At 35.7% G+C, this 60,948-nt stretch overlaps 1 protein-coding gene across 1 annotated transcript; it reads left to right on the top strand.

Moving 5' to 3' along the window:
* Positions 1-413: 413 nt before the first annotated feature.
* RPGR (retinitis pigmentosa GTPase regulator) lies at positions 414-48,985 on the top strand. The gene is made up of 18 exons (XM_081277311.1): positions 414-675; positions 3,755-3,880; positions 4,313-4,405; positions 5,790-5,852; positions 6,954-7,112; positions 8,531-8,680; positions 12,163-12,321; positions 16,866-17,021; positions 19,275-19,399; positions 20,982-21,167; positions 22,489-22,648; positions 28,184-28,281; positions 28,681-28,746; positions 31,011-31,940; positions 41,401-41,580; positions 42,969-43,026; positions 44,784-44,875; positions 48,339-48,985. The coding sequence occupies exons 1-18, from the start codon at positions 513-515 to the stop codon at positions 48,543-48,545; spliced, it is 3,171 nt and encodes a 1,056-aa protein (XP_081133437.1). The 5' UTR covers positions 414-512; the 3' UTR covers positions 48,546-48,985.
* The last annotated feature ends 11,963 nt before the right edge of the window (positions 48,986-60,948 follow it).

Here is a 60,948-nt window from a genome sequence, read left to right as displayed (position 1 = left end):
GCCCTCATTTGTTTAATAAATATTTATTGAACATCTAGTGTATGCTATGCCTTGGTTGACATACTGGGGGTACAAATGTAATTTAGGATATAAAACGTTTAGCAGAAAGCCTAGCTCATTTAATGCTATATATGGTTACTATTAGTAAGTTGTCATAGCTGCGCATCGACATTCGCATGTGTCACAAAGCCCCAGTGATCAAATATGTGAGATTTGTGACATTTGCCACTAATCTAGGCAGGGTCCCTGTGGAGCCAGTATTCCTCCCAGCAGAAACGCTCACTGCAGGAATCGCAGCTCGGTGGGGCCGCTCCTCCCCTTTGAGCCGCCAGAGGGCGCGCGGTCTCTACCGCCCCGCCCGCTGCCATCTGCGCTTGCGCCGCACTGGCCACCCTGCCTCCGTTCCCCTCCGCCGTCCCACACTGGGCGCCCGTCCCGCCTCGTGCCTTAACGCTCCGCCTCCGTTGCCCATAGAGGCTGTTTGTTGACTTCCGGGAGCGCGGCAGCGGCCAATGCCAAGAGGGTCGCTATGGGGGCCCCCGGGGGTACAGAAGCCCGCACTGTGGCTGAGGCACAGCCTTAAGCTCCCCCGAGCTGCCCCCGCGCTCTTCCCAGAACTGACGGAGACTTCCCTTACGGTCCTCGGCATGGGGGAGCCCGAGATTCTGGTGCCCGGTGAGTCGCGCCCTCGACGGTGGCGGCGGGCCGGGAGGGAGGGTCCGCGGGCGGGCGAGCGGCCAGGCTCCGCCTCCGGGCGGGCCCGGTCGGGGTACAGGCCTGAGGCTTAGCGACCGGACTGAGACCAGATCTCTTGCCCGGCCTCCGCGAGTAACTGAGGGGACAAGATCGGACGGGACAGGGGACAGTGGGGAAAAAGGTTCCTGACTTTCTGAGTTTTAAATAAACTTTTGATGAGTTTCTCCAAGGCAGGGACACCTTTTTCTTCACTACAAACTTCCCGAAGTACTACGGGCTTCAGACTTGGGCGCCTTGGAGATCGGCAGGACCCGGTTACATATTCAGCGAAGTAAAAAAGGGGCTGATGAGGGGGTTCGGGTTAAAGGGAGTGGAAAAAACGAATTGGAGAAGAGGAAAGCTTGAGATAGTGATTTGGGGTTTATTTGTTTTTTAAGACCCCCACCATCAGCTCTACGATTTGAAATACATTTGACATTGTGACCTGTACCTTCTACGACATAATAGACGTTTCACAAAGCACTACTTGTTATAACCATTTGAGATGCTCTCAGAGTTTTCTATAATACGTTTGTTAAAAATGCTGGTCGTAGTCTACTAAATTGATTTTCCTGACCCACTAGTGGATCACGACCCACAGTTTGAATTTAAAAAAAGCACTGACTAGAACAGAATTATAGTCATTGAAATATGTGTTGCATTTTGTGCCATGTTCAAGGCTCAAACATTCTTAGATTCCTGGCCTCCTAGAGTTGTGAAAGTTGACAAGAAATTAAAAAAAAAAAAAAGTAACAGTGCAGTTTGACAATAGATGCCAGGGGACCAGAACAGAGCCACTAAACCCTAGCCTGGGGTGGGGTGGCAGAGGGAGGCTTCCTGGATAATCAGGAGAAAACAGTAAAGTGATTCATTCTGGGGAAACTGTTCTTGATCCTGGCTTCCCAACTCTCAATTATTAATTTGAAATGTGATGCTTCACAAGGATTCTCAAAAGATTTTCCATAGTGGCTAGTCTCATGAGCATTGATATTTATTATTAATACTTACATTTGCTACATTTTCCTTTCTGTTACCAATTAGTTTATGTGATGATCGTCCTTGAGATTTCCTCAGAAGCTGGATCTGGCCTATTTAGTACAGGCATGTGTTTGTATTTAAATGGTTATTGGGAACTTACAGGGGTTTTCAGTCTCTCTTCAAAATGGTACTGGGCCAAAACAATTTGTGAATACTACTCAAATCAAGTAATGACTTAATTTAAGAATATTAAATTTCTACATTGCTGCCCCCAATCTCCTAGAATCATGGCATTTTGTTATAGTGTTTGAAGGAACAAAATAAACCATTCTTTCCCTTACAGAGCTTATGGTAAAAGAAAGAAAAAAACATCTCTATAACTAATGAGAAGCTTCCTGAGTAGTTCTATTGAGAGAATCTTTTCATTATATACATGATCCTTAAACTGAATCCTCAATTCTCAGTAAAATCAGCAGGAAACTGAAAAGTTTCTCTGTTAAATACTTAGATAATCTTATCTTTAACATTAAGAGTGTTGAAAGTTATGTTTGACTACCTGCTCACCATTAAGATGACCTGAAAACAGTTATGAATGTATGTGTGTAAGAAGGTAACAGACTTAAAAATAATTGAAGTTTATTAAAGGACCACTTTGTGTAAGGGAGTATGGGTACTGAGGACAGTCTACACTCTCTGAAACTTTAGAATATAAGTGAGAAAACAAAATATTGAGCAACAAAAGATGTGTGTAACGATTTGATTGGAGAGGTTGCTTAATAGTGCATAGTTAATTGCCATTTAAATTCTGTACATCTCATAATTCAGAGAAACCAATGATCACTTCCAGCTCTTAGAATAAAGGAAGTGTTTATGAAGGTGGCTGTGAGCTAACAAATATTGGCCATTCTAGGCAACATACTAGATTATTTACATATACTATCTCATTTAACCCTTAAAACAACCCTATGAAATTGGTGTAGCCCTGTATTTACACTATTATAAATGCATTTTACATTCATTCACTAACCTGCTTATACCTGTGTGAGATTCAGGGTATATAAGATGGAATATTGGTACTTAGACACTATCAAATAAAGACTAATCATCAAAGAGAGATCAAAGTCTTAGTAAAGTAACCTGTTCAGGATCACATAGCTAATTATTCAGAGTAAGAATCTGAATACCTAATTACACTTAAAGCCTTTTTGTTTAGCTGCTGTCCCATAGTACAAATGAAAGAGGTATTGTGTAAATAATTTGTTTCTGTCTTGACCCTGGTTTTATGGGTATTTATGGTGATTACCAATAGACACATAAAGAGTTGACCATTTGTGGTTACATTCCTTTCCCTTAGCATGAGAACACTGGAGGTTTTTTGGAAAAACTGGACCAAAGAAAATTCAAACTGACTTATATAGATCCTCCCCTAGAATGTCCTGGTGAGCCTAATGAAGAAACTCAATACTGCCCTATTTCTGAATGTAGAAAAGAGCTCTTGGTCCAGGGACCAGACTTTGAGGTGTTAACCAGAGTGAATAGGGCACACATTGTACCAGCTCATTCCCAGGATCAGATGCCTACCTGATGACAGCAGAACTATTAGATGACTGACTTCTTTGTGATAATATATTTCTCACTAATAGATTTTATAGATCAAACTAGAATGACGTTTAAGGAGTAAGACTGAATTAAGGGGGAAGAAGGGAAACTCGAAGTGCTTGAAGCTGGGTATGATGGTGCATGGCTGTAATCCCATCTACTCTAGATGCTCAGGCAAGAGGATTGCAAGTTTGTAGGCAGACTCACCAATTTAGTGCAACCCTGTGTCAAGATTCAAATTAAAAAGGGCCAGGGATATGGCTCGGTGGTAGAGCATCCCTGTGTTCAATCCATAGTAACCCCACCATCCCCCTAAACAGTGCTCCAGTAAAGGTAGAACTGTCATGAGACAGGGATTTGTGTAGATATATTATTAAAAGTGTATTTTCATAACTGGCAGCATATTAAAAGTTGTTAAATAGAAATTGTCTTATATTTGCAGATTCAGGTGCTGTGTTTACATTTGGAAAAACTAAATTTGCTGAAAACATGCCCAGTAAATTCTGGTTTAAACATGACATACCTACATATCTCTCATGTGGAGATGAACATACTGCTATTGTTACAGGTTAGTATTACAATCCTTAATCAGAACAATAATACTTTGAGAATTCTAAATAGTATAGATGTGCTGTGTTTTTAACATGTTGAAGATAATAAAAGGTGTTGTTTTTTTTTTACTTTGCCAGAGAATTCTTCACAAACTGATTCCATCAAGAGTCTTTTGATTTTAAGTTACTTTAATATATTTAATTAAAATATGATTTCCTATACATACAACTTTCTTCAAATAAGTCTATTTCAATATAATAAAAATTGTTGCTGTATAATCTTAGAAGCTACTAATAAAATCTGGTCATATATTGAAGGTAATATGTTTTAACATAGAAAATCAGTGACTTTTTTAGGCATAACTTTTTTATTGTCATGTGATAATATTATCTCACATTATTTATTTGAAGAGTGTTTTAATTTGTTATTTCTCTTTTCTTCCCACTAGGAAATAATAAATTGTACATGTTTGGCAGTAACAACTGGGGTCAGTTAGGATTAGGATCAAAGTCAACCATCAGCAAGCCAACGTGTGTCAAAGGTTTGGGGTCTTGTCTTCTTTATCACTTTAAATACTTAACAAACTACATAAAGTACTTCCATACTGATTGTGTAGTTCTTTAATGTCATAAATGATAAAGTCTTTAGCTCTTCATTTTGTAACATTCAGTTGAATATTATCAGAACTTTATATGAAATTCAAACCTACTTTTATGTGGTAAAGTCTAAAAATCACACTGATTTTTAAACCCAGGGATCACAAAGGAAGTCATAATTTTACAGTATTACATTTGGAATCCTCTTTTTGCTTCTTTGTAAAACTACTTAAATATTACTGTTATTGCATACATAGATAACAGACATTATAATGTGCTAGAGTTTTGAGCTCTCATATATCATGGTCATATGTAGTTGTTAGTTTTGTAAAACATACTTTATGCTGTAGTACATAATGAATAGATGAACTGAACAAAACATTAAGACTGGGATTGATTAGTACTAGTGTGCAAGAATTTCAGGACTAAACATCTGAAATCATGACTGTCCCAGAAAACCTTTCTAACTGTTACAAGCAAAGCCTCTGGGTATAACCATGAGCATCAACTAAATTTGAAGGGTGATAGACATTCCTTAGAACAGTATTCTTTATCTTTCTACCTAAAATTTAAATTGCAGCTCAGAATCTCAGGTGCGAGCTTATCTTATCCATGCTCTTTATATAGGTATTGTTGTGGGACTTTTGAAATATTCCACATGGTCAAACTGTATTGTGGGTATTCACGGTGCCCATAATGCTTACTCTTTAATATCTTATCTAATAGTCTAAAAGGAGATCCTTGGGACCAGGGGCTTTTAATCATCTGTGTAGATGCTATGCCCAGCACTTAGAAGATATTCTAGAAATGTTTTTTTAATATGTAGATAAATTAATGAACAACTTTAACATAGGTGTATGCCTATGAATATTGGACTTATGGTTTTCCATTGGATATGGTAAAAGATGAGCTTGATAATGGTGATGGCAGGTTAGGTAATGGATCAGGTTGGTGAGGAGGCAGCACAACAGAATCCAGTGGATTGTGGCATCTTTTAATTGCCTGTGGGATTTTAAAAATATACCAATACTTAAGCCCTACCTCAGACCCACTGACTCACTGTTTTCAGTGACTCACTGTGTTATAATGCAAACTAGTTAAGAACATCAACTTTGCAATCAGGTAAACCTGCTTTTCATCTCAGTTCTGGGGCTGGGGATGTAGCTCAGTGGTAGTGCACATGCTTAGCATGCACAAAGCCCTGGGTTTGATCCCCACCACCAAAATAAATAAACAATTTCTTTTACCACTTAGTTACCATTTGACCTGGACTATTTATTATTTTCATAACCATAAAATATTTTAATTTTCATATTCATATATTTTTAGCTCTTAAACCTGAAAAAGTAAAACTTGCTGCCTGTGGAAGGAACCACACCCTAGTTTCAACAGGTATAGTATTTAACTGGTATGACTTCTTGCCCGGCTTTGAGAACTGAGATCTCACTCTGGTAATGTTTTGGGGTTTATAAAATTAATAGAAAATGGTACCTTGGCAATAGATAGATTAGGGCTTTTAAAAATGTGTTTAGTACATGTTTGCCTTTGTAAATATGCAGATAAATGTTAAATGACTAAAGAAAAAGCCATTGTTAAATTATATCAAGGGACAGCATCTCCTTACCTATAGGCACACCTCAAGATCTAGTTGCTTCTGTTCTTGTTCTTACCTCTTCCTTACTGAGGGTAAGTGGAAGCCAACCAAAGTCAGCGTGGTTCTAATCAAAATCCAAACAGGCTGTGTGTGTGTGGGGGGGGGGTAGAAATTGACAAAGTAATTCTAAAATATATGTGGAAAATCAAACGACATAAAACAGCTAAAACAATTTTGAGAAAGACCAAATTATAGGACTGATACTACCTGATTTCAAGACCTATAAAGCTATAATATTCAAGACATCATGGCATTAGCAAAAAGATAGAGAAAGATAATGAAATAGAATAGAGTACAGAAATAGATTCTCACATATATGCCCCACTGATTTTTGACAAAGGTGCTACGGCAATCAGTGGAGAGTATTTTCTTTCTTTTTCTTGGGTGGGGCGGGGGGAACCAGGGATTGAACTCAGGGGCACTGAACCACTGAGCCACACTCCCAGCCCTATTTTGTATTTTATTTAGAGACAGGGTCTCACTGAGTTGCTTAGCACCTCACAGTCACTGAGGCTGGCTTTGAACTCATGATCCTCCTGCCTCAGCTTCCCGAGCTTCTGGGATTACAGGCATGCACCATTGCACCCAGGGAAAGTATTTTCAATAAATTTAACAATTAGCAGTTCCTGACTACTTAACAGTTCTTCTTGACTCCTTCCTTTCCTCCATCCCTAAGCTGCTTCTATCTTTAGGCTGTTCTCTCTGCCTCAGCTCCTCCTCACCAGTCTGCCTTTGTTTATACTTTTCTTCACTGTTAATAGAGGGAATATCTGGTATACACTAACCTGTCTTGTAAGCAAGATGACTATAGTATTACAATATTTCATTTCCGTGTACAGAAGGAGGCAGTGTATATGCAGCTGGAGGAAATAATGAAGGGCAATTGGGACTTGGTGACACTGAAGAGAGAAACACCTTTCATCGAATTAGCTTTTTTACATCCCAGCATAATATTAAACAGCTTTCTGCTGGATCTAACACGTCAGCTGCCCTAACTGGTAAGATGTATTTTAATTTCAATCTGGGACACATACTTTCGTTTAAGACCAAGATATACCAAGTTGGTAAACTCGAGACAGCATTGTCATTTAATTTTCTTGCATTGACTGTGTGCTTTCAGAAGACATTTGTTTTTGTTATAGAGGATGGAATACTTTTTAATGTAGGGTGTAAATTCTGAAGGGCAAATTGGTTTTAAAAATATGAGTAATGTGGTGTGCCTCATTTTTCAATATATTTTTAGTGGGATATAAACATATATTTAGAGGTATTTGGTAAATAAATTTTAAGCTCTACTATCCATCTACTAATTTAGATAATCTGAAATATTATCTTAATTGTGTGCTGATATACTTCCAGTTTTAACTGAAGTTACTAATCAGAAGCAATCTATAGAAACCTGTTGGGCATACGTTATAAAAATATTGTGGTTTGTAATGTTTATTGCATATCTCAGCCTTCCCTGTCAAAAGCACATATAAGAACTTTAAAAGTTGGTGTCAAGATCACCTTGGTGTCACTGAAGTTGTTTGCTATCTGTTTTGTTCCAAATAGGAGACTATAAATGTCCAGTGTTGCTCTATTAGGAAAGTCAGAGTTGTATCTGAAGCTTTTCTCTTCAGTTTTGTCAACCAGATAGTTAGCTTTTTCATATTCTTCTTTCAGTTCTAGTTTTCAGTTATCATTTTATTATTAAACCACTTCAAAGATTTTTAAAGTTTTTTAATAAAAATTAATGCAAATAAGCATTAGTAATTCTTTTCTAAATTTTTTATCCTAATTTAACTTTTTCCAACTTTGAACACCCTTATCAGAAAGGTCATAAATGAACATGTTTTTGAGATGCTAGATATGGTAATATATCTCCTCATTCTCTGAAACTAGAATTTGTGTTTTCAGCTATAAAGAAAAGAGATTAGTGAAACATATTTCTTTTCTCTTCTTCTTCTTCTTCATTTAAAACATTTATATTAGTGTTCTCAAGAGCAAGGTCTTCCATTCACTTTTGACCTGGAACTTGCTATTTTGTTCTGGAGATGTTTTGTGTGACTCGTGCTGGCTCTCAGTTCAGTGGCAGGTAGACTGCTTGGAAGAAGGAAAATATTTCTGTTTAGAGACATTATAATGAGACAAGGTGATTATAGGAAATGACATCCTGTGTTTGCTATCGAGATAAAAGTATGAACATAATCAAAGAGATTTACAATCATGTCATTCTCTGTTTTTTATTGTTATTGATGTATTTCATAATAGAAATTGAACTCTTTAGTAGCCAGCTGATATAATTGTCTTGGTACTTTTCTTTTAAGACATATAATTTTTCTAAATTAAAAAAATAAATGGCCTGTTGGAATTACAATAGCTGCAGAGCCCTATTACCTTTTAAAATTTTTCTCTCCTTGTGTTTTCTTTACAGAGGATGGAATACTTTTTATGTGGGGTGACAATTCTGAAGGGCAAATTGGTTTAAGAAATATGAGTAATGTGTGTGTGCCTCATCAAGTGACCATTGGGAAACCAATCTCCTGGATCTCTTGTGGATATTACCATTCAGCTTTTGTAACAAGTAAGCAGAACATTTTGGATTCATCACATTATCTCTCATTTCTGAAATATTCAATTAATAATAAAATTATATTAACATATTCTACAGTTCTGTAGAAATAGTGCCATGGTTATCCATGTAATGAAATTATTTCCATCTGTTTTACATCACAGTATTTCTCTATTTCTATAATAAATTTTGTAATTTTAGATTCTCTCTGACATGTTGGCTTTTTAGGTGAATGTTATGTCTATTGATAATATTGAATGTTATGTCAATTGATATAATTGAAACCTTTCTAAATATTGATTCTCAAGCTTTTTAAATCCCTTTGGCATTGAAAAGAAGACCTATGAGCCACTTTCCTCTGGACCCACTTGCCTCTGTACCTTAACCTACCTCTACTCTTTTGTATTGATCATTTATTTTATTATTTCAAGTAAATGAATGGGAAGTGAGGTGAAGACTAGATCAAAAAGGAAGAGAGCTCAGTATGAAATAGTTTCCTTGGGTGGGACTTTTCTCAGCATCTCCAGTTTCTCTGGGCCTACTGACAATCTCTTCTGCCTTAAAATATTTGAAATGTTTGGCTCTATTATAGTCTGCATCTACACTATTAATAATAGGGAAAGTATGGTTATGAATTTCCATCTAATTTACTAGAGAAAATAGTCTTGTGAACCCTCTTAGATACCTCTCTAAATATTTATTTAAATACTTACTCTTGGGGCTGGGGTTGTAGCTCAGTGGTAGAGTGCTTGCCTCGCATGGGTGAGGCACTGGGTTCGATCCTTGGCACCACATTAAAAATAAGTAAAAAATAAAGGTTAAATTATTTAAAAAATAAATAAATGTTTACTCTTTGTTCTGTATACTACAGATTGAAATTTAGAAGTGCTGACTGACCAATCCCAGTACCCCCAGAGTTACCAACAGATTGGTAGCAGCGTGATACCAAGATTGGGCAAACCTGACTGTTGGTATTGTTCATCACTGTATCTCTGGTTTATTGCACAGACTTAATAAATACTAAGGGAGCAAGCCAAGTTTATTAATAAACTCTGCTTTAGCCATTAGAGGAATACATAGAATTGTTATCTTAAGCCAGCAAGCATTATATTGAGTTATTTTGCTTTCGTTTTTATATCTTTTTTTAAAAATAGCTTTATTGAGATGTAATTTAAATACTGTACTATTCACCCATTTAAAGTATACAGTTGAAGATTTTTTTTTAGTATATTCACAGAAATGTATATACCGTGAACTGTTATACTAAACATTTTGCTGGAGATTCATTTATAACAACTGATATGAATTGTGAGTAATTTTCACACTAGCCATTATTTTATGACTTTAATAGTTTAAAGCAACTTTTTACACATCTTGGAAATAACCCAAGTATAAGAGATTTTACTTAATATATATTTCATGATAGATAAAAATGTTGTATAGAAAAGGACTGTAGTTATCTTTTTGTCTTTGTATGTCAAGCTGGGAGACCAAAAAGAAGAGTTTAATTTTTAATAAAAATGCAGAACATATCACCGAGATAGTCTCATTTAAGGCTTCCTACAAATTTTTAATTTACTTGTGTATTTGAATGCTTATGTTCACATTCTAAATTCAAGTCCATGGTTTTAAATTATATAAAATATTTAATTTAAAGTATTTGAAATAAAATATGTGGATTTTTCAGGTGTTATCACTGATTTCTATGTCTTTCATCTGATGCGTTAATAGTTGGGGTCTGAGCATTGCAACCAATGGACCATATAGTAAAGAGGGAATTATGTGCAACACAATAGAGAATATAAGTAAAGAGCTGGGGCTGTGGGGACTCAGGGCAGGGATGTGTGGAACAGGCTTCAGAGACTGGAGAAGAGACATATGGCAGGGTGGTTAAGGTCATAATCTTGGAGAAGGCAGATATCAGAGCCAGGTAGGTAGTTTGAGGAATCCAGATTTTATAAAAATTAGTAGGCTCAAATAAAGTAAAAATGAGTAAGATGAAATTACTTACTATTTCTTTATCATGATGTTATTTTATTTTTATATATAAATAAGAAAAAGAATTTGAAGTTAAATTGAATGTTTTATACTGATAAAAGCACTTACCTTCACCTTTAAAGAGGGTCTTAGTGATAGCTACAGGAAATGTGTTTTCTAACCCTTTATAGGTGTAAATGGTTTAAAAAGTTGACACTGTAAGAAATGATTCAGCAGTTTACCATGTACAAGTCATCTTAAAGTATGTTTCTTCCAATGCCAGGTTGATTAAAGCAAGTGCTTATCTTTCAGAGTTTACAGTCTACTCACTCCAAAATGTATAAGGTTTTGCCATCTACAACGTGTTTCAAGTACAAATTACATTTCACTTAATCTCATGATAACTCCGTGAGAGAGGCAGTGGTGTCTCTTGATTACATACGCAGAAGCAGGTTTAGAACATGCTTTATTCAAGGTGATGCTGCAGCTGAGTTGCAGAACCAGAATTTGGACCTTGATCTTTGGACTCTATAGGCCTAAAGGACTTTTGTTGGCACCCAGTTTTTCTAAACCCACATGAAGAGGAGGAGAATGTAGTAGCAACTCATAACAACTGGGCACTGACTGTGTGTTCTAAAGAGTATTCCTGAATGCATTAATTAATTTATTCCCATTAAATAACAACCCTATATCATAGGTACTTTTATTCCCATTTTACAGGCACAGTGATTGCTCAGTATGACTCAATGAGTAAGTGGCAGTATTACAGAAATTTATAAAATTCCTTTCCAGAAACTCACAGTCATAATATAGTGTTATAAGTGGAATAATACAAAAGCATATCATTAGTGTTAGTACATACAAGGCAGTCATAAGTGTTAGGAGCTCCTAGGGTAAGAGAGTCTGGAGAAAGTGCCATCTAACTGTAAAGTCTGCTATCTTAAGAATCACTCGACATTTGTACTTAACAAATAAACTGAGTTTTCTAAAATGAGTTTCATAGAAAGCATATATTCAACAAGTATTCATTAAATTCTTGTGCTTGACACAGCTGGGTTTCTGGGATACCATGATGATAAAAACAAAAATCTGTGTAGTTATGGGAGCTTAATAGCTAGTCATCTGCTTTATTAAAAGCAAATAGAGGGCTGGGGGTATGGCTCAGTGGTAGAGCACTTAACCTGGCATTTGGGAGGCCCAGGGTTCTTTCCTAAGCACTGGGAAAAAAATTGATCAGAAGATGATATCTTTTGCAAAAGAGCTAAAACTGTTTTCTGGTGGTTTATTTGTAGTGATAGTCATGAATTCATGAAGATTATTGAAGTAAAATAATCAAGGGAAAAAGAAAATCTAGTTTCTTTCTTTACCATATAGTAAGAATATCTCAATAAAGGTCAAATTTAGTAAGTTTTCATTGTCTAAATTTTTTATGGACCTTGAGAACATATACTAACAAGACCAGTGTTTTATTCATATATATGCCATCATTGATCACTCTACTTTTCCTTCTTCAATAGTGGATGGTGAGCTGTACACATTTGGAGAACCTGAGAATGGAAAGTTAGGTCTTCCCAGTCAGATGCTAATCAATCACAGAATACCCCAGCTGGTGGCTAAAATTCCTGAGAAGGTGATCCAAGTAGCTTGTGGTGGAGGGCATACTGTAGTTCTCACAGGTATGTGTGGAATCCCTGCTTCTTGAGGTGGCTCATGACATTTTTTTTGATGATTTTTTTTTTTTTTACTGTGGTAAGAACACTTAATATAAGATCTAACTTCTATGCAAAATTTTAAGTGTATAATAGGCATATCATACAGCAGATCTCTAAAATATTCCTTGTATAACTGAAATTTTGTGACCTTTGTATAGCATCTCCCCTTTCTTCCACCCCCAGCTCCTATCAACCACCATTTGATTATTAGCTTTTATGAGCTCGATTCTTTTAGATTCTTTATGGAAGTAGCCTTCTATCTAAGATCCCCACCTTTTAACTCTATAGTTAATATACATTGCTGGCCTATGGAAGAATTTTTAAGTAGAAAAAAATGAATCTTGTTGAATTGTTTCTGCTAACATAATTGATATCTTCATGGCCTTAAATACCTTTAATGTCAGCAAATAATGTTGTTTTAGCTCATTTTCAAGGACAAACTCTTTTCTTCATATATATATTTATTTACTTATCTATCTAAAGTTGATATTATTTTTCCTAAAATGCTTTCTTTTGGAGAAGCTTCCTGTTCATGCTATTTTCAACACATCATTGATAATTCTTTGTGATAGTCACAATATATAACTTAGGGATTTCTTTGTGATTTTACATTGTTATAGTAATTCATTAAAAAGTGGTAAGTTTTTAAATTATAGTTAACAAAAATTAGAACATTAATAGTAATGTCACTTTTGGCTTCTGAATTTCATATTTGGTGTGTGACATGTCATTTCTTAGGATTCTAGTCAATATATTGAAATATATTCACATTTGAAAATATGCCTGCTAAATTTATGCTCTCAAATTTATTCAGTATTATATTTATTTTAGATGAGTAATATAGGAGTAATGTAGTTAAATAGTGAATTATTATCATGAGTTTTAAGAAATTAACAGTTTGTAGTCACTACTTAATCTTTAGTAACCTAAAGCTAGAAGTATTCTAGACAAATTCTGAATAACCAATTCGTAGATGATATTTTTAATGCTGCAAAATGGAGGAGCAGTAAAATCTTTAGATTTTCCTTTGTTGTATTTCTTTTCTTTGACTTCCTATTCTAGTCCCAGTCATGTTTATTAAACTTTAGTTACCCAGAATTACAACTTCTAGATGGAATCTTTTCTAAGTTAGAAATATTTTTTTCAAAACCTCTGCTCTAAATTTGGAAATAATTCTAAGGTTTAAGATTATTTTGAATTCCTGCTTACAAAATGAGCTTTCATGTAATTTTAAAAGATGTATTCTAAATTAAATCTTTATAAATTGTTTGAAAATCTAATCTATAGTTAAAAAGACAACTTAGTTTTTATGCATTATGTGTTTTCTCTAGTTTTTACAAACATAGAAAATTTACTGGGTGATTTAAAATTATTTGGAATGACACAGATATTGATTATATAATTAAAATAAACCATTCAACTATATATTGTAAAATATATAATGTGAACAAGAAAGTAATCAATGATACTTTAAATTTTTCTTTAAAATTATGAATACACTTAAAGTGTGATTTTTTTTCTTGTACTGTTATACATTTAGCTTATTGTGAATTTGATTTTGAGTTTACAAATCATGTTTCCAGAAATTGATTTTTCTCTCCAGATTTTTGCACTTTGGGATCTCACAGATCAGTGAAGGCTTTTTTTTTTTAAATATGAGATATATTTATTGACAAATCTGGAGCAATTACTGTCTACTGCAAAGGTTTCTACTACAGATGCAGGAAAAAAAGTTTTTTTGTGTTTCCTGTCTTTCTGATTGTGGTAGACTGAACAGGGGAATAGAAGAGAAAAACTTGTAATACAGGGGAAAATATGAAGATAAAATTTGTATAAATTATAAGTAACCTTGGAAACAGTGAAGAACTTGTTTTCTTTTTAAGTAGAATTTAAACTTTAAGTTCGAAAAATAATGAGAAATAACAGATGGCTGTCAAATTCTGACTTGCATTTGCTTAAATATAAGCATTGAAAAAAGTGACTGTTTTCACTATCATGTCATAAGATAAGGAACATTTTCAAAACAAAAGCTCCTAATTTTGTAATAAAATATATCTAGTTAGATTGTACAAATTTATGTATATGGAAAATTCACTATTTTGCCTATTTTCCACATTGCTCCATGAATCTATGAGAGCTTTGTTGTTATTAGCCACCACTGGTGAGGAACCTGTGTACTGGAATTAGTTAGAAAAATATAATATTTAGTCCTAGGTAATGAAGAAATGGACCTGAAGAGTATGTTGATCATCATTTTCACTAAGTACTAAATTGGATAATTAAGAAAGTTATGGAATACTTTCTGAGAACTTACGGTAAAATAAATAATCATCTATTCTAGATCATTCCTTTCACTTTAAGTAGTGATTAGATGATTCTCGGAGGCCCTCCCCAACTTTTTTTTGTGTGTGTGTGTGTCTATAACTCTGATCTTACAATCAGTTTGGATATCACTCATTAAACCATTTTAAAGATAAGCAGATCATTGCTGATCAATTTATCTAAAAGGTACTATAGGCATGTGACCACAGTACGTTAGAAAATACAACTACGGCTTGTAGTGATGGCATGATTATAGTTTCTCCTTAGAAGCAGGAACAGTGGACTGCTGTGGAGAAAGGGCCAGACTGGAACTTGGGACACACTGAGACAGAATGATAGATGTAATCTTTTACATTACCCATAGCAGTTACCAAAAGATGAGAAAGGCCAATTATAAGAGGGGTCCACAATGAAGTCTGTGGGTCCTGAGGCAAATGATAATTTAGCTTCTCCAGATTATGTTTGGACAAACTTGAGTTCTCTACAGGGTAATAAATTACACTGTTAGATATCACAAAGGTGATATGGCCAAAAATTATATTAGTTTTTTATATGTACTATTTTTAGTTGAAAGAGTTGTAGATATTTAAAAACTAGAAACTGCTGTCGTCACTAATCATCCAAGCACTTGAAAGTGAACCTAACAGGATAAAATGAAACTTTTAAAATATGATTAAGCTGCCTACCTAAATGGCCTCATTTCACAGGCTAATATCAGACAGCCCAAGGAAAGTTGAGTAATTGTTGATAAGCTAATAGTAAATAATTGTTTTAATTTACCCAACATTCTACTATTAAGCTGAACATTTAGAACTGGAAATATACCATGTGGTTATTAATTAACTAAAAGATTTTTTACATTAAAACAAGAATGTGTTTTGCCATTGCCTCAGTATGGCTTCATGTCCTTGACACAGCATATTTTCTATAAGGAGTAATATAAAGTAAACATTCTTATTAGGCAGAAAATGATGTAAAATGATGTGGTATTAGACAGTTTTGAATTCATCAGTAACCCCTGCAATTGCCAGAATTAGATGGGTTGATTAAATGATGACTTTTTCAAAGATAAATTGTTCTTTAAAACTAAATGTCTTCAAATCTACCTGAAATAAAGATTATAACATCAGAGAATCTAAGAAACTTATCTACTTGCCACAGCTGGTAATAACCACGATTTGAGTTTGGGCCCTAATGCATATTTCTTGTTCTTTCTTCACATGATTGAACCAAGGACACTGTACTTCCTAACACATTGACCAGGGAAATTGTGTCTCAAAGAACCCATTTGTCACCATGCATGTATCCTGCTTTTGTACTTGTGCATTTCTAGAAAATATATGAGCTAATGGAGTTATTGAGGTCCTTTGTATTCACCCCAAAAGTATCAGTATAAAGGAAAGCTTCTCCTGTCCTTTCTTCAGCATTGCATTTCCTAATAAAGGAGCTTTACTTGTGACTGAATATAGCATATCCATCATAAATCTTAATTTCTCTGCAAATTATTTTCAGAAATTATGTTTTATAAAATAGATTTATTAAACTTCTTTTAAAAGTTAGACGCTTATTTTTGTAGAAGACACTATTCACATTTTTATTTGTGGCAGTGAAAGAAATTGCCTTTATGAAAATTTATGATTTTTGAATTGACATGGTAATTATAGGGACATGTTGGTTAGTTCCTTGAGTTATGTATCTTCTATTGTATCAGTTTCTTACTTATAGAAGTTCCTTTTGTGGTTATGGATATGAAAGATAAAACTGAACACCTGCCATAATTTTTTTACAGTGTGTACCTTTTCTTTATTATTTCTTCGTTTTTGGTTTTTGTTTGGATCCAGGAATGCTCTACCACTGAGCTACATCCCCAGCCCTTTTTATTTTGAGACACGGTCTTGCTAAATTGCCAAGGCTGGCCTCCAACTTGTGATTCTCTTACCTCAGCCTCCCAAGTAGGCAGGATTGCAGGTATGCACTGCCACACGCAACTAATTGTGTGCCTTTGATTTTTGTCTTTATCACTGAAAAAATTATACTTCAGTATTAGTATTCTTAAATGAGTATTTCTTTCAGAGAAAAGTTACCATTGTTATATAAAAGGAAGAATGTCACAATCTTTTTAGATATGATGGTGACAGTGTCTGCTTCCATGTAATCCTTTTCTTGTATTGTGCCTTTCCTTTCAGAGAAAACTGTGTATACCTTTGGGCTAGGGCAGTTTGGTCAGCTGGGCCTTGGCACATTTCTTTTTGAAACTTCAGAACCCAAAGTCATTGCAAATATAAAGGACCAGAGAGTAAGTTATATTGCCTGTGGAGAAAATCACACAGCTTTGATAACAGGTATGGATTAGATTTTTCTGTTTTATATTTCTAGAACTGGGTGTATTTTATTATAAACTAAATAATATAGGGAATGAATGTATCTAACTTAAGTAAAAGAATTAATAATTGAGAAAATTGGAATTATTTGATTAATACCCCAAAGTATAAAGTTGTAAAGTCATTTTGATTATTTTAATTCAATTTAAAATAAATGTAGGGTCTGGGGTTTTAGTTAGGTGGTAGAATGCATGTTTAGCATGTATGAGACCCTGGACTCAATCCCCATCACAAAAAAAAAGTAAAAGATCTAAAGATGTAGAACCTCAAAATAGACCAACTGATGTCAAAAGACCATAATATACTGTACTTTGGCAGAAAGTTAGAATCTTACTGAAATTGAAGGCTTTTAACGCTGTGCAAGCCACAGGGAAGAAAGAAAGAAGTTTTTCAGAAGAACATTCTCATGTTCATTTTGACAGAGCTACATTCAGGCTGAGTAAATTCTTTATGCTGCTTTTGCCACCAGGAGGCGTTTTCAGGAATAACTCCTCTTTCCACAGTGATAGAGAGAAAGGTACCTCAAAGACCCCCAAGTGAATACATCTCTCAATTTTGTGGCTTCTCCTTTATCCAGGGAGATGTTCCTTTGGGCCTGCTTCTTAACTTCAGAAATTAGGTTCTGCTAATAGTGTAGAACTCAAGAAAATGCTTCCCCGAAATAATTCAGTCAATTACTTATAGGTAATTGATAGACTCCACAAACTTAAGTGCTTTATAAGAAAACTGTCTGTAATTTCACTTTTTCTATCTGAAGATGAAATAAAGCACCAAATATTCAGAAATCATCTAGTATATTGAAATAATCCAGATACTTGTATTTCTACTTTTTCCCTCTTTCTAAAAATGCTACTGCTACAGTGGAGCTCATCTAATAACAGGTTAGGGGAAATGTAGGAATCAGCACACACAAGGTAAACAGTTCCTTTTTCCCCACAGAACTCTTCAGAGAGGATGACCTGCCTATCATCAATTATTTATGTTCTTGTTAACATGGCATGAAATAGTACTGTATAGAATGTAAAGAAATGTTATTCATTTGTTGTCTCATTAGAGTTGATGTGTGTCCCTTACTGTGGGGTCCTAATCTCAGTTTGTCTGTCCTTAGTGCCATTTTTCATCAACTCCAAATTGCAATTGATGGTAAACAGACTTTCATGTATCATCTAATATACAATTAGGTTATTTAGTTAAAATTTCATAATATCTTTCTTCTTAATGAAAAGAGTTATATCACAAATAATTGAACATAAACTTCACTTGCCATTTTGCTCTTCTGTCCTCCCCAGAGGACAAGTGTAGTTTTTTTCCCCTCTAGACTGATGAGATGTGTATACTGAGTTATCTATAAGTTCTTATCAGTTCCTCATTATAGCCAGTGGCTCATATTTTTTAAATCACTCTGAGGTTTGAAGTGTAATCAGGCAGCTTGGATCAGAGTTTAGTTTTTGAGGCAAAAGATAATCAAATTAGAAAGGCAAGCCTTAAAAATCACTTTTGAACAAAGAAATTGGGATCAAAAGAAGGGAGAGGAAGGGATAACAGTAATGGAGTATATAAAGAAAGGAAATAGAGTTATAATAGCTAACACATCTAAACACTGGTTATTGCTTATTTATACAAATCTATTTCTGTAAGTTAATTTTTGAACTTATCACTTTATTGAATTATGTTATTTACAGTCATTTTTTTCAGTCAATTTTTATATATTTTCTTGGTAGGCAGTTACTTTGCTTTCTTAAACCAGAAGTCCCTAAATATCATCTAATCATTTCCCAGCCTAGAACCATTCATTTGGCTGAGGTTGAGAAACTGATCAATCAGTGATCTGAGGAAAAAATAAAATAGGTTATATCACAACATAAGAGATCAGAATACAAGCATCTCTTTCTCCTTGAGAATATGATGTACATCACAAGATCTCATGCTGTATTGTTGGTGTTCCATATAATTTCTTGCACCACAAGGCATCAACTTCACCAACCACCAGGGTTTAGTGATTTGTTCTCAGAATATCTACTGCATATTGTTATGTATAGGACCATAGAAATCAGTGTGTGTGGAAAGATCAATGGACCAGAGTATTCAATGTAGAATTTGATGGGAAAATTATAACTGCAGTGTGAATTAATATATTCCTCTGATTATAAATAGATGAATGCAAGTAACACTTTTATAATTCTCCTTATTTAATTATTTATTTTTGCATTTTAGATGTAGGCCTTATGTATACTTTTGGAGATGGCCGACATGGAAAATTAGGACTTGGACTGGAGAATTTTACCAATCAATTCTTTCCAACTTTGTGCTCTAATTTTTTAAAATTTACAGTTCATTTGGTAAGGTTATCACATTCCCCTCCTTATGTTTTTTATATTTCTATAATTGAGTCTTTCAGTATTTCATAGATAATACTTACCTTTATGTTTATATTAGAGCCTATCATATATTTATCTACTCAATACAACTAGTTTCTAAAAGTCAAATTTCATACATTATGCCACTCTGAAAATCTGTCCCTTTCCTAATTTTCCTCCTTTAACCTTTTCCTTTTTGTTGAAATCTTAACTCTTCTGCTGTATTTTCATATGTCTCTTGAAACACAGTAGTATTCAGTAAATATTTGTGCAATTAAATGTTACTGAGACTCTCAAATCCTGTACCAGAGGAATCTGATAACAAATGAAGATGTGTGAAAATGTTTTATTGACTAAATATTATTTAGATAAGAATGTGTGGCTTTAGTTTAATATTACCATCACACATTGTATGTCTATTGTTTCTAATACTTTCGCTTGTTAAGAGCTATATAGACTTGTGAAAATTCTGTTTATTTGACAATAATTTTACTTCTCCAAAGATGCATTGTCTCATACTATGGAGCACCATTTGTTGATTTGACTATGTGCAAGATACTGGATTAATTATTAGGAATACAGAGTATTCAGTGATGAAACTAATCCTCATTCATTGGGTTTATAATCTTACAGAGATTATCACTTCAAACGGTGATAAATAAAATTGTTCATGAATTTTAAATTTGAAAATATTATAAAAGAAAGGTATAGTCAAAACACTATAAAATGGCTAGAATCTATGTATTAAAAACACTGGGGCCAGGTACAGTAATTCACCTCTGTAGTCCCAGTGACTCTGGAAGTTGAGGTGGGAGGATCACAAGTTCGAGGTCAGCCTGAGCAATTTAGTGAGACCCTATCACAAAATAAAAAATCAAAAGGGATGAGGGTATAACTCAGTAGTAAAGTGCCTCTGGGTTCAATCCTCAGTACCTCCCCCAAAATACACTATGGGATCTTTTTTGGCATTTATTAGAAGCCATTGATATCTCAAAATTATTTTTCATTGTTCCATCATTGTGAATTCTTGTTTTTCTCTAAGGACTTTTAAGCTTTAAATGTAGAAAATATTCATGTAAAGAAAAAGCTTTGGATATATAATTATCTCAGGAGACTGTTTTATTCTTGGCTCATTTTATTTCCCAGTAGATCTTCTCTGAATAGTTTTTAAAAGTTTTTAATATTGCTCCCAGTTGAAAATACTACACCTTCTAACTTGTAATGAAACATGTAGTGACAAGTACTTTTTCCCTCTGTTATGTTAAATGAAAGCAAATGGTGAATTAAACTTGTTCTAATTTTCAATTGTAGTGTTTAAAGAATATATACATTAATTCTCATAGATATAATTCAGACATGTGATGTATACATGCACACTCACACATGTATATCTAAATGAAAAGAGGGAGAAGAGAGATTAAAAGAGATCAGTGAGTCGGTCAGTTTAGGAAGTCTGCTGTGTTCCACTAAGTAAATTTCTTGTAGCTGACCTGATAATTGTTACAAAATCCATTTGTGTTTGAATCCAATGTTGATTAATTTTTCTGTGGCTTTATGCTTGCAGGTCGCCTGTGGTGGATGTCACATGCTAGTTTTTGCCACTCCACGGCTCAATATATCAGGAGAAGTTGAATTCGATGAAATAAGTGATTCTTCCTCACCTGCAGCTAGTTCTCTGTCCACCACTGATCTGACTTCAGGAAATTTACTGCATAGAACTTTATCAGCACGTCTGCGGCGAAGAGAGCGGGTACAGTTGTGGCCTATTCTATATAATAGTATTGTATAGCACTGCTAAGAAAACATGAAGAAAAAAATCTATTTTCTTTATAAAATCAAAGGCTCTTCTCAGATAAAATTGCTAATAAAGTGATTAGAGCTGAAGATTTTGGACTTTTAAAGTGAGTGCAGAATAAGCCATTAAAGACACAAATTAGATAATTCAAATTATCATGGATAACCTCTGCTTGTAGACAGTGATAGTATACAAAGCATCCTTTTACAGACCTTTCTTACACCTCAGAGTAGATGCTACATTGTTTTTTAACTTCATGTGATTCATCTTCTACTTTAACTTGTAACACCCTTTTTTCTATTATTGTAGTAAGAACATGAGATCTACCCATGTAACAGATTTTTAAGTATACAATACAGTATTATTAACATAGGCACAGCGCTATGTTGTACGGCACATCTCTAGGACTTCATCATCTTGCCTAATGCTATATTCTTTTATCTTTTAGTTAGACCTCATGTGGTGGAAGGTTATATACTATAAACTATGAAACATGAAAAACCAAGAAGGACTTTAGTTGGAGAAAAGGAATATTTTCTTTCAATTAAATTTAGAGATTCTCATGTGCTTTATTTTTTTTTAAGAGAGAGTGAGAGAGGAGAGAGAGAGAGAGAAGAGAATTTTTAATATTTATTTTTAGTTCTCGGCGGACACAACATCTTTGTTGGTATGTGGTGCTGAGGATCGAACCCGGGCCGCATGCATGCCAGGCGAGCGCGCTACCGCTTGAGCCACATCCCCAGCCCCTCTCATGTGCTTTAAAATTACTGTTTCAGTGACACTTATACTTTTTTAAAAAATGAAAATGCCAAATATTTAAAGGAGACACTCCTCTTTGAAAATTACTTTAAGTTCTTAAATTCTTTCCTTTTGGAGTAGAAGTTAAGTATGACTTTTTATTTATAAAAAGTATATATGGAAAGGTTGAGAAATATTCCACCCATGTTTTGTAATTTTTTATATCTCATGAGCAAATTTTTGTTTCTATAAGAGAAAGCAGAGAAAACACACACACACACACACACACACACACACACATTTTTTCCCCAAAATGTGAAAAACAGGCTTTCCAATTGACAATTTAGAGCAACTAAGATACAGAGACAACAGAACAAAGCGTTTTTGATCCCCTGGAGATTATTAAGAAGTGAATGTTATGGAATGTTGGTAGACCTTGGACTCTTTCTCTTAAATATTTTTAGCAACCGCAAGGAAATTTATGCCAATGTTTTATATATAACATCATTTGACAGATATTTATTATTTTATTTTAAAGGAGAAATCCCCAGAATCTATTCACATGGTTCGAACACTACCTCCATTAGAGGAGACTGCCTCCATACCTTATTTTTCCCCTTCTTCAATCTCTTTCCCTGTGCCTATGAATTACCTCTCAGAGAAATGCACCTCTGACTTCATGGAGCCACTGGATCCAGGTAATACTTGTCACCCTGCCTGCTCTTAGGAGAAATGTGCCTTTTATTCCTATTGCTTTCATGTTTTATCTTAAGATGTTTTCTCCAGTTCATTAAATTGTTTCATCCCCAATTAGAGCCTGATATCACCCACTTGAACTCAAACCCAAAAATACCCTTACAAATACAAAGCACCATCAATGAATCTTGTAACCATAGCAGCATGTCTTTATAGAGTAATGGAGATAATATGCATGCCATTATTATATTACTTTCTATAAAACCTGAAGCAACTTCATGAAATAAGTGGGAATTATATTCTTTATTTTACAAATGAGAAAAGCTAGACCTGAAGAAATCAAGTGACTTACCCAAGGTCAGTCAGTTTATATCTGAAGTGGACAGGATTTGAATGCAGGTCTTCTGGATCTACGTCAAGTTCTATATTTAAGCAGTGATTCATAGTGGTTAAAGCATGGGATATGGAATTAAAATTGATCTAGGGTTACATGCCAGCTCTGACATTTATTAACTATGTGACTAAATCTAAGCCTCAGTTTCCTTATCATTTAAATAGGTTTAATGATGCCTACTTCAGAGAATGATTTCAATGATTAAGTGATATCAGGCATATAAAATATTTAGCATTGAGCTCATCACCTCTAGAAACCCCTAATAAAAAATATACTTATGATTATCAGTAACACCTCTATCTCAGTCCCTATTAGATATTCATACTTTAAATTGTAATCCCAACTCTTTTACTACTATACACCTCTTCCACATGATTGTGTTCATAGACTTTATATCTTGAAGGAGTGTCTGTATGGTATTAGAGGGTGTATGCTTGGATGATGGGCGCAGGACCAGGAGATCAGAAGAAGAAGTAGATTTGAAATTTAAGTAGATAAACCTGGCTAGGCTTGGTGGAACAGGCCCATATTCTGTGACTTGGGAAGCTGAAGCAGAAGGATCACAAATTTGAAGCCAGACTCAGCATCTTAGCAAGGCCCTAAGCAACTTAGAGAGACCCTATCTCAAAAACTAAAAAGGGATGGGGTATGTAGCTCAGTGATAAAGTGCCCCCTGGGTTCACTCCTCAGTACCAAAAAAGAAAAGAGAAAGATAAACCTGTACATTGGGAATTAAGAACCATGGCACATAATTTTTATTGTTTGCCATCTATCATCTAGACACAGGACCTTGATAATGAGCTGAGTTTCTTCACCACAACTTTTGTATGTTGTTTTTTTAAGTTGTAGATGGACACGATACCTTCATTTTATTTATTTATTTTTATGTGGTGCTGAGGATTGAACCCAGTACCTCATATGTGCTAGGCAAGTGCCCTGCCACTGAGCTACAACCCTAATTCTCCTGTATGGTCTTTTTGAAATAAGAATCAGTGTCAAGGCTGGGTGCAGTGGCACACACCTGTAATCCCAGCAGCTTGGGAGGCTGAGGCAGGAGGATCACAAGTTCAAAACCAGCTTCAGAAACTTTGCAAGGCACTAAGCAACTCAGTGAGACCCTATCTCTAAATAAAATGCAAAAAAAAAAGGGGGGTGAGGATGTGGCTCAGTGGTTAAATGCCCCTGGGTTCAACCCCAGGACCCCCAACCCCGCAAAAAAATCAATGTCAAATGATGCTTTTCAGTCCTAGACATGGAAAGCGTAGTAGTAGATTCTGACAAGCACTGTATACAGGGAAGAAAAGTATGTGGTTTGGGGAAAGAAAATCATTTCCCACTTCAAGAGATTTAAATGTAAATATATACATAATTTTGTACCTAGATCAAAAGGAAAATTTTCCCTTATCTTTTTGTGACTGATAAAACTTTCTTTATAATAAGTAGCTTATAAGTTATACTCGGTATATAATGTGATTTGTTCTAAATCATTTGCAGACTTTTGTCTTTATAAGGGAAGAAAATGGATCAGGGTAGGTCTTGCTGAGAAGATGCCATTCATGCTAAAACATAAAGGATAAGAGATAGCCACATAAATTGACAGTAGTTGCATTCCTGGCAGAGAAAATAAGAGGCAAAGAAAAGGGAAGACCAGTAGGGCTATAAAGTGAGGGAAAAGACAGAACAGGATGATGTTGGAGAAAAGACTGAAAAATTATTCCTCAGTTTATAGGCCAGAAAGAGCCTATTCAATTTGAATGGTTTTCTCTCTCTCTCTCTCTCTCTCTCTCTCTCTCTCTCTCTCTGTGTGTGTGTGTGTGTGTGTGTGTGTGTGTGTGTGTGTGTGTTAATGTGTATGTCACTAGGGATGGAACGATGGAACCCAGGGATACTTTACTGCTCAGCTACATCCCCAGTCTTTTTTATTTTGAGACAGGGTCTCTCAGTTGCAGAGGCTGTCCTCAAACTTTGATCCTACTGCCTGAACCTACTTAGTAGCTGGAATTACTGGTGTGCACTACTGTGTCAAGCTTGAATGGTTTTAAATACAATAAAAAGCAATTGGTGTGTTTTAAAGAGTGGACTGATATGTTCCAATCCAATTGATATTTTAAAATGATCATTTCTACCTCCATGTGGATTCTAGGGAAGCCATATTAGAAGAAGAAGAAGAATACTTGTCAGATTTTTTTTTTTTTTGCAAGAGATAGCAATGTGTGGACCAAGGTCTTTGCTGTTGAGATGATATGTTTCAGACATATAACCAACTAGACTTGCTTATCGTATTAATAGATTACACATAGGGATGACATAAAGGGAAGAATCAAGGGTAGTTCCTAAGCAATAGGATCATGGACAAGTTTGAGGAAGAAATTTAAGAATTGAGCCTGGGGTATCTATGAGACATGCAAATGGAAATATTAAGCAGGCGGTTGAAAAATAGCCTAAAGTTCAGAAAAGAGCTCTGAACTAGTGATAAAATTTGGAAACCATCAGTAGAGAAATGGTATTTAAAATGTACAAAGTTGGTGAAATCAACAGAGAGTAGAGTCAGAAGAGAAGAGGGACCAGGATATAGACATAAGAATATCCTTCTCGATCTCATCAGTCAGTAAGAGAGGAGGAGGAAAATTAGGAAAAAGTAGAGGCATGAATGCAAATCTCTGCTCAAAGATTAAGGGAAAAGAACTCAAAGAAACATCCAGTGCATTTGGTATCCTGGAAATTACTGGTGACCTCAACAAAGAGCAGTTCCAAGGAAAGATCACAGAAGCCAGAATGATAAGTATTAAAGCATGAATAGGGAATGAGGAAGTGAAGAGGAGATAGGCTGTGTAGATCATTATTTTGCTTATTTGGTCATGAGATAGTCCAGAACACTTGGCAGGCAGCTAGAGGGAACTGTGGGATCCATGGGAAAAACTGGAACACATGTGTATACCTATAATCGGGAGATCTTGGTAGCCCTAGGAGACAAGATGCAAAGCTCTTGGAAGACAGAAGAGGCTGGCATACAGAGCAGTCTTTGGTAATAGGAAAGACATTTTACATTAACAGGAAAATGAGAACTTGGGCACAAATTTAGGTAATAGTGTATGTTGGTGAGAAGATCAAGCACATCATGTCTAGTGATTTCTGTTTTCTCATCTGAGACAAAGCCATCAGCTTAAAAAAGCTACTCTATTTTCTAAACCTACATTTTCTTACCTCCAGTATATCCAGTGTAACACTTTCACATTAATCTCCCTTAAGTCCAGTTCAGATCCTATCTGCTCCACTGTCTTCAGAGGATCCCTGATATTTATGAAAATAAATGTTTCCTTATAACTCCCAACTGCTTTTCTGGCTCTCTCTCTCTCAGTAACCTTTTTTTCTTATAACCTTTATTTAAATCAGGAGTCTGGAAACTATGACCCATGGACCAAATCTAGCCATCCACCTGTTTTTGTAAATAAACTTTTATTTGAACCCATTCATACCCATTCCTTCATGTGTTGTCTATGGCTGTTTTCATTCTACAATGTCAGAGGTTAAGTTAGGACAGAGACTGTATGGCTCACAAATCATAAAATATTTACTGTGTGGTCTTTTAGAGAAAAAAAATGTAACCCCCTGATTTTGATCAAACTGAGCAATTCAGAGTCTGACTTACTGGAAAGAACATGGGCTATGGAGTTACGTAGACCTGAGATTGACATTAAGTACCATAATGGTAAATTAAGTATACTTTTCTCATTCACAAAATGAGAATATAATGTTTAACCTTTCTTGTTATCATAGGATTAATACAACACACAAAAGAGTATATGTTCTTAGGACATTGGCAGCCTTCAACACAAGTTGCTTCCTTCCATGTGCTTCTCTTCCTACTGCTTGGCTTTATTAGGAATGGGAATTCATTTATTCCCTTTCCAGGTCTATCTCTGCCTGCCTCTCAGAACACTACTCATCCTTCCATGCACCTCTTTAGTGAAACCATTCCTGATTCCCAACATTCATGTGTGATTTCTCTTTCCTCTATGTTTTTATATTCCCTTGATAATTGCTACTTCTTAATGAACTTATAGTCTATGTATATCAACATCTGTTGTAAAACTTAAATATAGATAATGAACAACAAAAGAATTAGCAGTTAAAATTTAAGTACTGTCTCTGCATATTACAACACATGGAATAGATACAAAATGAGTACTTGCTCATGGAGTTGAATAGATTTAAAATGGAGAGATCAGTGTGGACTGGCATTTTGTAGTTAAGACTTCATTTAAGAAACTCCCCTCAAATAAATGGACAGGTGATCAAAGAGGATATAGTGAGAAATTTTAGAAAAATGTAAGGTCAAATAGAGCTTATGACTTTTAATTTTCTGCTTTATGATATAATAACTTGCCATTTTCTGTGAAAGGTACTTGAGATAGTTATTTGTTGCTACATTTAAAAATGACCATAAAACTTAGCAAGTTAAAATGACAGACACTATTTCACATAGTTTCTGAGAGTCAAGAATCCAGGATCACATTAACTGGGTAATTCTGGCTCAGGCTCACTCATCAAGTTAAAGTCACACTGTCATACAGGGCTGTAGTTGAATTTCCAGCTCATTCATGTTGCCATTGGCAGAGGGCTTCCTGTACTCTTCACATAGGCTTCTATGTAAAGATGCTCACAAAGTGGCTTCCTCCAGAGCAAGTGATCCAAAAGAGAGAACATGCATGCGTGTAGCAAAGCAGAGCTAGAATGACATCATAGTTATGTCTGCTTTATTTAATTGGCCATACAGCCTGATATGATGTATAGGGGAGCTACACTGGGGTAAAAAGCCAGGAATATATGGGTGATTGGGATCTTTCTTGGGGCTAGCATCCAGTGCTCAATATGTGGGTTGTAGGTACCCCAAAGGAACAGTATTAACCTGTCCATATGAATGACACAGTTATTATCTAATTGGTGTCAAAGTTCTTAAACCTTGAAAAAGAGATTTTAAAACACATTATCACTGTGGTTGACTTCTGTTCAGCTCCCCAGACATTAAATCAAAGGACCTTTGGTAAAATTGTACTCACACTTTGTATTATAGAATTTCTGTCTAGTTGCTTTTTATATTTCTATTGAAATCTGGATTTCCTTTTTCCTTCTCATCATTCAGACTTTTTTCAAGATAACATGACCAAAGAGAAAGAGACAGAAAATTCTTCAGCAGCAGATTCAGAAAGCCTTGAAGAAACTAATGATATCTTAAATATGGTAATGATTCTGTATCTATCTAGATGAGTTTGGTATAAATTTTGGTTCATGTGTTTATGTGTGAACATGTATGTATATGTCTTCTATATTCTCATGCACAAAAAAAACTATTTCTTTGGTTTTGCTAATTTTAACCAACTTTATTGGTTAAAAATTAGCAAACAAAGTTCAATTAATGTATGATAAAATTTATTTCTATCTTCACACCATTAGCATGGCAATTGAGAGTAGATTATATTACTGTCTGAACTGTTTGGCATTCATTTTACTGTGTGTGTGTGTGTGTGTGTGTGTGTGTGTGTGTGTGTGTGTGTTTAGAATGCATGATCATATATATAGCCTGCATTAGCCTATATATAGCCTATATTTTTGAGAACATATACTTCTTTTTTATTTCAGACACATATGATGAACCTGAATTCTGATGACAAGTCATTAACATTTTCGCCAATTCAAAAACAAAAGGTATAATATAGAGTGTTATTTTTATTATGGTAGGTAAGAACAGTTTAAATTATTTTGCTTTGAAAAGTTTCTGGGAAGACCACAAGAAAGGTAAGTATTCATTTATTTAAGAATTTAAAGGACAGAGGAGCACAATGTAGATGACCTCCATTTGGCTTGTTCTGTTGGTATGTATTTTCTGTGATGTAGCAAGAATGCTAGAATTTCATTACTGAAATTTGTTCTTTGGAGTTACTAACTTAAGTTGTGATAATTATATTTTATTCTGTCTAGCAATAGTTCATAATTGTATTTCTTACTTATAGAAAGAGGCCACTGTTTATCAGAGTGGCTCTCTGACTGGTTGAATATGACTTTAGGTGAGTTACTATGCTGACTTTACTGGGTGATATTAACATTTTTTTCTAGGTCTGATATTTTGTGATTTTAGTAAAAATATTTGATAATCACTTCTAATTTTTAGATTTGTCTTTAATTTATCAAGGAATGGATAGCATAAAACATTATTAAAATAAATATTTGGAAACTTGAGACTGTTTATGGGTGAAAAGGAGACCTTTAATGAATAAAAAATAGCAAGAGGAAGGAGTAGTCTATGTCTTCCACAACCCTGGAGAAATAAAGGCCTTCCCTTAGATTTTTTGCTTTCCCTGGCTTTAAGAACTAGTGGGATAAAAGGATGAGGAGTTTGGAGATTAGGAAAATAAAGCAGAGAAATGTAAATTAAAGGAAGGAGGCTGTAAAAAAATTTTCTATTTCTAGTGTCTTTGCCACATTAAGATAAAAATTCTTCAAACCAAAGCCACTGAAATGAAAGAGCATCTTGATAAATCATAAAAATTTAGAGCCAGTCTTCATTAGTCCTGTGTATATCAGTGAGAGTCATGGTGAATAACAGCATGCCTTTGAATATGGCTTCCACCGCAGTTGTGGAAGCTCAATGAACGTTAACTGCTTTAGTTACTGACTATACTTCCATCTTTCCTCTTTCCTTTCTCTGCTCTTAGACTCTGGGCTCTGCCTCTTCTGGGCTACCTTACTGTTCTGGGAAAAGAAAGGCACATACATTTAGAAATCAGTTCTGACTGTTGGGCCTGTTTCTCTTAGGGCTCTGGAAAGAACTTTCAAGTTTTAGCATTTTTGAAATGACAGACCTAGAACATAATAGAAGAGAAAAGTACTTCCTTTTAAGCTGATATGTATTTCATACTTTAGATAGTCCTTTTAAGTTTAGGCTCTATCAGGCCTACTTTAGTGAGTAAAACATATTTGTTATACCATTTCTCTATATCAGTTTGTTAATTCGTAACTTGTCCTGTTTTAATTATTTCTTTGGTAAAAGTTGAACCTCTTCCTATGCCTTAACACTCATCACAATTTATAAAATTTGATTTTGTGAGCTTTTACCATCCAGAGATCCAAATTCATCAAATATTTGAATTCATTAACTTGTAGAATTTAGGTCAACAATTTGGTTTTGCCTTATTTTGTTCAGCAGGAAATTATTTTTATATTTTTGATATATCATTCAAATCTCAATGTGTGATTTCATAGTTTTTACCTAAATCTTACATTTTGCCCTAAGTATTTTTTTCTTTTTAGTGATTTTTCATGTTTGCAAATTATTTTAAAGAATATAATAGGGTAAAACTTTTGAAAATTCATACAAAGATTTTGTTTAGGAAAGAAAAACATTGTTATTAGCTTATAGATTTAAAAAAAATTCATGTGCAGTTTTCCTTTTTTTCTTCTAAAAATAAGCTACTCATTTTTTTTCAATTTTAAAAATTTTCATATATTGATTAATTTTGTGGATTTCATGAACTCAAAGACTAATCAAAATTTGGAAATTAAAAATGATAGAGAAGGTGGAAAGATTATACTGAAATGATTCATGCAAGTGCGGTGTAAATTTTGAAATAGCATCTTGCAAAATCAATCTGGAAATGTCATAATGTAAGGCTTTACTCCAATTGAGAAAAAGGGTAGATAATAAATATTGGAATTGTGATTGGCAGAATTAAAGGCACATGATTAAAACTGAAAGCTAAACAAACACAGATACATGTTACTAAGTCAAAATTAGATATACTGCTATATTTTCCTAAAGAAAATAAAACCTCAGCAAAATATCTGATATTTTTATTCTATCTGGACGTTTGTATTCTACTTTTAAAAATGTAAAATTGTAGCAGTAATTTATAGAAGAAAAGTTGCCATTGTCAACTAATAGTAGTATGATGATTACTTCAAAAAATTTACAGAAACAAGAAGCAGTTGACCAATTGATTCAGCATGCAGCTTGTACTGAAAATGATGATGATAGTAATGAATATGAATATGAAGAGGTATCAAAAATGAAAGAAGGGGAATCATATAAGGAACAGGTAGATGAAGGGATCTTCATGATGCAAGCAGCTGAGACTATGGAAACGTTTACAGTTGAGGAAGTAGATAATGACTCAGACCAGGAGGACCCTGAGGCCAACATCAATGAAGAGGGCTTGCAAAAAGAGATATTTAGACATGAGAGTAAAAGTGAGGTTGATGAACTTGATACTAAGGACACAGAAAAGGAAAGTGATGGAGAAGAAATAGTGTCTGAGAAGAAAACTGAGCTGTTGGAAACGGCAGGTCTGAAAGATATACAAGAAAGAAAAGAGAATATAGAATGTTTACCATATGATACATTCTTTGATGAGTTACCAGAAAAAGATGTGAATTTTGAGGATGAAGACGACAAAGGCTTTACTCAGGAAAGGAAAAGTAGGCAGCAAGATATGATCTTTGACCCTGAAAGAGAATTGATAGAAGAGCCAGACAGTTACATGGAATGTGAAAGCCAGAGACAGATGGGTACAGCCGACATATTGGATCAGCCCGAGTCAATAGAATTTGATAGTGAAGAGAAAGAGGATGAACTGGAAACTGATCATCACATGTGGTTCAGCAGAAAATATGTCGAACAAGGACTTGAGACTGAACCCAGAGTATCCAGATTCATGAGAAAGTATGATTTTAAGTGTGACCACTTGTCAGAGATACCAGAGGAGCAGGAAGGAACAGAGGATTCAGAAGGAAGTGGAATAGAGGAGCAAGTGGTAGAGGCACATAAGGAAAATGTGGAGGTAGAAGGAGAAACAAAGGAGGAGGAAGCAGGAACCCTGTCAGATGACCTTTCAGACAGAGCAGAGGTGAGTGAAGGCAAGGGAGAGGCGGAGGATGGGACTGAAGGTGAAAGGAACCAAATCTGTGAGGAGGGTAGTTCAGAAGTGGAACAATGGCATAGGAAGGAGGAAGGGGAGAAAGATGGAGGAAGAGGAAAAATGGAGAGTCTGGATAAGGAAGGCAAGTACCTAAAAGAGGAGGAGGAGTGGGAGAAAAGAGATGAGGTAAAACAGAAGAAAAAGGAGGGGGACAAAGGCCATCAGGAAGAAAGAAACCAAGAGATGGAGGATGGAGAAGGAGAGGAGCAAGAAGAGGAGGAGGAAAGGGAGGAGGAGCAAGGAGAGCAGGAGGAAAGGGAGGAAGAGCAAGGAGAGCAGGAGGAAAGGGAGGAGGAGCAAGGAGAGCAGGAGGAGGGGCAAGGAGAGGAAGAAGAGGATGGGAAGAAGAAAAAGGGAGAGGGTAAAGAAAGGGCAGAAGAGGAAGGAGAAAGTGAAGAGGAAGGAAAAGGGGGAAAGGAGAAAGAAGATGGAGAAAAGAATGGAGGGGAGGAAAGAGATAGAGAAAAAGAGAAAGAGGAGGGGAAGAAAGAGGAAGGAGATGGGGAAACAGAGGAAGGAGAGAGGGTAGAGAAAGAAAGAAAGGGAAAAGAGGAAGAAGATGAAGAGGAAGGAGAGGGCAAAGAAGGAGAAGAGGAAGGGGAAAATGAAAGAGAGGGAGAAGAGGAACAAGGTGAAGAGGAAGGAGAAGGGGAAAGTGAGGGAAATAGGGAAGAAGAAGAAGGAGAGGGGGAAGAGGAACAAGGGGAAGAGGAAGGAAAAGGGGAAAATGGGGAAGAAGAGGAGCAAGGTAAAGAGGAAAGAGAAGGGGAAGATGAGGAAGGAGAGGGAAAAGAGGAAAGTGAAGGAGAGAGGGAAGAGGAGGAGGAAGAGGAAGGAGAGGGGGAAGAGGAGGAAGAGGAAGGAGAGGAGGAAGATGAGGAAGGAGAGGGGGAAGAGGAGGAAGAGGAAGGAGGGGAGGAAGATGAGGAAGGAGAGGGGGAAGAGGAGGAAGAGGAAGGAGAGGAGGAAGATGAGGAAGGAGAGGGGGAAGACGGGGAAGGAGAAGGGGAAGAGGAGGAGGAAGAGGAAGGAGAGGAGGAAGAGGAAGGAGAGGGGGAAGAGGAAGAAGATGAAGGAGAGAGGGAAGAAGATGAAGGAGAGGGGGAAAGTGAGGAAGGAGATGTGGAAGAGGAAGAAGGAGAAGGGGAAAATGAAGGAGAGGAGGAAGAAGAGGAAGGAGAAGAGGAAAATGAAGGAAAGGGGGAAGAAGAAGAAGAAAGGGAAGGAGAGGGAGAAGAGGAAGGGGAGAATAGGAAAAGGAAGGAGAGGGAAGGGGAGGAGGAAGAAGAGGTAGACAATGAGGAAAAAGAGGGGAAATACCAGGAAATGGGTGAAAAAGAGAAGGAAAGTCAGGGTAACAGAAAAGAGTCCAAAAAAGAGAACAAAATAAAAGGATCTATGAAATGTGACAGACATAGAACATATCAAAAAAAGTCTGTTACTAACTCACAGGGAAAGGGGAAAGAGCAGAGGTTCAAAAGGCCAGTGCAGTCAAAACAACTTTTAGAGAATGGGCCACCAGGTTCCAAAAAATTCTGGAATAATGTATTACCACATTATTTGGAATTAAAGTAATAGACTTTAAATTTGACCTGATTATGGCCAGCTAAATCATTTGAACACCTTGCATGTGATTGGCACTCATTTTACTAAACTGATTTTGTTTTGTGGTTATTTTACATGTGGTAAAGAAGCAACTGATGCAGGTTGTGTTAAGGGGTCAAAGGCAGAAGGAAGCACTGCAAAATTAGTTTCTTCTAAACTGGCATCTCATTGTAGTTTTGCCCCAAATTATAAATTTATAACCAGAAAATATTAAAAGACCATAACAGATAATTGACATTATATTTTCATCATTAAGTCACATTTTGGAAATAGAAATATACTACAAGAGTATTTTGTTTGTATTAATAATCAGTCCATTTAAAAATAGTATAGATTCTTAAGGGCTATCAGAATTTCTGAGTTCTTATACATATGTTAGCACATTTTTTTTCAGTCTGTGTCTACAAAGTGACAGCTATGTTCAGGGCTTACCTCCTAATTGAGCTCTCCATTTCATTAGTATACCTAATGAAATGGAGATTTATTTAAATGTGTAATCTGAAAGTATGTATAACTTTTAAGTGTTTATCAGATGGGCAAAGTGATTCAGTAAGCTCGTTTCCTCATTCATGAAATAGAGTGGATGAGATGATAAAACTATGGTCTTTTCTAATTCTTAACATTCTTTCCATTCTGACAAGCAGATTTGCTCTATCATTTTTGTTATTTGTATAATAAGTTTTTAAGGAAGAAAAATATATACTTTAAAGTTAACTTAAGTTTTTATAAATTTTTGTTTTCTACTCTTAACAAGTTTTGTTGGCTTTAATGTCTCTTGTCTTCTGTATTTCTAAACTATCATTTCTGAGCTCTAACTGTACTGTCAGAACCTTCAAACTCAGTGTCTGTTACCTGCCCTGTATGTACTCTTCATTAACTATCCTGTAATTCTCAGTTTGTCTATTGCATATCAGGATGTTTCCAGTAAAATAAAGATTAAATGTATACAGTCAGTAATTGTGTGTGAAAAGAAACTGTCTAGTACTAGATACTGAAATTTAAAGAGGCTAAAGTAGATTTAGACTAATTTCCACTAGAGTAATTTTAGTCTTCCCATAAATTTTCAGTGTATAAAATGCAGTTAGTTTGATTGTTGTGTATTTATTGCTCCCTTTTCAACTGATTTCCTTTCCCAGTCACTTCCATATTTTGGACATGAGGGATTTCTTATATTTTAATCAAAGAAGTAAACTTGATTGTAAACTTCCTATGAAATTTGTGTAGATGAATACTTTGCACATTCGATTCTCTTAGGTAAAAATGAAAAAGAGAAGAAAGACTAGAATCCAAGTGAAGAATTTTCTAGAAACAGCTATAAATTGTCTCTTAACTGCTGGAATCTCTGGTAGCTTCCCATATCTAACCAAATACATTGATTTGGCATTGCAGCCCTCAACCAAATTCTACCACATTCATTAAGTGTTTGAGAAGTGGGATTAATAATACTGTAATAAAATTTATGTGCCAAACATGGTTATTGAAAAAGTAGACTTAAAGTGATTAAGTAAGATGGATGATAGAGACAGAGTTCAAAAGGAAGCCCATAAAGGAACTCAAGGGAGATGAGAAACTCTAAACTCAAGTTACTAAACTTAAAGGTAGCGGCATTCATCTTCCAATTAAGAGATAACCGGCCAGCAATACTGAAATCATGTTCTAATGTGTGCACGTATTAGTATTTCAGCTGGTCTGGATATCCACTTTTAGACAACATTTCTTTCCATTTCCATGGCCAAAAACTTAGAAGCAGTAGTTTCTATAGGGATAATGTTCTGGTCAAAATCAGTATACTAGTCATTTTGAGGCCAAGGCCCTGCTTCTAAATTTGTACTTTAAAGCTATATGAATTTGAGCCAGTTTTTTTTTTTTAACCTTTGCAGGCTTTGATTTCTTTACCTGGAAAAGTATGAAATTAGAATGGGCAAGTTAAGTAATTCTATAGGAATGCTAAGTGTTCCTTACCAACTACAGCTTTGTCAGAACCAGAATTGCTGGTATCTCTTTTTCTCAGAAAAAAAAGTCTCAATCACCAAAATCATCCCACCTTCAAGCATACTAACAGACTAAACTAAGCATGCAAACTTTCAGTGCCCACTGCTCAATGAACATTTATTTAATCATGTATGTGGCAGGCCTCCTGCCCTCTGAAGTTTATGGAAGGGAGTTTGTTGCTAGTTAGTGGTGGGATGGTGTGGGTAAAAGAACCGAGACCTTTATGAATAGAAGGGATTTGATTATTTATAAATATTATATATATATATATATATAAATTGCATATTTGTAAATATTATATAAAGATAAGGAGAGAAAGGAAAGGAAGTTAAGAATGAGACCACATTGCCCCTCATGAATTAACACTTGGGTTACCTAGATTAAAATCACTGGTTGCTTCTTTATCATTCCTATCTGCTGGTTTCTTGAGCTTTTACTATAGCTTATCACTGGTCATTACTGAGGGAAGTAAGTATAAGTTATATATGTAGAATCCATTGAGTTACTATTTCCTAATAAGGACTTTGGCAGAAAAAGACTTTTTAAGGTAAGCTGCTGAGGAGTACTGGCAGAAGCACCTGCTGCTGCTGAACAGCAGCACTTGAGGTGAGTACAACTGAAATGTCTTTTGTTAATTCATGATAGAGATAAACTGCTCTTCATGTATATTTAAAAAAAAATAAAATGTGCACCCAGAAGAAGGTGCTGTAGTTCCTTCCTTTATTCTTTTCATTGTGCAAATTCAGTTCCAGTACCTGAATCATGGCTTAATATTTGGTACCTATTATTCATTCAACAAATACTTATGTACCAAACACCAAAAAGCAACAGAAGCTTCCCCAAGTCAGGTCAATCTCAAAAAGTGAGAACAGTTTACAATCCACCTCTTGTGGCCCTCTTAGCTGTCATGGACTTTAGGTATATATTTCTCCAAAGGACATCAGGGAACATCAAGGCAGCTCTGCCTTAACTGTTTCTTACTGTGCTATTTGTTTCCTGGTACCCCTGTGTTCTTTGCCAGGACTGCCCAGACAAAAATATGACCCCCAAAACAACTCTATGATTTTTTTCTTCCATTAAATTAATGAGTAAGAAGAAAAGGTTTTCATGTTTTGGGTATGCAGGGAGTAAGATGTGGCTCCTGATCTCAAGGAACTCTGTAGTCTGAATGGGAAATTAGTGTTTGTTTGGCATGGAAGTTCAGCTGCTAGACAATGGTTAGGAAAGAGCTTCCTAGGAACAAGTGGGAAAACTTGAACTGAGTCATGTCAAATAAAACAATCAGGTAAACGGGTCAAGGAGATATGAGGACTTTCCAGGCTGATGGGAGTCATGAGAATGTTTAAAGTAATGACAGCCTAGGGTATACTTTGGTCTTAGAAATAGAGAGGCAAAGGCCCTGATGTGTTTGTTAACCAAGATGTTAAAGGTTTTTTTGTGTGATCATTCTAGTAGCAATATGGAAGATGGATTTGAAGAGAAAAGGGTGAGTTGGGAGCCCCAGTTAAGAGGCAGTTGTTGTAACCAGACAAAGAATGAAGAGGGCCTGGAATAAGATAGGGAGGATGAAGACAGGGGACATTTGCATGGAATGGAATCAGTTCTAAACTTAGAAAAATAAATATCAGGCATAGAGTGCTCCTGGCATATTTCTCAGTTTAGAAAGGGAAATATATATTCTGAAGACTTGGACACTTTGAGGAAAATATTCTAAATTTTTGTTTATTAATATGTACAGTGGTACATAAGAATGTTATTGGCAGGATCTTATGAACCACAAGAAGAGTCTGTGATACTTTAAATATCAGTGTTGGAGGGGAAAAATAGTTGTGAGGGCAGCCCATATGATCTTCAAATTATTTGGGCAGAGTTGGGAAATAATATGGGTTCTAGAGTCCAGACCTGAATTCAAATCTCAGCCTTCCACTGATAAGCCCTGCGTCCCTGGAAAAGGTTTCTAGTTATTGTTTTGTTTACCTTTCTGAGTCTTATTTCCTCTTTTAATAAAGGAGGGGTCCTTTGATCAGAGTACTTAGTACATGAATTTTGTTATGGGCGCTCAGCAATAGTATTCTGTATCACTGTAATTATCATTTCTGATCACACCAAGTCACACACAAAGGTACAGTCAAGAATTTTCAAGTCACTGACTGATGTGCATGAGTTTAGTCCTATGAACTTGGCTTTTGTTTAAATACAATATACCAACCAAAAATGACTTATGGGAATAGATCTTTGGGAATAAATTAGATTATAATATTGATAACCCTTTAGCAAGAGGTGGAGTGAAACTACTTTTATACACCATTACGTGGGTCAGTAATGCCCCTCCATGTTTGAAGTGCAGTGAAAGGCTGAGCACACTCGAGTGGTTAACCTAAAATGTAGGTGTTAGTGCTGTCACACAACAGATTTTCCTGTGTACCAACATTATTGTCAAATTATATAAAGTAATTAGCACAGAAAGTATGATCATGCATCATATATTTGTCTAAGACACAAAAAGGAAATAAATTGTCTAAAGAAAAAGAGAGGGAAATAAAGAATAAATCTGAAAATGCCTATCAGCAGGAAGGTCTGTATCTTTCAGAGTTAAATTACAATACATTCAGCAATTAAAATACAGAATTAAGAATGGAATAAGAGATTAGTGCCTAGAAAGAAGGAAGACTTAAGAGATTTTAAAATGGTATCAAGACAAGAATTTGGAAGTCACAACTGGTAGCCCATGAGTGTGATCTGCCCTATGTACACAGTGATTTTTTAGAAATTTGGATTGGTTGCCAATGTTGAAATATGGGAGATTTTACATTATTAAAATATTAGTTGGACTTCGCTTGGAAAGCCTGAGTGCCTAGGAGCATCATTCTCTGGGGCAACCCTAGCCTGAAGTAGAGTCAAGGCTGATGCACCCCCAATTTGCTAAGGTCCCATGGATTCTTCTAACAGGTATGCAGCTGCCTTCTCACATGCTTAGCTGCAGGACTCCTGGCTCAGAAGAAAAGGATGTACGGATGAGGGTAGAATAAATACAAGGGTACTTTAAATAAACTATTTTCTAATGACAAGATCTAGGACATAAGGGCAAAAAATGTCCAACTTTCTTATTTTTTGCCAGTCCTCAGTACACTAGACATATTCTTTATGGAGGCCCTGTATAAAATAACTAATATTTATGTACAATATATACACTATTTACTCATGTTATTTTTGTGTAAGTAGTCTTTTTAATCTTTCGCAAACACTCCGAATAAGGTGTTGCTAATGTTATTTTCCCATTTTACAGATAGCCTGTAAAGTACATTGATTAGGTGTCATGCTGAGGCCGTGAGTGATAGAACAAGGCTTAGAAAACAGTGCTTAAACCTTTGTATTTAATGTCCTTCCCACTCCTCACCACTACCTTGTTAATTTCTAGTGTAGTTAAAACATGAAGGCTGGGGGTGTAACTCAGTGGTAGAGCATGTGCCTAGCATGCACAAGGCCCTGGTTCAGTCCCCAGTGCCATACAGACACACACCCAAATGCACAAAGAAAAAAATAAAACCCTTAAAAAAACCCTGAACTTAAAGTTTAAAAATAAAGACATTTTCCTGACAGATATAACTTAAGATGCAAATGTTTAGGGCTATAATAACCTATTTGGAAAAAGTTCACTAAGTGACATGGAAGCATATCACAAATACAGAATTATAGCACAGAATTTTATGCTTTATAATTTTGTGGAATTTAGGGTTCTTTTAACTGTATAAAACTATACTATGCACAAAATGCATATCCCATACATACATAGTTCAATGCATTTTTCACAAACTGAACACACGTTACAAACTAATCAGCATCCAAATCAAGAAAAAGCATACTATCGACTCCCCAGAAGCTCCCTTCCAGTCTTTTACCATTTCCCCCCGCCCAGGGTAACCACTATGCTGATTTCTGACACCAATCTCTAGTTCTTAAAATATGCAATGTAGATTTTTTAATGTCCTGGTATTTAAAAATACAGGTAATTGAACCCAGGTCCTCACATATGCTAGGCAAGCACTCTACCACTGAGCTACACCCCGAGCCCTGTAATTATATTCTTATACAAACTGAAACTTACAAGGAATGTTGGCTTTCTTGATAATCTCCATCAGAAATATTTTTTTTAAATGTTACCTGGAACCACACCAAAGACTTCAGCTCATTGTGCTGTGTCTGAACTAAGAGGTCAAGGCCCACTTGCTTCTTTATTGATGTCCTAACATAAGACACATACTTGACCATTTCAGACTACCTTACATGCCTCATATGGTTTTAGTGCCAAGAATGTGCTTAAACTTCACCCTTTATTTTTATAAAATGACAGTATTCTGCCAATCTCTCCTAAATTGTTTCAGTTTGAAGGTAAAGTGTTTTCTGTGATTTAAACTAGTTGTCCAGATGTGTATAGAATAATTTAAATGTGCTTAGTAAGCTCAAAGTCTTACAATTGATGTAATTTTTAGTGAACAATGTCATTTTCTAATAGCTTTCTCAAATTTTAGAAAATGATGCAGTTCCAAAAGTTTTTTTTTATTATAGATTTTCTTAGTTAATGAGTAAGATTGTAATTCATTATAACAGATGCTGTGTTTTGCTTATTTTTAAATAAGGTAAAACTCCAAATCCCTTTTTATAATAGCATGCTCTTATCCTATAATGACATTAATGCCTTAGTTAACAAGCCTGATTGGAGTTGACCCAGGTGCTAGATTATCCGGACTCTCCAGGTGAGGATTATTCTGGGAACACTGCTCACTGACCCTCCCTCTGTGAGATGGGGGTGGAGGCATGGGGGGCATAGTCTGGAGTTCTATTTCTCGGGAGCACTGTTATTTCTAGTTAGCCTTTCATTTATATATATTTATGAATATATCTATTTATCACCCATTACCCTTTGATCTAGTAGCCTTGCTTCTTATTCCCTTTCAAAGTGAAGTTGTCCCTGATAATGTTAACTACCCACAATGTGTATCTGGCTAGGCATAATATACCATATAATACACTTAGAGGGAAAACATGCAGAAAAAAAGTTTTAGAAGTCTTTGGTAAGTGGTATCTACCCATGGTTAACCCTACCTAACCTGACTGCAAATATGTTTTTCAGTATAGAACAAAGACTAAAATTAATATTTTATGTCTTTTCTTAATATCATTATATGATTTATTAACCATCTGTTTGATCCTTACACTGGGTGTTTTATAATTTGGATTGGGTGAATAGTAGCCAGATAAACCAAATTCTATCTCCAGTTGGTTTTCCCTTTGTTTTTAATAACCAAGAGCAAAGCATTTAAACTATGTTTTTTTTTATCTTTTTGCCTGAAATGTAAATAGTTATACTTGCCTCTCTTATGGAATATCAGTGAATTGGACCACTGCAGGAATTCTAAATCCCTATGTCTTAGAAAATGAACATAATAATGTTATGCTGCTATCGTAAATAAAAAGCTTTTTAACTTCTCAAGTTTAAAAGCACTCTGGAGACAGTTAAGAAAATGAATTTCATTTTTTCCCATTTTAACCTTGCCATAGGTACTAATAGAATTTTGGGAATTTAGTAATTGAAATAGAGAAGCATGCATAAAATACAGTAACTTGATATTCATCATGGATTATACAGTATTTTATTCTTTCAGCTTCTGTATGTGATTTTATTTGCTACATGTTCTTTTAGGTGGTATGAATTATTTATGACAGCTGTATCAAATCTCTAATTTTTAAAAAAGAAATTCTTACTCTTCTCTGATGATCAATTTTGTCACAGAATGAGGAATCTTCAGAAACTGAAACAGAATCAGAAGACATTAATAAGGATATTAATGACAAATATCTGACAGAAGAAAAGAAATCTGTAGGAAGTGATGAGAGTATTTCTGCAGATGACCATGGTGAAACAGAGAAGTTGAACAGTATCCATGACAGCCCAGCTGCAGTTGATACAGAGGTATGATGATGGATGCTTAAGTCCTGAGATCATGCCAAAGAGAAGCATGGGGGTCCTCTGGTCCCTGCAGAGGGAAGATTACAGTTTCCTTTGGGAACAGAAATAGTTCTGTGAATAACTTCATTTATGTGCCAGGAAAAGGCTTTGGCTAGTTTATGAGTCAAGCAAACATCTAGAGCATATTTGCTACACTACTTGGTAGCATTCTGTTCCCTACATGAGTGGAAATAAACTTGTATGGGCCACAATAGTACATTGTTGGGAAGTGAACCAAAAAGTTGGGCACCCAGTCTGAAATGCAAAGTTAGGAGCCTCGTGCTGGTGGCAGAAATGGGAGATATATATATATATATATATATATATATATATATATATACACACACACACACACACACACACACACACACACACGTATATGTATATAGGCAAAGAAAGTTGGTCACAGCAGTATCTGAGGTTGCGATCAGTTCTTCCTTAGATGCACTCTAGACAAAAGTATATGTAGGACAAATAAGAGGAAGAATCACTGAGTAAACAAAGACTATCCTGAAAGTGGAACTAGAAATTCCAAAAATATAATCTGCATTTGGTGGTTTTGTCTGAGAATGACCTTGCTAGGAGACAGTTGGTAGGTTTGAAATCATTTGTTTTGCTAACAGTACTGTGGATTCATTTCAGAGGCACAGAATTCTGAAACCCAAAACTAAATGACATTGTATTAATTCATTTGCGCTTTTGGGACTCTCATGAAGAACATGAGTTAGTCTTGCCTATAGCTGAAACACTCTCATCCTTGCTCTGTACCCAAGGTCTTCTCTCGTATTTAAATTCATTCCCTTTTAGGCCTCTGCCTGTCTCCCTTTTCCCTAACGTAGACAACTACTGAATCATATCTGTCCTTTATTTGAATGTGTAGTTGTGAAACATGCGTTGTTTTATATGCATGTACTTTTAACTTAACAAAATATCACTGTTCTATAAACACCAATTTGACATTTTAAAATATTAAGACAAGTCATATACCAATTGGTATTCCTGAATCTTCTTTGAGAATTCTTTAATTGTATAGCATATATATTATATGTATGTAATGTATATAATATATATGTTATATAATTATATAATATATAGTATATGTAGGTATAAGTATGATATATATAAATATATATCCATATATATGTATATCATACAGTTATGAGCTAGGAGGATATTAGCAGTTAATCAACATCTAAAATGCCCCATTTTATAAGAGCCCAGTAAAGTTAAGTGGTTGTCATACATTTAAGTCATTATAAAGGCTTGCTCTGGAACCCTGCTTTAAAACTAAGACTAAGTTTTCTACCACCACATAAATGTTTTTTGTCATATTGTTTCTTTGTTATTTATAGGAGAAAAAAGTCAACCTAGAGGAACGGGCCATTCGTGAATACAATGAAAATCCAAAAGGTATGAGCATACTTCACTTCAAAAGCATATTTTTTTTAAATCTAGATACATAACATACATACATATGAACATGTATGTGTGTGTGTGCTTGCACGTGCACCATGATTGGGTAACTATAATACATACATTACTTTTTTTAATTTTTTTTTTTCAGTTGTAGTTGGACACATGCCTTTATTTTACTAATTTTTATGAGGATCAAACTCAGTACCTCACACGTGCTAGATGAGCGCTCTACTGCTGAGCCACAACCCCAGCCCCTACTTTTTATATTTCTATGTCAGAGGACCCTCATAGCAAGTTATGAAATATGTAACACACCCTTATCTGATCTCATAACTACCACAGCTCTTTCATATACAGATATTCACTGTACTCGTGCATATTCATGTGTCAGTGTTCAGGGATTTAGGACAGCTTTTTTTATTCCCTATTTTATTCCAACTCAATCAGTATTATTAAGTTGAGATTTTGCCCCAAATCCCAGTTTATATCTATGGTGAGCACTGTGGATCTCTTTACCCATGTTATGTTGGCCAAGAGTCCCTGTGGCCATCCAGTTATTCCGCCCGGGGTCCAGACCTGAGTCTCCAACCTTACATGAGCATTGAAAAGAAGTCCTTTCCCAAGCCAGTCTATTGGCATTAGAGAACAAGTGCCACAGAATAGAGCAGATTGTCACTGCCCTCAAGACCTCCATTTTCTAGACCCAAATCATCTGTGATTTTGCTTCATGGTCTCTACATTAAGTTTTAATACCCCTACACCAGGGTGTGATTTTTATCATGTTCTCATTAAAAATAACTGTGCATGGGCTGGGGATGTGGGTCAGTGGTAGAGTGCTTGCGTAGTATGCTCAAGGCCCTGGGTGCCATCCCCAGTATCACAATTAGTCAATCAGTTAAAAAAAAAAAAACTGTCCATAATACTGCCTATCTGATCTAAACTTAAGCAAGGGAAGGAATAGGGTTTTTTTTAATCCTTTTGTCCTTCTAACTTCTACAAAAAGAGTAGTAAGTTTTAGAATATTTTAAGCAAAATGTTAAAGTATTTATCACCTCTTAAATATTTTTAGCATATAGCCAATAGTGTCAAAAAGTAATTAAGCCAGGTGCAGTGGTGCATGCCTGTAATCCTACTGGTTCAGGAAGCTGAGGCAGGAGGATCACTAGTTCAACGTCAGTCTCAGCAAAAGTGAGGCGCTAAAGTCTTTAAATTAAAAAAAAAAAAATAGGGCTGGGGATGTGGCTCAGTGTGCCCCTGAGTTCAATCCCTGTTATCCTCCCAAAAAAGAAATTAAATATAAGCTGTAAGAAGTCTATAATGTTAAAATATTAGCATGCTTTATAAGTGTACTTTAAAGATTGTTATTCAACCACATAATATGTGGATTAATTTGAAAATTTGAAACACCCTAAAATAACAAGTCCATTTGAGTACAAAGAATCTAAATATAACTAGGCTAAGTTTTAAAAAGTGATTTGTGTTTTTACAAAAGTCTTCTCTAACTTTTTCTATTACCTTTGTGACTATATTTAGATACAGATCACTGAAACATTTCAATACTGGTCAGGTCATTCTGGGCATTTAATCTTAACTCACCTTTATAGGAACTACAACTATATAGACATTGTCCAGTGGTGAGCTTTTTTTTTATATTACCCTATAAGTCAAAGTCAATAGAGTTTGCTGAAGTAAACAGCTTTTTTCTTTTCCTCATCAGTTGGAACAATATTTTTAACTGTATTCAATTGTAGGATGCGTGTATGATCGTGCAAAGAGCAGTTCTTCAGAAGCTTCGGAAGTTAGTGAATCAACACCAAATAAGGATATTAAAAAAACCAAAAAGGTGAGTGAAATGAATTCTCCATTGTAGTGTTAAGAACCAAGTATCAAATTGCCCCTTTTGCTTTTCATATGGTGATCCACAACATTTAACTTTTTTTAAAACTGTAGTTGGACACAATATATCTTTATTTATTTATTTATTTTTATGTGGTGCTGAGGATCGAACCCAGGGCCTCACACATGCTAGGCAAGTGCTCTACCACTGAGCCACAATCCCAGCCCCTTAACTATTTTAATATAAGTTTTTATGTCCCAAAAATATGTGAAGAATTTCAGATTGATGTTTTACATATTAATAAAATCTCTTTCCTTTAGTTAGCATTTGCTTGATAGATCTTCTTTCCACCTTTTACTTGTGTTTTAGATACCTTGTAAATGACCTTTACAGCTGGATTTTGTCTTTGAAATTTTTGACATGCCTACCTAAAATCTAAAACTAATCGGAGTTCCTATCTTTTTCCTGAAAGATAGGATCTTAGAATAGTTTTCTTTCCTATCACCTCTTCCTTCCCATTTTACAAGCTGTCATATCATACCCTGTTTTAATTTTTTTCATTTCACAAATCAAGTTATTATTTGTCTTCTCTACTACTTGGCTTTACTCACCATTTCTTTTTACATCTCCAATGTCCTTTCTGGCATCCTTATTATTCTTCCTGAAGAAATCCTTTGGAAGTTGTTGTCATAGGTGTCTCTTGGTAGTTCATACTTTGAGTTTCTGTTCATTTGAAAACATCTTTATTTTACCATAGTTCTTGAATGATAGAATGACTAGTTGGCAGTTATTTTTCCTTAGTGTTTGCTTCCATTGTTAAGAATATTGCTTTAATGTAATTGCTGATAACTTTGTATGTAGTCTGTCATTTCATTGGCTGCTTTTGTTTAAAAAAATCACTTTTTAGTTGTAGTTGGACACAATACCTTTATTTTTAATTTATTTATTTTTATGTGGTGCTGAGGATCGAACCCAGGCCCTTGCACCTGTAAGGCAGGTGCTCTACCTCTGAGCCACAACCCCAGCCCCTCCCTGGCTGCTTTCTTAGATTCTTTGATATATTTCAGTTCACAATGAGTTACCTAGGTGAAATTTTTTTTTTATTTTAACTTTCTTGAAATTTTTTATTACTCTTAACTCTGAGAATTTATAACATCTTTCATAGTTTTTAAAATTCTCATCCATTATATATTTGATTCTTTCCTCTCTTCCTCTTCAAACTCTGATATAAAACTTTTCATTCTGTTATTCATGTCTTTTATGTTTTGTTTAGGGTTTTTTTGTTTTGTTTTGGGGGGGGTACTGGGGAATTGAACCCAGGGCTTCCCTCATACTAGACATGCATTCAACCACTGAGCTACATTCTTAGCCCTTGTCCATATCTTTCAATGTCAGTTCCATATTTTCTATATCTAAGTGATATTCTGGGTAATTTCAGGGTTCTTATTGATTCCATAGTTTCTCTTACCAATCTTATCTTAAAAATTAACATCTTGTTTTGTGCTTTAAATAATTTAAGCGTAGTGTTTCTTAATTCCAATGTCATTCATCCTTAAGATTGAAATTTGTGTGTTGCTTTGGCTGACTTGCTAGCAATGACTTATTTCCATATGTGTTTTGGAATTTGGATTATAAGTTCATGTTTAATCAGGTTTTGTGGAAATCCTATAAAAGTCAGATTAAAGTGAGTCTATCCATAGAGAATGTTTATTAGTCTGTTCTGAAGCACCTAAGGGTTAAGGGTCACTCACTCACACTGGTAATATGAACCTCAAACTCACCTCAACCAAACATTTTTCTTCTTCACTCAAATGCCAGGCCAAGAGAGACATTTTGTTATCCCCCAATGTTTGTGGCCTTATGTTAAAGACATAGTCCTTAGAGGATACCCGCATTATTTAGGGGTCTCAGCTCCAATTTCCCACATTTTGTGAGATTAAAACCTGAGCAAGAGTCTGTTATGAGATCAAACTATGTCAATACTCATCTCTGAGGCTTTTTGAAGCTCCTTCCTTATTTTTCATCCACAGGGGATTTCCTTTAATTTTTTTCAGAGATTACTCACACATTATAAAACTCTACTTTTTATACTTAGCATTTCTTGGTATTTAGTGGTGGCAGAATTTTTCAAGATGTGTATTCTTCCAATGTAGCAAAAACAGAAATGCCTCCAAATGCTTCCATTTTCATTCATAGACCCTAAACTTTTGGGGTTACAAGTTTTCACGTTAGTTCTCCTATTTTTAAAGATAAAGGTTTAGCTACTATTATTCTCACCATTTTGGCTTCTGAAAGAGACAAGTTTTCATCTAGTGTTTATTTCCCCTTTTTCGGGTTTTGGCATATTGTCAGAACCATTATTTGTATTGTAACTCTTTAAATAATGCTATTATCTTTCTCTCTGGCTAAATCTTCAAAGGGCCTAAGTTAGATGAATTATGTCATCATCTTGCTTGATCTCTCCTGTATGTAGGCCTGTTGGCCACTCCCTTCTTGTATTTTCTTCCCCTGACTTCCAAGCTGCCTCATTTTCCCAGTTTTGCTCCTACAAACCTCCATCCTCAATGTTGGCTCCTCTCCCTGAGCTTGCCTCTCATATTTTGCTCCTCTTCAGTCTCTTTTATTAATATTTTCTTTTCTGCATACCAAGAATCCCTAGGTTACTGAATTTTATCAGTATTCTGCATATCTACAGCCCTGGCCTCGACTAAGCAGCATCTCTATATTCCTACTGCCTACTCAGTCCCACAGGGTGCAGACTGCTATTATTTGGCAGCACTAACATTTTGCCAAAAGATCTGATCCACAGGAATAGGGAAATATATCTTCCTTCACCAGCACATTACAATAGAAATTCAATGTAACTGTGATACACTGGCAGTGGCAGAAATGCCCCCAAAACAACCCATCCTGGTTAAGTTTAAATATTATAATAAATGATATCCTTGTTTTCCTCTTTTTTTCCTCTTATAATGCAACAAAATGAAAAATTAAATGTGTCCTTTGAATAAAAATGATAATATATTACCAAGATGCTAATGTTGTTAGATGTTAAATCCTGAAAGGTCTTGCTTTAGAGTGGAATCAGGACCACGATTTAGTAAAAGAGAAAAGACAGATGGATGCTAAGAACATACCATTATACATGTACAGCTCCATAAAGGTGTGAGAAAATCATGTTTGTACTTGTTAAAAATTATATCCCTAGCCAGGTGCCATGGCTCTGCCTGTAATTTCAGCTACTTGAGAAGCTGATCACAAGTTCAAGACCAGCCTGGGAAATTTAGTGAGACCATGTCTGAAAATAAAACCAGAAAAAAAAAACCAAGGCCTGGGGGATGTAGCTCAGTGGTTCAATCCCAGTCAGTACCCCCCCCCCACACACACACACTCAAAAATGATACCCCTCAATACTAAGTGAACAGTTGATTTACTGAAATGAAATATCTTGTTTGTGTGTCTTTTTCAGATTTTCCTCTTTAAGCGGATGTCATTGACAGGTCAGAAAATTACGCAGAATAATAGCGAGCCACTCCCAGAGATAAAACCAATAGGAGATCAAATAGCTTTACAAAGCAATAAGAAAGATGCAAACCAGAACCACATGGGACAAAACCTTCAGGATACTTCACCACCAACTATGGAGGCAAAGTCAAAATCCTGTACAATACTATAAATATACATTTATGTTTTCATGATCACTGAGCACATTCATAATTTATACTTGAAAAAAATGGTATGACTTCTGAAGGAAATTTTCTGATAAAAGACTTTTAAAAATATAAGTTAATATGTTTGGATCTGTTTAAATAGTACGACCAGTTTTGATATTTATTTATGCTAATTTTTAACAGCAGTTTCAAAATATGTACATCTCAAACTCTTCTTAAAAAGTGTTGTGGCCTTAACTGTTCAGTGTTTCATAAAACAATATATTTTTATATGTGAAAACTGAATTGATATTTCATAATTTTTACTAAACAGGTTTACATCTTTATAATTTCATAAGACAATGTTTGCAATCTTATGACACTAACAGTTTTAATGTATTTGCACTTTTTAAAAACTGAAACAAAATTGTAATGATTTATTTTAATAAACTTTGGTCGGTTCTGCTGTGAAAATGGATGAGTATGGAGCTCTCTATTGATCAAATGGAAGCAAAACATCTAATATTTTAAATATTGAAAGACACAAAATATCTTTACCCCTGAGTAAAGAAAATATTAATGCAACTGTGTTAACATATTTCTGGAGAAACTACTAAGTGTTGAAATTTCTTTGCTTCTCATTCCTTTCTTTAGGGAGGTGATTGAACACCTTTAAAACATTATAGATTATGTGGTGTGATCTGGAGCATTTGACCCTGCCACAGACTGTTAGCTTAAAAGACCCAAACATAGGCAGGCTTGCTCATTTCCATTGTCTCTAGCATTGACAGTGGTAATCAAATTTGGTTCAGTGACACAGTGCACTGCCACAAGGATGGGAAGGATAAAGATTTTAAGTTTATTCTGATAGAAATATTGCTTTCCTTTCTCACAGGTGCTACTTACTTAATGGCTCAAGCCACCTTCATTTTCCCCATGTAGCTTGTGAATAAAACACTTTATTCTTTAATCACATTAATCGTTGCCCCATTTAAACAAAGAACAAAACTCTTGTGTTTCATGCACAAGGATTGTAAGAATGTTAATCCAGAGTAGATATGATTTTTAAATCTCAAAGTCTTCTGTGTGAATATTACATTTAGTAGAATTCTAGTTTTATTGAAAGTAAATGCAATTTTAAAACTCTGGCTATTTACTAGTACAATATTGCAAAAAATACCAAGACAAACTATAAGAGCCAAGTAGAAGTATAGCTCACAAATGGTACTAAGACATACCATTTGTAGTGCACAATTCTAACATAACCCTAAGGTTCCTAATTGCTGGTGCCACATGCCCTTGAATTATCCTGTTCCTTGGAATATGGATGGGACCATTGAATACAATTGGATGACACTCCCTTGGTCAGGTCACATCATATGGAAAGAGTGAAAGATTTTGAACACATAAGTAAAATTCCTAGTTGATTAATTTTAAGTTAAAGAAAAAAATGCTGGGCTGGGGATGTGGCTCAAGTGGTAGCGTGCTTGCCTGGCATGCACAGGGCGCTGGGTTCCATCCTCAGCACCACATAAAAATAAAATAAAGATGTTGTATCTACCAAAAACTAAAAAATAAATATTAAAAATTCCCTCTCCCTCCCCCTACCTCTCCCCCTCTCCCTCTCCCTCTCCCTCTTTTAAAAAAAGAAAAAAGTGTTGATCCAAGGTGGCCCTGACCTAAGTCAGGTGAGCCCCTTCACAAAAGAGACTCTAGAGTTCCAACATAAAAGTAGTCAGTCCTGAAGACATAGTTCAGTGACAGAGTACTTGCCTAATGCACAAGGCCCTGTGTTTGATACCCAGTACTACAAATAAATAGGTAAAATGTAAGTAAAAATTAAGAGGAAAAGTTTATTTTAAAAAAGAGAAGTGAGCTGGGTGCAGTGGTGCACTCTTGTGTCCCTAGTGGCTCAGTAGGGTGAAGCAGGAGGATCACAAGTTCAAAGCCAGCCTCAGCAGATTAGTGAGACCCTATCTCAAAATTAAAAGAAAAAAAAAAAGATGTAGGCCAGTGATAAGGAGTCCTTTGGGTCCACAAATAAAAGAAGGAAAGAAATCAAATAGCTGATTTCCAAGGAAAGAAACACTTGGAAGAGGTACATGAGAGAAACTTCACTGAACTGATAAAATAACCCTGCTCTATTGGAGGTTCCTAAAGTAATTTAAATTTATAAGGTGGTTTTTTGAGAATCAACACTCAAGTGTCAGTTTTAATGGTGAGAGTAAATGCTTTTACAAAAATTCATAAAAACATACCAATCATGTACCCTTGGACTGTGAATGCTTATATTTCTTTTCTAAATTTGGTTTCCTATCTGGCTTTTACATTGAAGAAATACTACTTCCTATGTGCTAGATGTTATGCCAGAAACTAAGAAAATGGAAAGTTACAGTTATGTGGGAGAAAAATGAAGAATATGGGATATGATTTTAATGATCAGTTGGAGATAATAGGGAAATTTTAAAACCTAAGTTTCTTAATTAGATAGAAAGGAGATTAGTGAATATTAAACTTAAAACAAAAAAGTAAGCTAACATATTTGAGAATGCTTTAAAAGAAACATTGATTGAATATACTAATTTCAAAAATAAAAGTATTTGCCAGACATGGTGGCACACACCTATAATCTTAGTGACTGGGGGGACTGAGGCAGGAGGATTGCAAATTCAAAGCCAGCTTCAGCAACTTAGCAAGACCCTGTCTCAAAATAAAAAAAATAAGGAATGGGATGTAGCTCAGTGTAAAGCACCCCTGAGTTCTGTTGGGTGCAGGGCAGGCTGAACAGATGTTGGCTGCAAGATAGCCCACACACTCAAACCCCCCTCTATCTGGTCCTTTATCACCTGTTTGTGTCAAGTCCCGCTCAAGGCTGAGCACTCAACCCCCCTTGGGCCAACAAGGCAGCTTGCAGACCCAGAGGCCCCATTAGATTTGGGCTATAAAAACTCCCTCCTGCCAGGCCCCTCTCTCTCTTGCTCTTTCTCTCTTGCTCTTTCTCTCTTGCTCTCTCTCTCTTGCTCTTTATCTTTCTTGCACGCGCTCTCTGTCTCTCTCTTGCTCTCTCCCTGTTCATCCCTTCTCTTCTCTCTCTCTTTCTCTTTCTCTTTCCTTCCTTCTTTTCTCTTTGTTGCACTGCTGCAATAAAGATCTTTTGGTTGCTCCGAGTGTTGTGGTCACTTTCCTTTCAGGTTCAATCCCCAGTACCAATAAATCAATCAATCAAAACAAATTGCATTTACTGATTACCTTATAACTTTACAAAAAGTTAAATGAATTTTAATACCCAACTATTCATATTTCTTATCTTTATTTATTCCTCTTTCCTCTCTATAAAGATGTTGCTTCAGACCTTCATTTTTTTTTTAATTTTACTTACCTATTTATTTATATGCAGTGCTAAGGATTAAACCCAGGGCCTCACATGCCAGGCAAGTGCTCTACCACTGAGCCACAACTCCAGCCCCAGACTTTCTTATTAATGTTAATTTGACCTGAAAATAGAGACCATTGGTATGAAACTTGGGGGATCATTGACATTGTTCTTATATATTCAGGATCAATGTTAAATGGATATTAATTTTTAAAATATCAGTAGTTTGTAGGATTTTTAAGATCTTATAAAAGATCCTACAAATCCATGTCAAAACATGAAAGATAAAAGAAAAAATTAACAGTCATGAAAGACCCTCCTATATATAAAGAAGAAAATGTATAGTTCTGGGAGGGTGTTATATTAGTTTTCTGGTGCTGCCTTAACAAGGACTGCAAACTGGGTAACTGGAAACAACAGGTACCTATTGTCTCACAGTTCAAGAGGCCAGAAGTCCAAGATCAGGGTGTTGGTGGAGCCATGCTCCCTCTGAAGGCACTAGGGAAGGATCTCCAGGTCTCCTAACTGCTGACAGTCTTGTAGATACATCATTTCAATCTTTTGTCTTCACATGGGGTGTCTCCCTATGTCTCTCCATATTGTCTTCTATGTGTATCTCTATACATATTTCCCTTTTAAAAAATATTTATTTTTTAGTTGTAGTTGGACACAATATCTTTATTTCACTTATTTATTTTTATGTGGTGCTGAGGATCAAACCCAAGATCTCACACGTGCAAGGCAAGTGCTCTACCGCTGAGCCACAACCCCAGCCTATATATTTCCCTTTTTATAATACCTGTCATATTAGAATTGAACCCACTATAGTTACCTCATTTTAACTTAATTACCTCTGTAAAGACTCTGTTTCTACATAAGATCACTTTCTGAATTAATTATTGGGGGTGAAGACTTCAGCAAATCTTTTTTGGGGGATGCAATTCAACCCATAATAGTGCTTCAAGTTGAGAATTCCTGGTCATACAAAATAAACCTCAGTTGTTTATAGTTTAAATGCTTTAAATTCTTAGTATTGCTTTCCTAAAATACAGAGCCTCTTGCTAAATCCTGGATCTTTAATGATACATCTCTAATAGAGATACACTGTGTTGTTGAAACTTGCATTTAATGTGTCATCAGTTACACTAATCAAAGCAGGAATTATAGTGAGGTCACTTTTATTGGGATTCCAGGCATAGTGAGCAAGTATTGAAAGTTAAATGATTACCAAATAAATTGACCCAGTTAGGGTTTTAGAGTTGGGTGGGGATTTATTTCTTAGAAATTTCTGCACCACACTTTTAAGGTTTAAAAAGTATTCCTCTAAAGCATTTACCATATGGTTCATTACAGTATAGTTTTACCCTTAGGCTATTATAAATCCATAGAGGGAAAACAAAGTCTTTCCATGAGCAGGAGAGGCTCTGTCTCTTCCGACTGAAGCAGTGAACACCATCAAAAGGGAAAAGTTTGTCCAGCTAGTTTTATAATCATTGGGGCTGGCAATAAGAATGAGAACCCAAGTTCTTGTCAGACCTCTACCCACAGGAGAATGGAATGGCAATAGAACTAGAGACAAGACTCACAATAATTACTTTGGGACAGGGCCAGACTGATTTCCTTTATTATACTCATCAACTTAAGAGTTTTTCATCCCACTTTGATTTTGTGAGACTATCAAAGTTGAAAATGCTTCCATATTTAAAAAATCCATTTTTGCAGGGCACATAGTTTAAAGATTTTTCATGTGAAGCGTTGAAGGAATGTAGCGAAGATATTTCTGCTGGAAGAAGCTACAATAATGTGGATGTATAACCGATGTGATTCTGCACTTTGTATTTGGGGTAAAAATGGGAGTCCATAACCCACTTGAATCAAATGTATGAAAGATGATATGTCGATAAATAAATAAATAAATAAATAAATAGAAAAACATTAAAAAAAAGAGTAGCCATCATCATTGTTTTGCTATTATCATTATTAATGGCACTAAGTATTTTTTCTATTATTTTTATTTTTTTGTTTAATGAACATGTATGATTTAAAAATAAAAGCTAATTCTTTTGGAAAAAAAAAGAAGCTACAATAAAGAGAGAGCAGGCTCAATTCTTTAAAAGCTTTGAGTATGTACTTAGATAGACTTTAAAATGTGCTTTACTTTTTTAAAAATAAAGAATAAGAAATCAGCAGGCTGGGGATGTAGCTAAGTGGTAGATTGCTTGCCTAGTATGTGCAAGGCCCTGAGTTGAATCCCCAGTACTGAAAATAAATAAGAAGTCAGTAAGTGACAAGTTCATGGCCAGCCTCAGCAACTTACCAAGACCCTGTCTCAAAATAAAAAGGACTGGGGATGTAGCTCATTACTAATTATGGAAAACATCAGGAAACATTATCCTAACCTTGAAATAATTTACAAAAACTACAGCAGGAAAACTTACCTGACCAGGGCAAGCTGCATTCCCATTAGTTTCAACGGCTTCCATTTTCATCTGGTATGGATAATTTGTTTATTACAATAGATGAGATGTCTTGAGGGGTGCAGGTTTGGGGGCTTTACCGGGGATTCAACCCACGGGTGCTCTACCACTGAGCTACATCTCCAGTCCTTTTAATGTTTTTTTTGAGAGTGTTGCTAAGTTGCAGAGGCTGGCCTCAAACGTGCGATCCTGCCTCAGCCTCCCTAACTGCTGGGATTACATGTAAGTGCCAATATGCCCAGCTTAGATGAGATATTTTTAGTAGCAATGGACTAGAAAACTGTCTCTAACTTTAAGGAATGTGTAAGTGATAATAAGATACCTTATTTTTACTTAAGAAAATTTTTATATTTTTCAGTGGTAAAAATCTACCCCAAAATACATCATTTTTTGATACTCTAGAAAACCTTTTGAGATTTCTCAGAAGCAATCTTTCCACCTAATTTGTTGAGAACTTGTAAAAATAGTAGTAAACTACTTTTAAGGATTTTATAGGATTTTTTCCTGTGGCCTGAAAGTTATTACAACAGAAAAAAATTCTGGTATATTTTTAGTCTACAATTATTTAAAAATCATTGAATTCCATGCATAGGAATTTCAAATTTGCCATTACATTTATATTGATTTGTTATTATAATATTTAATTCACTACATATAGCAATTTAAAATCATGACAATTATAAAAAAGTTTAAACCAGTTTGGGAAAACTTCAAACATCACATAGATGTTTAAGTTGATTTCCTCAGTAATTATTAGATAATATAAGATTTATAAACTAAAGCTAGAGCCAAGTATGGTGGCACACACCATAATCCCAGCAACTCGGGAGGATGAGACAGGAGGCTTACAAGTTTGGGCCCAGGCTCAGCAACTTAGTGAGGCTCTAAGCAACTTAGTGAGACCTTGCCTCTAAATAAAAAAATAAGAAGGGCTGGGGATGTGGCTCAGTGGTAAAGTGCCCCTAGGGTTCAGTTCCCAGTTCCAAAAAAGAAAAAGATAAGACATTAAAGCTAGAAAAATTACTCTGTAAAAAATATTTATTAAAATTGATCCATTGTGGGGCTGGGGTTGTAGCTCAGTAGTAGAGATATCAGATTTTAAGCAAAGGACAGTTAAAGAATTAACTAGAAAAGTGATATTCTACTAAGGTGATTTAAATTTTAATAAATATTAAAATTTATTTTAATAGATTTTAAATTTTATTTTTAATAGATTTAAATTTTAATAAATATTGAAACTTGTTTTAATATTTATTAAATTAAATCACCTTAGTGAACATGTGAGGCACTGGGTTCAATCCTCAGCACCACATAAAATAAATAAATTAAATAAAGGTATTGTGTCCACCTACAACTAAAAAAGAATTTAATTGATCCATTGTGGTTATTTAAAACTTCTTTATTCTGAAATATTTAAAATATACAGAAACGTAAAAAAAAATTAATAAATACCCATATAGATTTGTCATTTACACTTTGCTATGTTTTCTTCCTATTTTAGCTAGACATCCTGACATGCCACCTTAATACATCAGGATGCAGTTCCAAAAATGACATTTTGTATATTTTTGTATATAACCACAATGTTAGTACCTTGTCTAACACAGAGAAAAATTTTCTGATGTCAGCTATTACCCAATCTCATATTCAAGTTTCCTTTCTTCTCAAGTCTTTTATAAGCTAGTTCATTTAAACTGGGACTCAATAAAAATCTATGTATTGCATTAGGTTGTTATGACTTTTAAGCCTCTTTTAATATAGAAGAGTTTCTTCCCCATATTTTGTCCATGGCAATGACTTTTTACAAACAGGAACAGTTGTCTTATATTGTATGCATTTAAAAAGCAAGTCTCTAGTCTTCCAGTAATTCCTAATAAGTTGCTGAGACCACCTTACCATTGGGAACAGAAAAGCTGGACAAAAGTATATAGATTTAAAAAGCATTTGCAAGTATCAGAGTGCTACCAAGACAGTAAAGAACTGTGGGACTACCATTTGGGAGAGGAAGGAAGCCCAAATGGATGTGCCTGGTACCTGGGGCTACTGTCTAACAAGAACTGTTAATTGCTTCTGAGGTTTAATATTTTTAAAGAATGAATATAAGAATGTGGATTTTAGTAAAACATTGAAGCTATAAAACTTTCTATAACTAATTATAAGCAATGAAATTAAGACATCCATGTATGGATTTAGTAGTAGATTCATAGAAATAATGAATAGAGAGATAAACAAAGCCCTCACCAGAGTGGTCACCTGATCATGAACTTTCCAGTCTCCAGAACCATAAACCAAAATAAGATTGGGGGAGGGACAGGTACTGGGTATTGAACACAAGCCATTTTACCACTGACCTACATCCCCAGCCCCTTTTTGAAAATTTTGAGATGAGATCTTGTGAAATTTTCCAGGCTGGGCTCAAACTTGCAATCCTCCTGCCTCCACTTCCTGAGTAGCTGGAATTACAGAGGTATACCACCATATCTGATTTCCAAATTAGAATTTTATATCCAGAGAAACATAATTTCAGAAATGTTAGATATAAGTTTTTTAAGATAATAGATGGCATTTGTCACTAGCAGGTTCACACTAAAGTAATACTACATGTTTCTGTTCCCCTAAGACAGTAGTTATCAGCCAGGGAAATTTTCCCCCTTCCACACCCCAGGGGAAATTTGACCATACCCAGAAACATTTTTTGTTGTCACACTTGGAGGGAAAGAATGATATCTGGGGAGGTGAGACCGGGGATGCTACTAAACACCCTATAATGCACAGGAGAGTCCCCCAAAACAAAAGAATTCTTCACCCCAAAGTGTTAATAATATTGAAGTTAAAACAAAACAAAACAAAACAAAAACTGTCCTGGAGAAAGGAAAACTTAAGTACACAAAAAAAAGTATGCAAATATTTTCTAGCAGCTCTATTTACAATCCACAACACCTACAAAGAACCCACATATCCTTAAATAGTGAATGGAAAGCAAAGCACAGTAGGTCTATGTAATGGAATATTTCTGAGCCTTAAAAAAGACAAATTGCCAGGGCAAAGGACAGTTAAAGAATTAACTAGAAAAGTGATATTCTACTAAGGTGATTTACAGTGGTGCACACCTGTAATCCCAGTGGCTCTGGAGGCAAAGGCAGGAGGATGGCAAGTTCAAGGCCAGCCTCAGCAACTTATCGAGGTCCTAAGCAACTCAAGGAGACCCTGTCTCTAAATTTTAAAGAGAGAGAGAGAGAGAAAGAGAGAGAGAGAGTGGGGGGGATGTGGCTCAAGCGGTAGCACGCTCGCCTGGCATGCGTGGGGCCCGGGTTTCATCCTCAGCACCACATACCAACAAAGATGTTGTGTCCGCCGAGAACTAAAAATAAATAAATAAATATATATATATATATATATATATATATATATATATATATAAAAGAGAGAGGGGGGGGTATTCAAGATGGTGGAATAGAGGAGGTACTGATTCTGGTTGCTCTGTGCAATTAAACCAAGAAAGCAGTCAGGGGGTGTCTCCACAAGGTCTCACCTAGACAGAATACAACATCTCAGAGCGAGGGACAGGACCCCTATACAGCAGGTTTTCGCAGAAACCATCAGAGCTGCGACCAGCTGCACAGAAATCAGAGCCTCTGTGTTCCAGGAAGACTCCGGACTCTGGAACCAAAGTTCGCAGTTCTAGTGTGCACATGGCGCTCAAGCAGCATAACAGAGTCACCTAATCAGCTGCGCCCGCTAGCAGGCGGGCCACAGGGCTGCAATCTAGCCACAGCACAAGGCCATCCCAGCTCCCCCAACCTCGCCAGACACCCTAGCGCTGGAAGCAGACCGACTCCATGTTGGAAAACCTCTCTTGCCATTTTTGGTGGGCGTGGCTCTCAGCCCAGATCTCAGCTTGAACAGGCACCTGGTTCCCTCCTTCCTTCCCCGCCCCTCTTCCCAGCTGCCACAATGCGCACAGTGACTACCCTGCGCAAAAACGGCTCTCAGCTGAAAGGGAGAGCTGTGCGACCAGGGCACCGCCCACCTGGTGCGAGCCTGAGGGCAAGAGGTCCGCAGTTGGGACCTGATGAGCAAGAGAGGGGAGGGGTCAAAAAACCTGAAGCAAATCAGAGAGACCAGGATTGGGAAGCTGCAGGCAGGAGAGGGAGAGGGTTCTGAGGGGCTGTCCACCATGAAAAAGAAGTATCCTGTGAAAGGCACAGTGTAAACAATCATGACCTCCTCCCCTGGAGTCCATCAGTGCAGGACTAAAGTTCACAGCCATGCTCCAGAGGGAGACCTCAAGAGCAATGTAGAGGATTCTTTGGAAACGTGACTGTTTTATGCTGTTTGTCTTTTTAAAAATGGATTTAAATTATAACAAGTATAAAATGATATTCCATACTCCTTCATTCAATTAATTGTGAAAGCACATGAATTTGCTTGGATGGCATAGAGAATAAGAATGTTGAGTGAAGGCAATTTTATTCTCTTCCTGGGCTCACAATTAGCCTGCATTTTCCAACTTCCCTCACTGTATGTTGGACTCATGTCACTGAATGCCAGTGGAATGTGGACAGAAGTTATATGAGCCATTTCAGGCCCATAGAATGCCAAGTGTTAGGTGCAGGACAGGCTGAGTAAGTTATCTGCAGGGCATGCCAAACAAAGTTAGCTGCAGGGTGACCTGGCCACTCAAACCCTCTGTCTGGTTCTTTATCAACTATTTGCTTCAAGCCCAAACGCCCAAGTCCCCACTCAAGGCTGAACACTCAACCCCCTGCTCAAGGCCGAACACGTAACCCCCCTTGTGCCAACAAGGCAGCTTGCAGACCCAGAGACCTCATTAGATTTGGGCTATAAAAACTCCCTCCTGCCGGGCCCCTCTCTCTCTTGCTTTCTCTATCTCTCTTGCTATTTCTCTTGCTTTCTCTGTCTCTCTCTTGCTCTCTTTCTCTCTTTTCTCCTCTGTTGCACTGCTGTAATAAAGATCTCTTGGTGTTGTGGTCACTTTTCTTTCACCAAGGTCCAAAGAGAATGAGAAAACCACCAGATGATAGAAGCCAAGGTCCCTGAATGACATAGACAAAGAAAGTAGATTCATGGTTTCTAGGATTGGGACAAGAGGAAAAAAGGAAGTGACTACTAATTGGTGTGGCGATTCTTTTTGAGATGATAAAACTGTTCTACAACTAGTGGCATTGGTTTGTATAGTTTTGTGAATACAATGAAAACCACTGAATTGTATACTTTAAAAGTGACCCTACTAAAAGGTATGATTTCCTTTTTCCCCAACCCCGTAATACCAGGGGATTGAACCCACGATCTTGAGCATGCTAGGCAAGCCCTAAGTCCAAGGCTTCTTAGTATATAATTGCAGTCAATTCCTTGTAGTGGCCGCATCCATAGTTCTTTGGGGGATATAGTTAACAGACCTGGCACATATATTGCTGCTTTGTTAATCCTTGTTCTTTCTCTTTCTTGATTTTATGGTGAGGGAGTCTACAAGAGACAGAGAAAGCCATAAGCCTAATCATAATTTTCCCTGAGTAATTTTATGCAAGAAAGAAGTTAGTGAAAGCCACAAATTTAATCTGATCTTTACCCCACTTTTGAAGAAGAGCTTTATTGAGATGTAACTGAAATATAATATACTGCAAGTATTTAAAGTTCACAGTTGAACAAGATTTGACATATAGTCACACTATCACCATACTTAATATGATGAACAAATATGTCACTCCCAAAAGTTTACTTATACCCCCTTGTATTCTTTCTTTTCCACCCATCTCTTCCCCTACCCCAGGCAATCATTAAAAGATTTTCTTAATGTAGATTAGTTTGCATGTTCTAAAATTTATATTAATGGAATCATACTGTATATACTCTTTTTGTCTGATTTCATTCACTTAGCTTTATTTCAAGTGGGATGGCTGTATCATATGGTGAGTGGGTAGTCATTTTTTTTTTAAAAGAAACTACCTAAATCTTTTGGATGTGCCATTTGATATTCTTGCCAGAAAAGTAGGAGTATTTCAGATTCTCCATATTTCCCCAACAATTGGTATATGTGCTCATTCTTTTAAATTTTAACCATTCTAAATATGTAGAATGTAGGTATCTAGTGATATTTCATTATGGTTTTAATTTTAATTTCTTTAATGATGTTGAACATTGTTTCTGCTCTTATTTGCCATTTGTGTATTTACTTTGTTAAAGTGTCTATTCAATATTTTGAGGGGTTAAAGCCGGGCATGGTGGCACCTCTGTAATCCCAACAATTCAGGAGGCTGAGACAGGAAGACCACAAGTTCAGGGCCAGCCTAGGCAATTTAACAAGGCCCTAAGCAACTTAGCAAGACCCTGTCTCAAAATAAAAAAAAATAAAAATAAAAAGGACTGAGGATATAGTTCAATGTTAAATCATCCCTAGGTTCAATTCCAAGTACAAAAGAAAAAAAAAAAAACTTGGGCAGTTATTTATTATGATTGGTTTTAGTAGTTCTTTATATATAGTGGATATGTAATTGAAAATATTTCTCCCATCTGCGCCTCATCTTTTAATTCTCCTAGCACTGACTTACAAAGAGCAAA

The sequence above is a fragment of the Spermophilus citellus genome, assembly GCF_964194105.1.
Source record: "Spermophilus citellus genome assembly, chromosome: X".
NCBI lineage: Eukaryota > Metazoa > Chordata > Mammalia > Rodentia > Sciuridae > Spermophilus > Spermophilus citellus.
This window is presented reverse-complemented; position numbering and strand designations above follow the sequence as displayed.

Excerpts from the sequence above, each read along its gene's own strand:
- RPGR (XM_081277311.1), top strand. The coding sequence starts at position 513 with ATGCCAAGAGGGTCGCTATGGGGGCCCCCGGGGGTACAGAAGCCCGCA. Across the intron at positions 8,681-12,162 it reads CCATTCAGCTTTTGTAACAA|TGGATGGTGAGCTGTACACA; the intron begins GTAAGCAGAACA and ends CTTCTTCAATAG. Across the intron at positions 19,400-20,981 it reads TAAAATTTACAGTTCATTTG|GTCGCCTGTGGTGGATGTCA; the intron begins GTAAGGTTATCA and ends TTATGCTTGCAG.